Raw genomic sequence first — 60001 nt, forward strand, 5'->3', positions numbered from 1 at the left:
TTTCTGAGATTCATATGAGCAATCTTAAATATAAGTTATAAATAAAATACATTAATATAAAGTATGAAAATACTTCCAGTTAGAATTTTTAGCTTTTGAGCTGATTCCTCTCATTTCCTCATGGAATGCTTATTACATGCCTAATCATTTGTTTAGGGCTGGGCAATTTTTTGATAACTCAAGAACCTGTTTTTTGAGGGAACACCAAGAACAAAATAGTGCAACAAGAACTTGGGAGTTCTTATTACGCGCATGGACACGACTGGGTTTTCAAAAAACACAAGGAATTTGAAAACCTAGAATGTTGGTTCTATGTGGAATTGCCTTCTGTGATCAATAACAGAACTGAACCGAACAACTCTGAGGGGAGTTCACTTCTGCAACCAAGGTCTCACCAAGCATGATGGGTACAGTATTCATTTCCCAAAATTCCTGATTGGGAGTCTATCTCCACAACTCTTAGCTGATTCTACGTCTCAAGGATTGCCATTGGGACAAAGACTAGGGAGTTTGGTCTTTGTGATCCTGGCTAGAGAACATTACCTTTTTGGTCTTCTCAACATTGCTTTCATGCAATGGATGAAATAATTTAAACTTCCCATCAGATAGCAGAAACAGAGAATATTTTCTTAACCATATTCCTTCTGTTTGTTATATTTACTCTATGCATTAATTGAAGGGAGAGTGTGTTACTGCCCTAGTTCTCCCTGATCTTTCAGTGACTTTCAATATCATCAAACATGGCGTCTTTCTGGACTACCTATGCGAACTGGGAGTGAGAAGCACCATATTTCTGTGATTGTTATGGCTAGCCTGGCTCTGAGGGTTAAAGCCACCCACTTTACTGGGAACAAAAATCCAGTGGTGGGATCCAAAAAAATTTGTTGATAGGCGGAAAAGTTCAAGCCAAAGGACTCTCACTTGTGGGATGACAATACTCTTACAGATTTTACATAACAATATAAGTTGATTGACGTATCTAATTGTCCTGAGACATGTAGTCCTGAACTTAGAACCCCACAACTGGGACCCGAATTTCCATTGTTAAGCCAGGTGGTTATGAGATGCATCTGATTTCATTACCTTTTTTGCTATTACAATGAAGCAGATCCCTGCAATTGTTAAGTGAACCATGCATCGTTAAGAGAATCCAGATTGCCCCATTGACTTTGTTGGTTGGAATTCAACTATGGGGATGCTGCAAAAAGTTGTAAGTGTAAGGACTGTTATAAGTCACTTTTTTCAGTGCCACTATAACTTTAAATATTCAACAAATGGTTGTAAGACTTAGGACTGTACTGTAAAGGTGGCTTCTTCAAAATAACATAACAGAATAACAGAATTGGAAGGGACTTTTAAGATCTTCTAGTCCTACCCCCTGCTTAGACAGGAAACCCTACACCACTTCAGACAAATGGTTGTCCAACATCATCTTAAAAACTCCAGTGTTGGCCCATTCACAATTTCTGGAGGTAAGTTGTTCCACTGATTAATTGTTCTAACTATCAGGAACTTTCTCCATAGTTCTAAGTTGCTTCTCTCCTTGATCAGTTTCCACCCATTGCTTCTTGTCCTGCCCTCAGGTGCTTTGGAGAATAGCTTTGACTCTCTCTTTGTGACAGCTCCTGAGATAGTGGAACACTGCTATCATGTCACCTCTAGTCCTTTTTTTTTCATTAAACTAGACATAAATATATTTCTTGAAAGTCAAAGGTGGTCTAATTGCCATTCCATCATGTCTACAATCTGTCTTTAGGCTGACTTAGTCTGATCAAAGCCCATCACTATTAAAGTCTAAGCCCCTCTCTCTTCTCCCAAATTCAGTTTAAAACTGTCTTGAAAAACTTAGGATTTCTCTTTCCATATCTGTTTCTTCTAGTGACTGCAATCCATTTTTTGCCAAGAGGACCATTGAAACAGTGTTGTAGGTCAAGATTAAGGAATCCAAACCTCATAAATGATATTTTTCTAGGCCCAAAGCAAAGAGCCGAGGTGGCACAGTGGGTAGAGTGCAGTACTGCAGGCCACTTCAGCTGACTGTTATCTGCAGTTCAGCGGTTCTAATCTCACCGGCTCAGGGTTGACTCAGCCTTCCATCCTTCCAAGGTGGGTAAAATGAGGACCCAGACTGTGGGGGCAATATGCTGGCTCTGTAAACCGCTTAGAGAGGGCTGAAAGCCCTATGAAGCAGTATATAAGTCTAACTGCTATTGCTATTGCTTTTTTTTTCAAAAGGCAACTGGACTTTCTTGGTTTTTCTTAAAAAAACAACAAGAGTTTGCTTCTCATCCAAGACGTTTCTTTAGAACAGATGAGAAACCAACCTTTTCAGAGAGAGAAAAAGCAAGCAAAGCACAATTGCCTTTTGAAAAAAGCGCCTTTGGGATAACCATGACCTGGATGATTGAGAATTTCCATAAACATCTTAGGCTGTTTTTTTAACTTTGTTTTTGTTTCTTATCCCTTGACCATCATCTTGCAAAATGGATGGAAATACTGTTGCCTTAGTATAGGCTTCCTCAATCTCCATTAGAGTTCAACTGTAACTGCTAGTGTTAAGTCGGAGTTTCTCATTTGTGTATCTGGAGAATCACAAGTTAGAAAAACTGCTGACGGAATAGCATCACATTTCCTAAAAACACAGTTGAGTAATGATCTGTTTTTCATTTGCACTCAAAACAAAATACTTTGTTGACACAACAATTTTAAGAAAGCAAGCATAAATGTTGGATACCTTTAGGGCAATAGTTACAATCTTTAGGAATGCAAACACCCAAACTTGATATGAAATCTGTCAACCCTGAAGTGAAACTGGCTGAGGCCATTTTGAAGCGGGTTAGTTACATGGGGTTTTGTAGCCAAAATGGGTTTTTGTAGCTAAAACAATATTTTTTTCTTGTGGGAATCAAGGACATTCTCACAGGTGGCTGGCTAGAGGAAGGGAAGTAACCAAGCAACCGGCCAACAACTGGGTTGGACAGCGTGACCAGTGACCTAGGGGGAAGGGGAAACTTTTACTTTTAATTAGATGAAAGCTGTGGGAACTTTTAGAGTCAGCTTTCCCCAGTTGTGTCAAGAAAATTGTTGATACTGACAGTGAACTGAGCATGGTTGGAAATGGAAAGACTGGAATATGGAAAGGGGAAATAGATGGACTGGAGCTCTACCCCAGATTTCAAAGTATAGAAGAAGAAAAGAGAAGAATTGATGGAACTAAGGAGAGAAATTTTGTTCGAAGCACTAGTGATAACCAAAGATAAGCTGATCGAAGAAGCAGATGGAGAGTTTCGAGCTTATACAAGATATGCAATAAGCAATAAGTCCATACAAAACTTAGAAGTCCATACAAAACTTTCTAAGGAAATAACCAGAATACTAATGCTACAAATGGCAAGAGACATAAAACTGCACTATTACTGGAAGGACACAGGTTGATGTAATGAAAGCTTATAATAAAAAATTAAGTCAAATTTAGTTAAATTTAGATCATTATGTATAAAATGGAGTGATAATGGATACCATTAAATAATTGATTGATAATGATAATAATGCATATATATGTATTGGTTTGATAAGAGGAAATTTGATATAAATTGCAAATGGTGACTACGAAAGGAGGTTTAGAAGCTATGTTATTAAATATAATCAATTTTTATTTAGAACATGTTATAAAGATGTAATGTTACTGGATGATATTGGGAAGATCTAATGGAATGCCATGTGGTTTTGCTTTAAATCTGGAATGTTTTATATAAAAGGACGTAAAAACAATTTTAGTCAAATGAAAGTTGAGGTATGATGATAGTAATATATATAAATATATTTGATTTAAAATATATGATTTGATATAAATTGTAGGTGATGATTGGGGAAGGGATGCACGGAAGTTTTTGTAACCAATCGACACACTTTCTACAATTTGTAGTGGAAGATGGTTTTGTGGCTTTTTGGTGTGTTTTGTCTGTTTGTGTTTATTCAAAAATTTAAAAAAATCTTTAAAAAAACAATTTGAACAAAGTAGTTAAAAGATGAACAGCAGTAGATGCAAGCTTTTCTTATTGACTCGTCAGTACCAAACTTACAATAATATGGTTAAAAATCAACATAGAGCATAAAGTCCAGTGAGAGCGTTAATTAGACATATAATGTGTGTGAACACAAACCAGTGACACCTTACATTTACGGAAGGTGTAGGTTGACATAGAGTAGAGGCCAAAATTGTGGAAACATTTTGGGTAAAGTGTATTTTTGAGTTTTGTGGCTAATAACACCACTTTTTTAGGCGGTATAAGATTTTATATTAGTGGAAATATAATTTCATCAAGAATGTAATGCAACAAAGTTTATTCAGTTATCCATATTTTATGAAATGTTATAGCCAAATATAGACAGCAATAAAACACAGTTAATAGAAGTAATCATTCAATCTTGCTTTCACATTATAACAGCTGTAGAACTAAAAGACTTCCCACTCCATGGGAAGACATTGTAAGGCTGTAATTCATGCTAAAGTTTACCCAACTAAGTATTAACTGATATGGTGATAATTTTTGTATATCTCATTTTTTCTACATGTTTCACTTTTCTTCTTTATAACTGCTATTCTAATAGAATAAAAGAACAATATATATCCACAAGAGATACATTCAAATTAATATAAAATTATTTAAGGGAAAGTTGGAAATTAGATGGAAATTGTCCAGGACTGTAAGATCTGATGATGCCCTCTTGGGGAGGGTCATACCACTGTCTCCTTTAAGGCCACTAGAATCACCTCTTCCCTCAAGAAAGCTAACATTAAGCATGGACTTAATCTAAGTCATCTCCCAAGTGGCCTACTAAGCCAGGAGAGGCATAGATATAATAAAGAGGTGACCAGGTTTGCAGTCCAAAGATCATTCTCCATTCCCTTATGAGTTAGAGACCCAAACTCTTCCCAACCAACATCTCAAGAGTGTGCTTCAAGCTCCTTGACAGGACCTGCCCAGTAAGAGCCCAATTCCAAGCAAATTTCCTTTTGTCATTTCTAAGAAGCAGCAACGAAAGAGGGGGAGCTTACGTATTATATTTAAGTTCCTCAATTCAAGCTGTAAAAACCCTCCCCGATCGTAAGCTCACTGCACAATGACTCCCACCAATGACTGCGAACAGCAAGTGAATGATCAAGAATATTTAACAGAAATCGGAGCACACATGCCAGCAAGAAAAATTGGTAAATACTTATTATTGATTCAGTTTAATGGTTTGGGGAAAGACTAAGAATTTGTTTAGCTCCTTATTATCTGTGCTTGTCTGGGTTAAGAGGGGGATACAATGTCATATTTATCATAAAACTCAGTTAACACTAGAATTAGAGAAGGCTTGCTTTAACTGAAACGGTTCCAGTATCATTTGGGATGAACTAAATATTAGGGTTATCCTCCTCCAATTCTGTGGTGGCTTTATCTTCAATTATTTCTGGGTGATTTTTCAGAATAGCAAGACATTCTGAAAAAAAAAAAAGTTTCTCCTAGCTGAATCAAGGCATTCCCTGGTTCCTGCTTTCAGCTCACAGGGGTGTCTTACTCTTAGTTGGGATACAAGCAGTCTTTTAATCTGAGAATATATTTTTGTCCCAGATTAAGAGGCTCTGGAATAGTGTATTTCTTTAATTCTTTTATTATAAGTTCATTAACTTTGAAATTACATTTTTGTTAATAATTGCATTGAAGCTTTCAACAAACATAGCAACAACTAATGCAAAGTAAGATAGAAAAAAGGGGAAAAAGAATTAGAAGTAGAAAAGAAAAAGACCATTACAAATGCATAAGCTGTTATACTAACTTTCCTCCCTCTTTCAAAGTTACATTTTTGTTTTTTTTAAAAAAACTCTTATTCCCATAGTCTAATGTTTATCTATATGCAGTCTAGAAATCATCTTTTCAATCCTAGTTCAGCAAAAAGTCCTTTAGGAGTTACCAGAAATATCAATCAAATATTTTATCCCTTATCAAATAGCCCAACTTTATACGCCTTTTTTGCTCTGCGTAATCTTAACCTTTAAATCATTCTTATGGCATCACAGGATTTGGTCTTTCATAATTTGTTGGCATTTAAAAGAAATCTTCAAAGTTTTTACCAGGCGTCTTATTAAATCTTATAAAGGGGCATCATCCAGGACTTCTTGCCATACCTGTTCCACATCTAAGTCCTTTTCTTGATTTGTCTTTTGCCCTCCCATTTTAGTAATCTCCATTTTATTGTCCTTGATCACGTAAAAGTTTCTTAACATTTTTCTCTTCAACTTCTAAAAGTTTATCCACTGAAATGTCTATATGAGATATTAGCTATTAAAATTTCAGTCCATATTTTTTAAAAATCTCCTTAACATAAGAAAAAGTTATAGCCAGTTTAGTCATTTTATCTCTTTTTTGCCTGCTCCTTTAGTTCTCTGTGCTGTCCAGTTGCAACCTTAATCAAGTCTCAGTTCCTAATATGGGTTTGGTTTCCTTTCAGTCATTTCCCATCAGTATATGATTTAATTATATATTTGTTTTTCAAATCTTACAGCAAAAATAGAATCAATCTTTCAAATCTTTCTGATCTCCCAATCCATTTAAAATATTCTTACGTCAACATTCCATTTTCCCCCTTTTTTCCAACTGCATATTATTTTAAATTCTTTTAAGTATTTAAAATTTTAAATTCTTTTAAGTATTTAAAATTTTAAATTCCTTAAATCTGAAAAAAGTAAAACTCCTTAGTTACCAGATTAAGCTTATGGCTTTGAAAGTCTCTAATATCCACAAAATGTTAACAAATTGTGAATTTAAAATTAAAAGATAAACAAGCAGTGGTGAAACAGCATTATTCCAGTGTTTTTCAACCACTGTGCCGCGGCACACTAGTGTGCCGTGACATAGTGTAAGGTGTGCCGTGGGAGAATTACTTTATATATAGTCAATATAGGCACAGAGTTAAATTTTTTTAACATTTTCTAATGGTGGTGTGCCTCGTGATTTTTTTCATGAAAAAAGTGTGCCTTTGCACAAAAAAGGTTGAAAAACACTGCATTATTCTGTCTACATTACATCATTCTATGCCTATGATTTCAACACATTTTTACACATAGGTGATTAAAATATGGCATCCATGATATTTTTGACATGTTCCCTGCTTATTTTATTGATTTGTAGCAAGGAGCATAAACCCGACTCTAATTTGGATTAACTTTCTGAGAAAAATATAAGATTATAACATATGCCCGGTATTTAAGATTAGTAATATAATTCCCCATGAGTCAAACTTTTCAACCAGAAAATATTACTTTGGTGGCATCACTGCTCAGAACAGAGCTAAAGGAAAAAAGAATTCAAAATAAATACTGATCTTTCGTTATTGCCAGGTTATTTATGTTTCATAGCAATCTACTTATATAGAAAACTATATTATTTGCTCTTATTACTATGGGAAATACAGCAAGACCACATAGTCAGGTATGCATACATTCCCAACATTAGAAATTGGAAATCGTATTAGAACACTATAGTAGAGCATTGTCTATTCAATGATTTTATTATATAAGGAGTTTTGGAATACTGGAAGTAATTTTCATGCTAGATTCTAACATTCTCCCTCTCTCTCTCTCTCATTCTCCCCCTCCCTCCTCTCCCAAGAGAGATATATCCCACAGTGGAAATGGACACCTTCTATGACTTATGTGCTTTTGGCCATTTCTTACCTGCTGATCATCATATTGTTTGGACTTGTGGCATCCCAAGGTAAATCAACTACTTTGATTTCTGACATACTGTGTGGACTTCAGGACCAAACATTGTAGAAAGTGGCTTTAAAACTCTCTCAAATCCTTAGTATTCTAGAAAGAAGCAAGTCACTGAACCCACAAAACATACATTAATTTCCAGCATATACTAAGCATCTTTTTGTTGCGTAGTAAAATAATAATAATAATATTTACACCTTTGTCTTTTAAGGAAGCAAAACCCCACCTGATGAATGTGGTACTTGCAGTCTTAATCTCTCCAATGAACAAAACATTTTTTTAAAAATCCCCAAGTCATTAAATGTATGTAAGAATCAGTCAAGCTTAATGTCCATATAGGCCGCTTTATAAATGTGAGCTTGATGTAATCCCAACTCCAGCCATTCCACTCATACGCCAATCATAAGAATGACAGTTTCCTTGGTCTTTTATGAGGAATGGCTAACAAGAGTTAGCAATGGCAATAGCAGTTAGACTTATATACCGCTTCATAGGGCTTTCAGCCCTCTCTAAGAGGTTTACAGAGTCAGCATATTGCCCCCAACAATCCGGGTCCTCATTTTATCCACCTCGGAAGGATGGAAGGCTGAGTCAACCCTGAGCTGGTGAGATTTGAACAGGCGAACTGCAGAACTGCAGTCAGCTGAAGTAGCCTGCAGTGCTGCATTTAACCACTGTGCCACCTCAGGTCTTTGTAAATCTCACCTTTGTTTTGGAGAAATTAACACCAACTCAGATTGAGCATCCAATCACGATTCACCTCACAAAATCACACTTGGCCAATAAAGAATTCTATTCTATTCTATTCCAAAAATCTGCTAGCCAGCAAAAGCTGGCAAGATATCAGCTCACCATGGTGCTCACAGTATGTGCCCTGAAAGGCATGAGCTTATCAAAGCACAAATATATTAATGGAGGACGAAAGAAGGAGAGAGAGGGGGAGGGAGAGGGAGAGCAACTGTAATTTGTGAAGGATACTTTCCTTTGAGTCTTGAGACATATATGATGTAGAATTCGAAAGCTAACTCCAGGTCTAGATTTTTTTCAGAGTGCTTAAGATCCTTTTTGAATATGGTATTTTTATTACTTTTATCAACTAGTAATATTATTGTGTACATTTCTATTCCTACAGGAAAGAGCAAACGGCAGCAACCTCTAGAAAGGGGTAAGTCATTCTCAAGAAGTGAAGGGGCTGCTGGCCCTAATTGTTGGGTGTGGGGGGGTACTAATTAAAGTAGATCCCAGCAGAGCCCACAATCAATGGAGCCCTTTAGGAGAATAAATATCAATACAGTGCATTTTCCACACAGGATTGTTCTCTAGTACCTGTTTTAACCAAGTAATTTCTTTGCATACCATGTGATCCCAGAAAACGTGGCCAACAGAGTAAGCCTTCTAAGATTCTGTACAAGAATCCACTGAGTAAAAATACAATCACTGTCTTGAGGATCAAATTTCACCATAAAATCTGATTTCTACAGTAAGTTGTTGCTTAGATATGGAAGGGATTTTGGAGGTCTTCTAATCCATCTCCCTGTCCAGGACCATCATTTATTTCCACTACAATTGTGGTTCAGACATCTCTAAGGCAATTGTGTTTCCCTCTCTTCTAAATTCTAACATGGCATCTCCCTCTTTTCAATGTGCTAAATAATTTACTGAGACTAAGTTTATTCCTTTGAGTTCTTCCAGAGGGAAAACACTTAATTCACTCAGGCTGTACTTGGTGCACAGTTGAAGTACATGCTTCCAAAATGCCAGTGTGATATAGCAGACATCTAGACCAAAACCTCCAGCAACTCGAGCCAGAAAAGTTCTTTTATTTTCTTCTTTGCCAGTGTACCCATGTGGAGCCAAAAGCAGAGAATGGAGACATTTTGATGGTGCATGTTACTACTTCTCCCTCCAACAAGTTATTTGGCACACAGCAAAGAGTCAATGTGAAGAACAGAATTCAGAATTGGTAGTCATTACCAATCAGTATGAACAGGTAAGGATCCTGGTAGTTGTTTGGGAGAAGGTGTAAGTTTACAAGTTGCTACCAACTCCTGACTAAGCTATGTTGGGAGGGAACATTTCCCCACCCACTACTTCTCTGTTACAAGTTACTGCCTTTTTTTCCACCTTGATTTTTGAAAGACATTTTACCCTAGGGTAAAAAAGCAACTAGGAGTTGATTGACTTTGAATACATTACACAGGTAGAATATGCATAGATATGTCCTCTGGTGCATTTTCAAACAAAGCAAGATGATCTATACAAAGTACTCGTCATTATTTTGGTACATCAGGATATTCATTAAAGCTGGGTATTTTTTTTTCTTTTTGGAGAGCAGATTGCAGGATCTAGATCAGGGGTAGTCAACCTTTTTATACCTACCCCTCACTTTTGTATCTCTGTTAGTAGTAAAATTTTCTAACTGCCCACCGATTCCATCTTAATGGTGATTTATAAAGTAAGGAAATATTTTTACTTTATAAAATTTATAAAGCAGAGTTATAGCAAACCCCTACCGCCCACCACGAAAGCTGGAACACCCACTAGTGGGCGGTAGGGACCAGGTTGACTACCACTGATCTAGATATTGAGCCGAGGTGGTGCAGTGGTTAAATGCAGCACTGCAGGCTACTTCAGCTGACTGCAGTTCTGCAGTTCGGCTGTTCAAATCTCACTGGCTCAGGGTTGACTCAGCCTTCCATCCTTCCGAGGTGGGTAAAATGAGGATCCAGATTGTTGGGGGCAATATGCTGACTCTGTAAACCACTTAGAGAGGGCTGAAAGCCCTATGAAGTGGTATATAAGTCTATAAAGAAAAAAAAAAGATATTACGCCACTGAATTTTGCCATGTTACCAAAAAAACAACATCGCCTGCATGATTTGGAAGGTCTTCTTAACAAAACAAAAAAAATCTGTCCAAGCAAAGCCTTTCCCCTCAAAGATAATACACCTCTTGGAATTCTAGTCCTGCCCCTTGCAGTGATAGCATGAAACCACTACTTTGCCCACCACGATGTAACCACGAACAAACAAAAATCTAACAAAAACAACCAAAAAGTTGTCAACTTCTATGATAAACAACAATCATAATTGTTAACTATTGACTGGATGCTGTAATATTAGGTTATCCACGAAGAAATGTCGCTGCAGATTCTAGTCAGGGGTATAGTTCTGGGACATGCCAAATCAGCTCATTATGATTTATGACTGTCACAAGAGAGCCCACACGCTATATGTGTTCCTATTGCCTATCTACACTCATAACACACCATACTGATACAAAGTGATATTGCAATTTTGGTAGGACTAAGAATCATCAGAAGCTAAGATAGGTGACATGGGGATAATTTGAGACTAAATGAAAATGCCTGGTAGTCTTAACTGAAAAAAGAAGCACCAGAACATATAAAATAGAAATGGGCTGCCTTTTCCTTGTTTAGCATTAGCCTTTTAGTCCCAAAGAGGAAATGGAATGTATCTACAAGTGGCAGCTGTCTTCCCATAAAATAAATAAACTGAACTGCTTTGTACTTCCTAAGCCAATATGGTATTACTATAGGGAAATGGGAAACAGAAAATTCGGTTTCACTTTGATTTGTTTTTCTAAGCTAGTGGCAACCACAAAACGGTTCAAGGGCAGGATTTCAAGGGCAGGATCAGAAAAGCAAGATAAAGTGAGAGTTCCCTTCAGTGGGGAAATTGGGCTACAGTGACTTAAAGAAGTAGCAACACAAATCCTAGATTCTTAGTGAGTTTCTCAACAATGCAGTTAAGCCAGAAATGAATCAGTTAAGTTCTTCAAAAGTGAGGTCTAGTGTGGTTTCAAAATGGCACAGACTCCATATATGCATGCGGCCCCTGGTTACTAAATTTTCTGGTTTTTTTTTAGAAGAAGTAGCCATACATATGCTGGAAGCATTCCTTAGCTCTGGAGACCTCCTATTGAAACTTCAACTTTGTAGGAGCTTTGGATCTCATTTCTCTGCCTTCTTCAAAGAATCTAGGGAAATGTAGTTTGCAATATCAGAAAGGACTTTCTGTCCCGTGTTTAGATCAAGGCAACAGGTCAACAGAATATTCCAGAGAAATGGCTCCTCCTTTTTTTAAAAAAAGGAAGAGGGATGGTTTCTTCCATGTTCTTTTTATGTGGAAAAGAAATATAGAACTGATGGCAGAAAAAAAAAGAAAATTGCAATTGGAAGATGATATTTGTCAGAGGATCTTATTGAATATTACAAATGAGGCAAATCAATTTCATAATCAAAGTTTTAACAGGATGGTGTCTTACACACACACACATATCAGAGTCATGGTCACTGAATTAACCAAAACATATTTTTGGAATAAGTACTTTAGGAAGGCCTTGCAATATATGACTCTAGTTAATTGCTATGAATGCAGATAAAAGATTTCTTCCAGATGAATTCAACTGAAATATTTTGGAACACTGTTCTTGTTGTTGCTTCTGCTGTTATAACTTTTATTCCTTTTTCCTTCCCCAACTTTTGGCACCCTAGAATTTCCTCCAGGCTCAAGCCAGAAATGAGCGCTATTGGATTGGACTCAGTGATCACAATGATGAAGGGCAATGGAGATGGGTTGATGGCACAGACTACAGAACCAGCTTCAAGTAAGACAAGCCTGCGCACTGCAATTTTCATATCCTACCATACCATTAGGCAGGTGTCATAACAAATTTCCTGAATTTTCCAGTCTGAAAAAGCAGAAACACAAGTTTCATGTAGTTCCTTTCCGATGGCACCCGGAGCCTTCTCTGCGGGCACATGAGCTGTTACCCCAGCCAGCTCCACCACCATCTGTGCACGCCTCCTGCCAGCCAGCTGATTTTTGGGTCTCTGCCAGGCATGCGAGGGAGGCACACATGTGGGACATGTGCATGGATGTGCGGGGATGGGGGATTGCGCACGCATTCATGGGGTGGGGGGAGCTAGGGGGCCATGTACCCCTGTGCCTGTTTTTGGCCATTTTTGCAAAGGGGGTGGGGTTTCATGAGGCCAAAAATGCTGTATTCAGTGTATAAGACGCACCCAGATTTCCCCCCTCTGTTTTGAGGGGAAAAGATGCATCTTATACTTTGAAAAATACGGTACTTGAACAGTTCAATGAGATGTTCCAAATGAGGGCAACATCCATATATGCATGATGAGCCTGTTGCCATGTGACTTCATAACTGAATACTTGCAGTTATGAGCAATTTAAGTAGCTGGTGCTCTTGGCTATCTTGCTTATTTCCTGAGACTGTATCAGAGGAGTGCTTGGCATAAGATAAAGGGGATCATATACAGAATTGCTAGCGTGCTACCAGTAAGTGTTTAGTAGGCATTGGAGAGTAATCAGGAAGGGAAAATGCTGAATGGTTGGAAGTTCTATGTGTATTCTAGAGTCTTGCATGTCTATGGCCCATGCTTATAGATTCCTAATGCCTGAAAATAGCCAAAGCAACTCCAATGCATTGGGCTTGAAAAGATAGTGAGATGAAAAAGCTGGTCATCTAACAATGGCTCTAAATATCAAATGTTTCTCCTACAAGATGGCCTTGCTGCTGAAGAGGATTAGTTGACCCAGTTGATCACTAGAAGGAACCATAGCTGCTAGTTATCCTCTATGTTTTCAGCTATTCCTTCTAACTAGAGTAAAGAACATAGTGAAGTTTCTTCCATTTGCCTTGTTCTTCTCTTTCAAGAAGAGGTTCAGCTTGGAGCTGAATAAGCACAGAGACATTCTAAAAACCCTACAAAATATAGAATTTACCTACTCATTCATCACTACTATCCATGCTGCTCATTCAATACACATATTTTTGTCAACCACCTTCCCTTTCACTGCTAGCTCACCTAAGATGAACAAGCAGTGTTAACAAGGAGAACATGAAGACTCAGCTAGCTAGCAGTGGACTTCTACTGAGCTTTGGTCATTGACAAGTAGTCAATAATATCAACCATTAGGGATACACTTATTCGCAAGTAAGAAGTAGAATGAAGAAAGTTATGAAGATGGCAAATGTGGGAGGCAATGGCCATCCCAGATCATTTTACTGAGGTAATTTGCATTTATTCCCCAAGAAGCAGCCAAGGGTAGAATTACATGTGAAAAAGACTTTAGGAATTTTGGTAATAGCCTCCAGATGTTGATGAATTATAATTTCTAATATACCTCAACATTGATTATAATGGCTAGTACTAGTTGGCATTTGTAAATCCAGAAGAGCACTAACTCCATGTCCTTGTATAGCTTCTAAGAGTCAGGTGAGGAAAAATTCTTCTCCATAGATGAGAAGACAATGATATAAGATGCAGAGCATGGTGTAGAGATAGATATTGTGTTAATATTAAACTAGTCCCAATCTGGCACTGATCCCCTGCTGAACTTTGAAGGCCTACATATGGTTTCTGAAGTTTCATACTGGAAAACAGTGGGATATACACGACTGACCCAAAGCCCCATTGGAAAAGTACAGACCTTCTGCGTTAGGTTATACTTGGCAGGCAGAAGGTGATATGGGTGAAAAGGAAAGACAACTCTTTCTGAATTTCTCTCAGACTAACTTGACTATCTTCCTTATTTAGGTATTGGTCAGAAGGTGAACCCAATGACCACAGCAATAATGAAGACTGTGCCGAAATCTATCAGGCTGGCAGATGGAATGATGTATCCTGTAATATAAAAAAATTTTATATATGCAAAAAATCTTTACCTTCCTGAAAAATCATGGGCAGAAAAAATTGAAGGAGAAAGAAATCACGTACTTTGGAATCCCAACTATCCTGCTGGAATGTAGCAATTTATTCACACACACACACACACACACACACACACACAGAGCATATCAACTTTGTGTGTGTGTGTGTGTGTGTGTATGAATATATCAACTCAATCAACTAGCAGAGCAGAGCATAACATAGCATAGCACAGTGGTGAAATTTAGCAGATTCTGACAGGTTCTAGAGAACTGGTAGTGGAAATTTTGAGTAGTTCGGAGAACTGGCAAAAACCACCTCTGGCTGGCCCCAGAATGGGGAGGTAATGGAGATTGTGCAATATCCCTCCCCTGCCATGCCCAGCAAGCCACGCCCCCAGAACCGGTAGTAAAATAAAATTGAATTTCACCACTGCGTAGTACCTTGTACTTAGATATGTTGGTTGGAGTCACTTTTGTAATGGTGAAATGACTGTTCAGATCCCAGGATTTTTTGAACACATAAACCAGCCAAAGGCTGACGTTAATCTAGGAGCATTACCCATGACTTGTAACCATTTCTCAATCTAATCACCGAACTATCTAGAATTCTCTGTTATAATTGTGAAGGAAATATAATCTGAATCTGCTCAGAGGCCACTGAATCTTTCAGTGTTCATTTACCCTGTTCCAAGGTTGAACCTTGGTTGTGAAAACTGGTACCTGCAAGGATAAATCAAGAAGTTGATGCTGTAAGCCAACAGCATACTTTAGCATACATTTAGTTATAGTGATTTTGTTTAATTGTTTTAAAAAACAATACTAAGATTGCAGCAGGCATCCTTCCCCATGCAACAAGAGATCTTCATTGTATTTAAGTCTTCACTTGAAATCTGTGCCTCACCTTAGAAACAGTTATCTCAATTGGCACTGGACAGATTGTTTAGTGTGTGGGACAAGCAATGTCTGTCCATTTCAATAACTTCACCCTTTTCCTACCTATCCTGTTCAAAGTATTTTGCAAAGCCTCCTAATAAACTTCAATTTAGACACATTTTCTTCATGTCAGTTTATTGGTAATGTTCTCTAATAAATCTGATGATGGAGTACCCTTTTCTTACATACATGTAAGCTCAGAGATACATTTATAAGTTTTCCTTTAATGGCAAGACAAATTCTGGATCTGAAAGATTTCAGTACATGTCCCTCGGGAGTAGGGCGGCATACAAATTAAATAAACATTCCAACATTCCATTCACATTACATAAAAGAACAGAGGATGTGAAGAGGATAAACTCAGATCAAATGAATTTTCATCCATTTCCCCTGAAGAAAGCTGATAATGTTAAATAAATGAAAATGAAAACTAATTTTCTAACAGCTAAAGATATCCAGTATCACCAATAACTGGGACTGCTAAAGAAAGGAACTGGGGAATATTACTGGGGGAAATCTACTTAGATAAAGCCTAATGCCCATTATTTCTGGTGCGTGTTTCTATGACAGTGGAAAATCATTCCTAACCATTTTCTCCGTGGTCCCTTTATTCTGTACCTGAACACTGAATTCTGTATCACGTCTCCCCTACGCTTTCTTCTTCTCAGACAGAATGTGCTCTTTCAGCTTGTCCTCATATGGCATGTCCTCAAGTGCTGGTATCATCTTTGTTGCCTTCACAACCTGCTGAATCCCATCAATGTCTTTGTGAAAATGTGGTGCCCAGAATTATATACAGTGTTGCAGTGTACAGTGGTGCAGTCTTACCAGTTCAGGGAATAAAGACTTCATGTGTCTTTGATACTGATAAATATGTTCCTTTTTTATGGGGGGGGGGGAATTATTGAACGTTACAGCATCAAAGTTGTCATTAAGAGAACTTTCTCCAGAACTGCCCTTCCAAACCAAAGTTCACCCATTTCATCTATAAATTCTCCACTCAGCAATACACTGGAATAGCCATCCATCTATCCATCCAAATAGGAAGTTGCACAATTTTCAAAAGAGAAATGGCTGATTGCATTCAGATGTTATTTCCTGAAGGCATCCCAAAACTGTGGTTTCATTTCATTTCATTTCATTTTATTTCATTTTAATTTATTTGTATGCCACCCTTTTCCCTGAAAGGGACTCAGGTCGGCTCACAACTCAAAAAGGGAGGGGAAAAACAAACAGAGTTACAAAAACATGGAAACCATACATAGTTAAAAGCACAACAATCATACCATTCGAAGTGGGGCAGCAAGTCTTTAGCCCCAGGCCTGTCAGAACAGCCAGGTTTTAAGGGCTATGCGGAAGGCCTGGAGGGTGGTGAGGGTACGAATCTCCACGGGGAGTTCGTTCCAGAGGGTCGGAGCAGCCACAGAGAAGGCCCTCCTCTGGGTAGTCGCCAGTCGACACTGGCCGGCTGATGGAATTCGGAGGAGGCCTAGTCTGTGGGGTCTAATCGGACTATTGGAGGTAATTGGCAGTAGGCGGTCTCTCAAGTACCCAGATCCAATACCATTGGTTGCTACATTTAGAGGGGGGGGGGAGCAACTAAAGGATGCAAGTGGAAACAAAGAAGTGGCTTACTAGGGCTAATGTGTTTGGACTGCAAAAACCTCAGGAAACATCAGATGGCATAGCCTTTGTGGTTATCTAATTATTGCTATCTAATTATCTAATAAGGTGTCATGGTGGCTCAGTGGCTAAGACACTGAGCTTGTCAATCAGAAGGGCAGTTCAGTGGTTTGAATCCCTAGCTCCGCATAACGGAGTGAGCTCCCGTTATTTGTGCCAACTTCTGCCAAACTAGCATTCGAAAGCACGTAAAAACTGCAAATAGAAAAATAGGAACCACTTTAGTGGGAAGGTAACAGCGTTCCGTGTGCCTTTGGCATAGAGTCATACCATTACCACGGAGATGTCTTCGGACAGTGCTGGCTCTTGGCTGAAATGGAGATGAGCACCGCCCTCTAGAGTCGGGAATGACTAGCACATATGTGTCAGGGGAACCTTTACCTTTACCTAATTCTCTAATTGCAATCTAATTATCTATTAAAATAACACTCCGCTGAGGTTAAAAAAAAAGTTTTTTTTTGAGAGCTGTTTTGGTTATTCCACATAATCTTTATGTTTTTTGGTGCACTGAATACGAAAATGACCTCCATTTTATCATAGGACATCACGTTTCCTGACAATTTAGGTAACTATATTAAATACGGCAATACCTCAAAATAAATGGAAATAGACTTATAAAATTAAGGTTTTATTACAATATTTTCATGAAAATCCTTTTTTGAACTGAAATGAGCTCACCTATGCACACTAAACTCGATTCTTCTTCCTTGTGAGGCTCCTCTTGGTGCATTTACACTGTCCACCCAATACTTACTCTCAACTGACTCCCAGGCAGTGGTGGGTTTCGGGCAAACTGGTTCAGGAAATCCAGGGAGCTGGTGAGGACCGGTGGACCCGGAAGAAACTTTTGGGAACGCCAGCACCGGCCCTGTTGCTCAATCGCCCTTACCGTCCATCGCAGCTCATTTGATCCCCTGCCTGTCCACACTAAACTAGGCTAGCCCAGCCCACTGCTTACTGATTGACTGGAGAGTGGAGTCCAGCCAATCAGTGAGCGGGCTGGAGGCGACCTGTTTAAAAGCGTGGCGCCAACAGCCAACATTCCTCTCTTTCTCGTTCCCAAGCAGACAGCTTTCTTATCAGTCCTCCCTTCTCTTCACCTTCCATGAGCTTGCTTCTTCTCTCAGGCAAGCAACTAAGCGTGAGGGGGGGGGCGGCGGGACTTGGGAGGCTAGCTTACGCCAGCTCACAAAAGCCGTGAGCTGGCATACGCATGTGGCTGAAAGCGGGTGGGCAGTGGTGGCATAGCTTTTGTGAGGGAAGGCCTTCAGGCTTTCCCTAGTGAAAGCCGTAGGCTGGTGTATGCCACATGGCCGAAAGCCCCCTGTCCCCCCCTCCCCAGCCTCTCCTGGCTGGCTAAACCTTCCAAGCAGCGTGCTTAGTGACAACCCTGGCCTTGTCCCTCCAGTCCAGTGTCTTACCTGTCCTGCTGCCTTTCTGCCTGCCTGCTCCCTGTTGCATCCATCCATCGCATCGGAGTTAGATCCATCGCATCGGAGTGCTGCTGATTCTCCCTGCTGGTAAGTGACCCGAGTTTTTTTCTTTTATTTTTAATGTATTTTAAAATAATATTTTCTTTATTGTGCATAGAATTTTTTTAAATAGTTTACTTAAAAGTATTGAGTATAGAATATTTTAAAATGGTTTACTTCAATTTATTGTGTGTGGATTCTTTTTTTAAATTGTCTTAGACTATTTAAAAAAAGATTCTATCCAAAATAAATTAAAATAAACTATTTTTAAAAATTCTATACTCAATACTTTAAAATGTATTGTGCATAGAATTTTTTAAAATAGTTTTATTGTAATTTATTGTGTCTGGAATATTTTAAATTTTAAATTATTGTGTGTGGAATAGTTTGAAATGGTTACAGTATAAATTATTGCTGGTGGAATATTTAACAATAGTTTTTAAGGATTTTTTTTATTTATAGAATATCTTTTTTTTTAATTATTTTTAGGGAATTTTTATTTTTTAATTGCTTATAAAATATATTTACTACAAGAAATGTTATTCCTTTTTGCAAATGTTTTCTTTGTAATGCAATATGTTGCTTCTAAGTGTGCAGGTTGGTGCGTGGTTAAGTGTCTCAAAGTGGCTGCTTTTCTATGGGTAGGCCAGGTTGGTGCAAGGCAGCTTTGCCAGATTTAGTGTGTTTCACCCTTGTTGTTTAGGTAATTCTGAGGTGGTTGCTGGTTCTGTGAGCTTCCTGGCACTGTCCTTTATAATTTCCCACAATGCCTCGATGGTTTTTATTCCAGTGGCTTTGTCTTTCCTGTCCTTAGGGTTAGGGAAAAAAACTGATTTCATTTGCAGTCTTTTTTTTGGGGGGGGGGGATTCTTATTTTTTGGTGTTTTCCTGGCACTGTCATAGTTTGTGTAGGTGTGTAATGTCCTGCAGTTATTATACTTTCCTCAACTATTTTCCAATGGAAAACATTGAGCAGTGAGAGACTTGTGCATTTCTTTATATAATGAGATGAAATATTATAACTGATATGCTTCACACTGAAAATTCGCACTTGGCATCCACTTTCAACATAGGGCAGTGTTTTTTAAGTTGTCTGACCCAATTACCCCTTTCCCCAATCTTGTATAAATTTAAAAACCCAAGAACCTGTTGTTTTACACAAGCATCTTAGTAACAATAGTCCCGAAGTAGATGCTTGACTCTACAAATTGTTCCATTACCTCCAGGATATGCTGAATTAACTTCTTTGGGGGGAATTATTTTCTGTTTAAGAACCACTGGCATGGGAATAAAGAATTTTTATTCATGGGGGGGGGGGTTGCCCTTGGAAGATAAACCTTTTGTTATTATTGTTGTTTCCTGCTACAACTTCCTCCCACACACACAAACACCATATTTCTCAGTTACTGAAACAGTAATGTATACAAAAGGTAAGTGAATTTAGGAAATAACATCAGGTTTATGGCAGATAGCAAATCTAACTGAAAGTATCCAAAATTCTCAGCCAGGAATTGGAAAACAAGACAGAAGAGTTTAAAAACTCTTTCTCCTGTTAGTTTCACCTCTTGGTGATAGACGCATTTAATCTCTTGGTGCTTTCTGAGCTTGCCTGCTTTTTTGCAAGCATTTCATTACCCCACTAGGTAACATCATTAGTGTACTTCATCACTTATTTTCAGAGTGCACCACTGCAGTGCTTCTGGGGGTGTTAGTATTTAAATATACCTAGTTGAAAGAAAACAAGTTTCCTTTGATTTGTTCAAAGATAGAGAGACGTAGCAACCTTTGTCTGAGGATGATACTTATCAACCATGTTGTCTCTCCTTTTATAGAGCCGAGGTGGCGCAGTGGTTAAATGCAGCACTGCAGGCTACTTCAGCTGACTGCAGATCTGCAGTTCAGCTGTTCAAATCTCACTGGCTCAGGGTTGACTCAGCCTTCTATCCTTCCAAGGTAGGTAAAATGAGGACCCGGATTGTTGTTGGGGGCAATATGCTGACTCTGTAAACCACTTAGAGAGGGCTGAAAGCCCTATGAAGTGGTATATAAGTCTAACTGCTATTGCTATTGCTATTGCTATTTTTCCTCTAAATCAGTGTTTTTCAAACTTGGCAACTTTAAGATGTAAAAGTTTCAACTCCCGGGATTCCCCAGCCAGCATGATGATTAGGGGATTCTGGGAGCTGAAGTTCACACATCTTAAAAATTGCCAGGTTTGAAAAATTCTACTCTAAATCTTGGACTAACAGATGCCCAGAGGAATAGCTCTAAACTAAAATAGATGGATGATTGAATTTCAACCCAAACATGTGAGTAAACATTGTCTTCCCTGCTTGCAAGAGGCCAGAAACCTAGGAACTGGGTGCTTCCAACATTCAGTTTTAGAATATAAAACTCTCAGAGCTGCTGAAATATTTCCAGAATTCCAAAAAAATAGAGTACAAGTCATTCTGAGTCTAAGCAATATCAGAAAATGTCCCAAAGGTGCTTTCTTTCCAGAGGAAACTGGACTTTCTCTTTTTGTTAGAAGACGTTTCGCTTCTCATCCAAGAAGCTAGAACTGAAGAAGCTTCTTGGATAACAAGGAAGTCCAATTGCCTTTTGAAAGAAATGACTTGGACTACTGGGACTCTCCATAGACAATGTCAGAAAATATTAATCCTAATTTTTTGTAATACCCAAAAAATGTCTGTGTAAGCATGAGGCCTTTTACCAGTTGAGGTAAATATAGATCAAGTTACTTTTCCAAGGAAGCATGAAAGGCTAAGTCAAAAGTGCTTAGATTCTACAAAATGTGTTGATGCTTAGATCTGTATGGATGCATCATGCAGTGACAGGAGAGGAAGTGAAACCCCATTTTTCCCATTTAGTGTTCAGCAAGAAGTTCAATGCATTCTCTGATACTAGCAGAGACAAATTGTAACCTATGCCTCATTCCTATTTTTTTTTGGGGGGGGGGGCTGCTTAAATATTTCCCTCTCTGAAATGCACAATGCTTAGATTCAGCACAAATAATGCCCATCAATCAACTTCCCTTCCTCCAGGATCTTTGAAAGTATTTCAAGATACAAAGTGTAATAACGAGGCCTCAAGTCTCAGAAACCACATAATTGTGTTTGCTGCACTGATTTCAGGGAGATGTCTGAATCCCAAACTAGATTTCAGAGATATCCAAATTGAAGCAGTTCCCCTGAAACAGTCTGAATCGGAGGCTAATCAGCCTCGAAGCTTTATTTTGATTCAGAGGGTCATGGAATGGAAGAAAGTGACTGCAAAAGCTAAATCTCTCTCACACACACCCTCCCCAGCTTGTACCAGAAAAACATTAGAATGGGAAAAGAAGTGACAAGGAATTGTGACAGGCTGCTTGTACAGGTTGTCCTCAAGTTACATCTATATATTTAGTGACTGTTTGAAGTTACAATGACACTGAAAAAAGTAAATTATGATTGGTCCTTGCACTTATGACCCCTGCAGCATCCCCACTGCCACATGATCAAAATTTGGCTGCTTGTCAACTGGTATATTTTTAGGGATGTTTAATAGTTGTAACATCCCGAGATCAGTTGCTATTTGTGACCTTCCCAGTTAGCTTCCAAAAAGCAATGGGAAAAGTCACATTCACTTAACAACCACACAATTTGGACACACAAACGAATCAGAGTGATTCGTTAACATCTATAAAATGCTCAGGGTCACCTTGAACCACAAGATGGGCAGCAAATAAATTGATGATGATGATGATGATGACGACGACGACGACAACAATAATAATAATAAATTCCTGCAATACCATTCTGATTCTATAAAAAAACCACCCTACTTGAAACAGCTTATATCCTCCGACGTTGCCTTAACTGTTCCTAGGTCCTTGATTAGGAGTCGAGCTGTTGAGCTACCAACAAGCTCCAAAGGCTGTGAATCTCACCAAAAATTAACCACATAATCATCATCATCATCATCATCATCATCATCATCATCATCATCAAATGCCATTAAGGCCAAAATCGAAAAATCCTCGATGCCAAATGCAGACTTTGCAAAGAAGCTGATGAAACTGTTGACCACATACTCAGCTGCTGAACAAAAATCGCCCAGACTGATTATAAATTGCGGCACAATTCTGTAGCACAAATGATCCATTGGAATTTGTGCAAAAATTACAATATTAAAACAGCAACAAACTGGTGGGAACATCAGCCTGAAAAAGTCACCGAAAATCAGATGGTCAAGATCTTGTGGGATTTCCGTATACAAACGGACAAAATACTGGTGCATAATACACCAGACATCACACTGGTTGAGAAAAATAAGGTTACAATCATAGACATCGCAATACCAGGTGATAGCAGGGTCGCCGAGAAGGAACATGAAAAATCGCAAAATACCAGGACTTAAAAATCAAAATTCAACGACTATGGCACGAAACCAGCAGTGATAATTCCAGTGGTAATTGGCACACTGGGTGTTATTCCAAAAGCACTGGAATTACATTTAAAACAAAATTGACAAAATCACCATCAGTCAAATGCAAAAAGCTGCACTGCTTGGAACTGCACGCATATTACGAAAATACGTTACGACATCCTAGGCCCCTGGGTGGGGCCCGACTAGTAACCAATGCCAAATCCGGTGAAACAACTGGCCGCTGTGATACAATTGTATACTAATAATGGCTGTGAATCTCACCAAAGATTAACCACATATAATAACACCAGCAGAACTGCAAAAAATTGTGCTACTCAGAACATCATATATTTTAAGAAGATACTTGTTTGATACCTAGGACGCTGACAGCAACCCAAATCAACCATCAGTACCAGTCAATGGTATTTGTGACACGTTTTTAAATGTTCAGTTGACTGAGTTTCATTTTTAATGAATAAAAGAGATAATAATATCTGCAGATCCCAGATCCTTGGGAAGAGCTTAAGAGGTGGATTAAAATGCCGAATGCAGTCTGAACATCTGGCTGACTATGCCACAACCTTAGTAATAGTAATGAGGAGCCTTGGTGGTGCAATAGTTAGACTGCAATATTCCAGGCTGCCTACAGTTTAGAGATGGATCCTGACAGGCAGGTTGACTCAGCCTCCCATCCTTCTGAGGTCAGTTTGATGTGGACTCAAATTGTTGGGAGCAATATGCTGGCATTGTAAACCACTCGGAGAGTACTGTAAAGCACCATGGAGCAGTACATAAATCTAAGTGCTATTGTTATTGCCATAACAATAATATATATGATTGATATAATAATAATAACTATTGCAAAAAGGTTGTAAAAATCAGGTGCAGCTCACTTAACAAGTACTTTGCTTAGCAACAGAAATTCTGGCCCCCATAATCATAAGTTTTGAACTACCTGTAAGCATAGTAGTATATATGAGTTCTCGGAGTATTTTGCCAGGAAGCGCTGAAGTGTTACATTACAGGGTTATTCCGGCATACAGAACTTTTTGCTAATTATTCACTCAGATGCATAAATGTTCCAAGGGTTCAGGCAAAGTTTGCTTTTGGAGGTCAAGAGGAGAAAGGTTACGGTTTCCAAATATCTCTGTTGCTTTTTGCTGCACACCCAGCCCTGCCTGGTTGAATGTCTCAAACAATCGCAGTTCAACAGAACAATAAAACCAAGAAGAGAAGAGAAAAGCCTCACTCTTCTGAAAAACTGGAAGAATAGGGATCTCTTTTTCTCCATCTCAAGGTGTAGATGTTTTGGGGAATTGGGTGGGTGGAGGAGCAATCTGGAATGAACTGTTTCCCCAGAATGGGAACCTGACATTTACCCACAAAGAGGAAATGAGAATGATGCTGCAAACTCAGTGAATTATAGCTGATCATTACTGGAAGCTTTCAAGAAGAGACTGGACTGCCATCTGTCAAAAATGGTATAGGGTCTGCTTTGGCGGGGGGGGGTGGACTAGATGACCTACAAGGTCCCTTCCAACTTTGTTAATCTGTAATCTGTAAAAACTGGGTGTGGAAGGCAAGGGTGGATTCCAGCAGGCACGACTGCCGGTTCACTCATGTGTGTGCTTTATGCACGCTGCGTGCGCATACGCAATGCAATTAAAATTGTTCTGCGCATGCACAGTCATCGCCCGGGGAACCAGTTTGGGGGTGTGGCAGGCCTGGGTCGCTGCCAGTTCCAGCGACCCAGGCTGCCAAACCACTATCGGTTTGGCTGGACTGGTCCAAACTGGTAGGAACTCACCACTGGTGGAATGCAACCTTACAAAGGACACACAAAGTTCAACAACTTTGATAATGATGGTTTTATTTAAAAAAAAACAGGCTGGTTATTGTAAAACTGCAACGATGTCTTATTTTAATTCAAGTTCTTTCCACCTTCCTATTATAGAATGTCATTACTTAGAGGCAAACCAATTAGATAAGTCTTTTGGCATGTTACTGATATTTCTGCCTCAAACTTCATTAGCAAAATAAGAAAATCCCTCCAAGTTTTATTTCTAGCGTATTATAAAACCATTCAGCCCCTTAGAAAAGTTGATTTATGTGAGTTTTTGTTTTTAAACGTTCAATGTCTAGTAAAGTATGACCCTGCATGCTTGGAGTTTATAACGTAATTTCAGAGAAATGTGAAGGGAGACATACAAATTCAGGTAAAAGAAGGCCTGAAAACTAATAGAACATCAGTACAACACTCTTAAATGCTAAATTAATGTTACTCTGGATTGGTAGAGTTATCTTGCCTTTGCAATCTGTAGCTTCTAGGGAATCTATAAAGACTGCACCACATAGGATATATTGCTGTAGTCAACCACTTAAACTTAGATAGAAGAGCATCCAAAACTAGGTCTGTAGTTGAAGCTGGGCAAAAAATCCCCTTTGCTATGGATTCCACACACTGTTTAAGCAGGCGACGTAAGTCCATAACAATTCCCAAACTTGAAGATCAACTCCATACTGGGGAAGAAAACAATAGCAGTAGACTTATATACCGCTTCATAGGGCTTTCAGCCCTCTCTAAGCGGTTTACAGAGAGTCAGCATATTGCCCCCAACAATCTGGGTCCTCATTTTACCCACCTCGGAAGGATGGAAGGCTGAGTCAACCCTGAGCCGGTGAGATTTGAACCGCTGAACTGCTGATCTAGCAGTAGCCTGCAGTGCTGCATTTAACCACTGCGCCACCTCGCCACCTCCATTCAGTGATACTACAAGGACTGTTGTTACTGGTTTGCCAACTTGATTTTGGAATGATTTAATCTATCCTGACCCTGACAGTCTCCAGATCTGTTTGGGATGTCTATAGCATCAGTCTGGAATGGCAATATCAACTTGAGTATCAGCATATTCGTGACATTTAATTTCAAACTGATGGTTTGAAAGTAGAGATTAAATAGCACAGCAGAGCCTGCAGCACACCGTACTGCCCATTTCAGAAGGAGCAGAATTATCATAAAATAGACACTCAACCCTTGTAGACAAGTCAACAAAACCCTCTGACTGATGGTATCAAACATCACTGAAAGAACTAATAGGACCAAGGGGGCACATTCTCCATGAAGGTCCCTGTGAAGGTCATGGACTAGAGCAAGAAATGACCTTTCTGTTCCATGGCCTGATATTAGATTGGTATGAATCTTGATAAATATGTTTCCTTTAGATTCTTCTCTAATTGAGCACTACAACCTGCTTTAAAACCTTCCTTTCAAATGAAAGGTGGAGATGGTTGGGTCCAGGGTAGACCTCTCCAATATCACCTTCCTCAAGGCAAGCAGCAGCTTCCCTTTCTACAAAAACGTGTTGATTGCACCACAGGTCAAGCACATGGGAAGGAGTGTTCAAATCACAGAAGATTCTATCCAGTTTCCTAGGTTCCACAAATTCAAAAGAATCCAAGAAGATTTCAGAAGACCTTGTCTTGTTGACCACAGTGGACTCTGTTAAAATTGACAGTAAACCCATAGTTGACATGGGCAACTTTATGTGCAAAGAAACCCTGCCAATTCATCTGATATGCTGCAGACACTGTATCCTGCCCATATTTCTCCAATAACTATCACATAACCCCAGATGGAGCTGTCAAGAATCTGCAGATGAAACAGGCACCCAAAATTAATCCATTAACATTCTTATCACCACTGTGCAAGCTCAAATGTGAGCTTGAACCAGTGTTCCATGACAGATTTCTCATCAGTGTCACTTCAGGTGTCTTCATTTCTCATAGCTCCTTCAGGGAACTAAATGGTGATAGGGCAGAAGTCTCACAGGCACAATTTCATCTAGAACTCTGGCTATTTCTGTATTCTGGGAGTCAACTTGGTGAGAGAGTGAACTGTCTGGCTACTGCTCCCTTCCAACCCCTCCAAAAGTCCATCCAGATTCATGAAATGCCTTAGGACCAACGTAATCACCTAATCACGTATAAGTCTGGAGTATTTGTAATGCATAGCTTAGTAAGAACTGATCATAGAAAAGTACAGGTGATAATGTCCCATCTACTTAGAACTTAGAATAACTTTATTGTCATTTTAAATCAGTGGTGGGATTCAGCCAATTCGCACCTATTCGGGAGAACCGGTTGGTAACTTTCTAAGCAGTTTGGAGAACCGGTTGTTGGAAGAAATCTCATTTTGTTTTTTCCCACTTTACAGGATTAATCATGTAAGGAAGGCAGGAAGGAAACATTCTGGTGTTGTTTCCAGCTTAATCTTTATTGCCCTGCCTACAGAAACTGCCTCTCTGGTTAAACCTTATTACATTGTAACAGCTAAGGCAAAGCGCCCATCGACCTGAGTAATGTTGCGTTGGCCACGCCCACACGGTCACATGACTGCTAAGCCACGCCTATCCACCTGGTCATTAGGACAGCGAACCGGTTGTTAAATTATTTGAATCCCACCACTGCTTTAAATATACACTAATCGGCATACATTAAAATGAAATTTCATTGCATATCACTCTCAAAGGGTCCCCACCTCCAATATACACTGCACAAACATGACTAATTAAATAAATAAATACAAAATTATGCACATACCCACAGATATTACATTACATAGAAAAACAGCAAGGTCTAGTTTGGATGTATACATGTACAGTACATGGCGAGAAAAACGAATCTTGTGAGTTTACCAGACGGATGGCATAGGGAACAGAACTATCAAAGAATCTGGTAGTCCTGCTAGAAATACTTCAAAACCTCCTTCCAGAGGGGAGCAACAGACACAGACCATAAAGTGGGTATGTGGGGTGTCTAGATCTAAATCATGTCTCATTTACTCTGAAGCAAATGAGATCCAGCATCTGCTTGCTGAGGTGAGTTAGAAAAGTCATTGACACCACAGAGGCAATGAATTCATTGGAGTCCCTGCAGAACATGAAATGAAGCCAGTGGTGAAATTCAATTTTTTTTTTACTACTGGTTCTGTGGGAGTGGCTTGGTGGGCATGGCAGGGGAAGGATACTGCAAAATCCTCATTCCCTCCCCACTCTGGGGACCAGCCAGAGGTGGTATTTGCCGGTTCCCAGAACTACTCAAATTTTCCACTACTGGTTCTCCAGAACCTGTCAGAACCTGCTGAATTTCACCCCTGAATGAAACCCACCTAAGACCTCAGGCCTTCAGAGTACCCTGCTCCTGGGTACCTAGAGAGATAAATGCTATTCTCATGGGAACCCCAATTTGTCACACACAATGGCATTTCCAATCAGCCCCCTCTGGGGTAGTGTCCCTTGCAACTGCTGAAGTCTAAGAATCAACATAGCTTTGCTACCTCCTTGTTTATGGCATCACAACTGAGAAAGGTATTAAAAGCAGAGAGGAAATTCCCATAGGACTAAAGCCCTGTCAGTTCCCAACAGTGACTCAACAAATACCCCAGTCTTCTACTTGGTTAGGTCCTTAAGTCAGTCCTAAGCAGTGGTGGGTTTAAAAGATTTTTTGAACCTACTCTGTGGGTGTGGCCTCCTTTGTGGGAGTGGCTTGCCGGCCATGTGACCTGGTAGGAGTGGCTTGCTGACCATGTGTTCTCTCTCTCTCTCTCTCTCTCTCTCTCTCTCTCTCTCTCTCTCTCTCTCTCCTTCCTTTTGTCTCTCTGTCCCTTTTTCCTTTTTTCTTTCATCTCTCTCTCACTTTTTCTTTCTTTTTTCTTTTTTTCTTTTTTTCTTTCTTCCTTTCTTTCTCTTTCTCTCTCTGTGTGAGTCTGTCTGTCTGTCTGTCTGTCTGTCTGTCTGTGTGCGTGCGTGCATGCGTGCATGCGTGTTCTACCGAACTGGTGCGAACTGGTAGGAACCCACCTCTGGTCCTAAGGCATTTCCTGAATCTGGCTGCAGGTCTGAATGCTTGCCACCAGCATATTATAAATGGGCACCATATGATTTCATACAGAGTGGCATTTTCCACAGCAGCTGGAAGCCAAGACACCTGGCAATGTGGCCCACATGGCTCTCCCAATTTAAAATAGGAGACCTGCATTGTATTACTGATCTTCCACTCTATAATGGCTTAGCCAGCATGATCGTTTATATTGCGACATTCCCAGCAAAAGAAGATTTCTACCCCAAAATGTAGCAACAACACAAAAATGTCTTGGTTTTTTTTTTAAAGTTGCCTTTTGGATCACTGTTGTGACCCAATTAAAAGGTAAACACTGTTTTGTTTTGTTTTTCTCTCTGCCTCTGCTTTGGCCTAAAACAAGAAATTTGCCTTTTAAAACTAAAAAGGTATTTGTGTCTGTCACATAGATTGCAACAATAAAATAGGAACAATAAATGTTGCCCTGTTGAATCAAGAAAGTAATTCTTAATTAATTAGTCAACATCATTCTACACCATTAACAGAGAATCACCTAGCCCAGAGGTGGGTTCCTACCAGTTCGCACCTATTCGGTAGAACCGGTTCATCAAATCTACCGAACCGGTTAGAAGAGGTTCCACCAGTGGACCCGGAAAGCAGGCCACACCTACAGAAGAGGTTCCAAAAATTTTTGAAACCCACCACTGGTCCTTGGATATGATTATTCTACACTATCATGCTGATATTTATAAAACTCAGTGCCTCTGTGAAAGGTAAGGATGACTACTGCGTTTGTGGTGCAATCAGAACATTGCGTGTGTTGAAGTTGTTTTAACGCAAACCAAAGATGCCTTTTAAAAAACAAGTTTACTTCATATTCTTATGCATGCCAGTGCTGTGTGTGAGGTAATTTAAGGTGGTTCTGACAAGTGTCGTCGGCATCTTCATATCCGGCCACATGGGTGGCAAGCCACTCGCACAAAGGAGGCCACACCCACAGAGTAGGTTCGAACAATTTTTGAAACCCACCACTGACCTAGCCAAACATGATTGGGATTTTGATTGGTTTTTAACCACATAATCTACGAGGACTGCCTATAAGAGGTTAATTCAAGGGGGAAAATGGAAAGCAGAAAACATAAGCAAAATGCTGATGGAGCACCATGAGACTGAGTACATTAATAGCTCTAAAAAAATTTTTCCAAGAAATATGTTTCCACCCTTCCTTTGTATGCACTTGCTGACTCCCAAATTGAAAAGGGAAGCATATTCAACCCTGCCTTACTATAACCCAGCTTTCATTTCCTTTTTACTCTATTTTATAAAAAGAGGAAATTTAAAAAATATGTATTTTGTCTTTCGGATAAATTTTAACTGGATTTGATATCTAGTTCAGTTGGTTATAGCAGTAATCAGGATGGAGAACAAACAACGATGCTTTTTCAGGAGGCAACTGGACTTTATGGATTTTCTTTGAAGTCGTTTCGATTCTTATCCATAAAACTTCTTGGATGTGAAGCAAAACATCTTCAAAGAAAAACCAGAAAGTCCAGTTACCTCTTGAAAAGAAGCAGCTACGAGACAACCGTGAGGTGGATGACTGAGAACCTCCATAAACCAAGGAACAAGTTCCTTTTAACCTGGTTTAGATACTGTAGGAAGACAGGCAAGTTAGTCTATAGCAGCCAAAAAATCAGGAGTTATCTGTTAGTCCCTTTTAAGATATCTTTTATTAATGAGCACAAACTTTCACGAACTACATATCATTTAGCCATTTTCTGGCTAAATTGGTGTTTAAACTGGGATGAAGTATGGGGAAAGAAAGGAATGTACACACAACGTATATGCAAGACAGATATCCAGTACCAATTAACAATAATATATTTAGCAATAGCAATAGCAGTTAGACTTATATACTGCTTCATAGGGCTTTCAGCCCTCTCTAAGCAATTTACAGAGTCAGCATATTGCCCCCACAGTCTGGGTCCTCATTTCATCCACCTCGGAAGGATGGAAGGCTGAGTCAACCTTGAGCCGGTGAGATTTGAACAGCCGAACTGCAGATAGCAGTCAGCTGAAGTGGCCTGCAGTACTGCACTCTAACCACTGTGCCACCCCGGCTCTTTAAAATCTTTGGTCTTTCTTGAGGTTGCCTGAAACCTTTTATGCATGTGAATTCAGCAATCTGTTATTTAGTGGTGAAGTTAAAACTCCCATTTTTCCAAAACAGTCGATCTGATGGTTTACCATAGAACTGTGATGGTGAACCTATGGCATATGTGCCACGGGTGGCACACAGAGTGTGGGCATGCAAGCTGTCACCCCAGCTCAGCTCCGCTGTGCATGTGAGCGCGCCTCGGGCCGGCCAGCTGGTTTTTGGGTCTCTACTGCACATGCAGAGGAGGGCAGGGGGCATGTGGGATATGTGCGCACATGCACGGGGGTGGGGCACACATGCAGGAGTTGTGTGTACATGTGGGGGGGTGTGGGACACATGAGGGGTTGCACATGCATGCACAGGGGGTGGGGTACATGGGGGGAATCACACACACATTTATGAGGGGTGAGGGCGTGGGGGGAGCACACAGGGGGAACATGTGCATGTGGGGGGGCACGGGAGTATCATTCGTGCATTGCATTATGGGTGTGGGTGTGTGCACGCACTTCCGTCACGCTGGGCCGAAAAGGTTAGCTATCACTGCTATAGAATGTCTTGGAAAGTTGAGCTATTGTGATAGAACTTCATCCATATTTTGAGTTTGGCTGTCAAACTTGTCTCCATGGTTTGTGTGGATTGGCCTGCATTTTAAAATGCAAGAGGGCATCACTGGCAGATGGTGGCATATATCACATTAGGGGAAGCACATGTCAAGGGGACCTGTAGTAGGAGTAAATGAAGCACCAAAAGAGACTCCTGGATTTGTTGTTGCATCTGGTTCCCATATTAGCATAATTGTTCTGTTGTTTCTTCTTGCTTGTGAGACTCTGTTTCAGGTTGGCGGTTGTCTGCATATAGGCTTCACTCTGCCACCCAGTGTCTGAAACTATACAGTGTCATTGTCCAGCATAGATTATGATTTGTTAATAATCTAGTTATTGTACTGTCCTGTTATTCTATTTGGGGGTGTTGTATTTTCATAAATCCCCTCTAAAGTGCATCCATTTATCGATTGAACTTAGGTAAAGTTCAGTCACCTTTTTAATTTTACAGTCGAATTTCGCTGTTTTAATTTTACAATCAAGTGGATCAGGAGAACAAATGCAGTTGACGTACAAAGTGTGACCACGGATTATAAATTTGGTTGTGTTTTGGATAGAAGCTGGAAATCATGTAGGTATCCATGGCGATCTGTAGAATCCCAGTTTCTGTGTCTATTGCTTTACTGCCATGTTTCCCCCCAAATAAGACAGGGTCTTATTTTCTTTTGACCCCTGAAATAAGCACTTGGCCTTATTTTGGGGGAGGTCTTATTATTTTTGAAGTTCAGGAGGCGATGAGCGTGGTCACCTAATGGCTGCTGCTGTGTTGCAATATTTTTGGGGAGGGCTTATTTTTGGGGGAGGGCTTATTTTAGCACATGCTCTCAAAAGCCCGATTGGGCTTATTATCCGGGGAGGTCTTATTTTCAGGGAAACATGGTATGAGCTCAAGGTAGTAGATTATTCTATAGATAGTGTGAACAGACTGCTGCAAATGGACGAGATGTGGTCCTGGCTCCTCTTTTTTACCACCTTCCTTTTTAGATTTTAAAAAAGAAAGGACATATACTAGTACTTTCAGTACAATAGTAGAGCTAAACAGCCCATGGATTTTCCATATTCAATGTGGCCAATATCAAGGGAGGTTGAGAATTATAATGCAGTCAGATGTTCCTCATCCCTATTCTTGAGGTGTCTTCTGAAGTCTGAATAACAGAATAACAGAATAACAGAGTTGGAAGGGACCTGGGATAATCCAACCCCTGCTCAAGCAGGAGACCCTATACCTTTTCAGATAGAGGGCTGTCCAATCTTGCCTTAAAAACCTCAAGTGCTTTTGGTGATTATTAAGTAGAAATGTTAACATCTCTTAGATCAGTGTTTCTCAACCTTGGCAACTTGAAGATGTCCGGCTGGGGAACTCTGGGAGTTGAAGTCCGGACATCTTCAAGTTGCCAAGGTTGAGAAACACTGTCTTAGATTGTCTTAGATGTTTAATGTTTATTTTCTTAGCACGTAATTAACTAATTTGGGATTGATGGAAAAGACCTATAAATCTTATTAATAAATCATTGTTTAAAGATGGCTGTAAAGGTATAATCTTGTGTGGGCCTGGGGAGGAGAGGTGAGATAAACAGTAAATAATTTTAGTCAACTACAATAATAACAAAGAAATGTTAATGGATAATATTTAATGATACATACAGGTGTGTTATGGGGGGGGATGCTTAGATATCTTACTTAACTGAATTTGTTTCAGAATATATCATAAAGGTGTAATGTTATTGGAGATTTATTGAAACTGCAAATGAATGCCAGTAGGTGGTTGTGTCTTTAAATATAAATGATTCTAGATAAAAACATGTTTAAATAATGGTAATTAAATGAGAATTGTGGTACAGGGATAGTAAAATACATAATTTTTCTTTCTTGACTTAAAATGTACAATTCGATTTAAATGAAGTATATGTAAGGATTGTGGAAGAAACGCACGGAATGTTTTTGTAACCAATTGATACGCTTTCTACAAGATGTAACAAAAGATGATTCTTTTTTTGTGTGTTTTTGTTTAATTAAAACTATAAAACAATTCAAAAAAAAATAACCTCCAATGTTGGAGCACCCACAGTCCAGAAGATATGGCAAGCATGGACAGAGACAGCTGCAAAGAGGGAAAGGTGAATCAAATAACTAAAGCAACACTAATTCAAGCCAACCTCTGTTTCATTTCTACAGGCATCACGTGGAAACAGCACACATGAAAGAGTGGAGCCTGCATTATAACAGGATAATGCCTTCCTCAGTTTGACTCAAGTGCTTAATCCTATTGATGTCTCCAGGAATGGATTCCTCCATTGGGGATCAACCACATTTGCATTCTCAGCAAAATGGTCTATATTTGGGGGGATGACAGAAAACTGTACTTTGTTGGATCCATGGATATTTCTAAAAATAATTTTTATTAAAAGAAAATTTTACAAAGATTTTTAAAAACACAAAAATAAAGATGAAACAGAAAAAGTAAAGGTATAGAAGTGCAAAATAAAAAGTGAATAATAAAACACAAGGAAAAGAAAGATATCTGAAGAAATTAGTCCCTATCTTTTTTTCAGCAACTACAAATATAGAAATTTTTATCTCTATCCTCCCATATTACATATCATAGTCCTCTTTTTCCTATAAATTATTCTTTTTAATTAATAAACCAGCAGTTCATTTTTATTCACATTCAGCGAATAAATCTGTAAAGGATAGATCCATGGGTTCCACCACAAATGCGCGTACAACAAAAGCGCGCCTGACTAAACCGCAGTGACTAAAGCGCACCGACAAAAGCGTGCCGACAGAAGCGCGCTGTAACGGAACCCTAAACCTAACCCTAAACCTAACCCTAAACCTAACCCTAAACCTAACCTAAACCTTACCTTAAATTAAATCGCGCTTCTGTCGGCGCGCTGTTGTCGGCGCGCTGTTGTCGGCGTGCTGTTGTCAGCACGCTGTTGTTGGCGCGCTGTTGTCGGCGCGCTTTTGACATCGCGGTTTTAGTGCCGCGGTGTTGTCGGTGCGCTTATGACGTTCGCGGTTTTGTCGGGTCACGGATCCATGGAGATTTCTAAATGGACAAAATACCTATTACTCTGAGATTCTCCGTGATTCTTTTTCAAGGATTCATCTGTTTTGGATTTCTAAAAAAATTAATTGGCTCAATAAAGTAAGTAGATATTTTACCTTTTTTCAGATTATAATCAATAATAATGAAATTTTAAAAGGGATAGGGCAATTTAGACAGTATTTAAATGAAAACAAAATCAGGAGATTGTGGATAGAACTAAAATTGAGTTAAAATACCATAGTTTTTTGAGGTAAGCTTAAAACAAGATACTGAAGGCTGTAATAGGCGAATCTTCCTACCATGTTTGCATTCTCAGCATAATAATCTATATTTTTAAGGTTTCAGACAAACTGACAGGTACAACTATTTGTGGGAATTATATTGAAAATGGAATCAGTGATTATTTCTTGATATTTACCATATTTTTCAGAGTATAAGACACACTGGAGTATAAGAAGCACCTTAGTGTTTTGGGGAGGAAAATAGGGAAAAAAATTCTGCCTACCAGGTATTCATTTTTATTCCCATAACACCAGAAAAACAAGCAAAGAAAAAAAATAAAATGACACTTTTTGCCACTTTTTTTCTTTCCCCGGGCAGCCACTGGAGAAACTCTTAATAAGCTTAACTAGATGTCTGGGCATTCAGCCAAAAGCACTTCACACTTAGTAAAAATGTAACAAAGCTGAATCAACAAACCAGCCCAGCTCTTGCCTGAAGAAAACCATTGAGAAAACTCAGATAGCCAATAGGAAAAATCCTTGCCTTGCCCTTAAAGGGATTATCCCCAAAAGAATAGAAATCACTAGTCACAGGAACTCTCTGCCTTGCCCTTTGGAGGATTATCTCCCAAAAATAGAAACTAGACAAAAGAAGTACCTCTTAAGGGAGTCTTCAAATCTTTGGTCATCAGTCATCATCGGCTTCTCCCAAGCCATCATTGGCTTCTCCCAGCTGGAAAGAACCGGGGAAATTTTTCCAACAGTATTCTGCAGTAAAAATATTCAAAGCTTTTTTTCAACCCTAATAAAGTGCTAATGAATGAAGCGATCTATCAAGATATGTATAATGTTGGCCCTAAATTGCTTTCAATAGTGAAAATAATATGAATATAATTGTGTAAATCACTATAAACTCATTTTTAAGCAATAGTGAACTAGATTATATGAAATCTTATTATCAGTCTGCTTCTCCACTAATAAGCATCCAGTTCAAAGGCTTTTTAAGCCAATATTTAGAGACCAATATCCTTCCAAGGAGACATTATCATGGTTTTTGCAATACTCCAAGTGTGATGCATCCAATTTGAGGACATAGTTCAACCAGACAATAACACATTTTAACTTGAATTTCCTCCCCAGGACTAGATCACCTATACAGTACTAATAGAATCTAACCCCAAAGGAGATACCAGTGGATCAAATAAAAGTACATATCAGGCCTGCAGTTATATACATTTTAGGATCTTTGGCCTGCTACACATTCTATTATTTTCCTATGCTGTTTCATTAGTGTAGTAATTGGGAGGGGGAATAATAAGGAGTAGACTTGTAGAATGTGTTGTTGTCATTCCTTTCTAGAAGTCCAAGGTCATTCTTTGTCTCTGCACCTGACCGGAACCAGCTGGGTGGAGATGCCAGTGTGGCAGAGGAAGATTGGACCATGTGATGAACTTGTGGGTATGTGGGCAAGATATTGAACTTTCAATGGGGTGGGAACCCAGGAAGTTTCTGAGTCGGGATTTCCACAGTTGTGCCAACATGTCTGTCTTATTAAATTGGAACTTTAAGGATAGCTATGCCTTGGACTTTGATTTAATTCTGCAAGATATTTGGAATGCTGACAGTACATTTATTTATTATTAAACTTGTATGTCACCCATCATCCCAGAAGCGATGCTAGGCAGCTTACAGACATTCAATGAAAATGCACTGTAAACAGTAAAACAATAAATAAGAGTCTCTTAAATTTAAATTTTCAATTAAAATGAAACTAAGCAGGGTGAAGAGGGAAGGAGTATCTCCCACTATTTACTATAACCTCAATGGGGCCTCTGGCTAATTGGCACAGCCATTTTCTTCAAAGACCTTCAGAAGGCCAAAAGAGTGGGAGTAGATCTCACCTCCGGGCAAGGGGGCGTGATGTTCCAGAGACATGAATGGTTCTTCAAATTAAGACAATAATCAAACTTTTAAAAATCTCCGTTGATGAAATGAACAAACTTGCAAGCATGGTATTTCAATGTAGAATATTCCTATTCTTGATTCCAAATTCCTTGTACATTATTCAAATTTAGTTTGGCAAACTTTTTATGTGGTTGATATTATTGGGTTGTTAGTTTAGTATCTGTAAAAGCCCAAGAATATCTTGATTTGTGTTTATTACCAATGGAAACACCAGGGGTGGTAGATGTATGCATATCTGGCGGTGCTATTAAATTACTTGATTTAATTTAACTGTGTAAGCAAGGCTGAGAAATGTTATATTAAAGGCCTGCATAGAACTGTTTAAATATTTTGCTTTTTCTATATTATCTTATTGTTATAATGAAACTTAATAAAAATTACTATTAAATAATCTTCATTTTCCAAAAATACAATGCATAACTAGAACAAAAACTGAAATGATAGGCATTCCAAATATCCCTTCTTTGGAAAATAAAAATGCCCTAATTAATATTCAGCTCTCCAATTCATTTGTTGCTAGCATGTTACACATACTGAGCACCATATTGTTTAAACGTGCTTTTCTTAGCGGTAATCCAAAAGAGCCTTCTCTGCCGTAGCCCCTGCTCTTTGGACTATTATACACACCCACTCCAAGGTGAAATCCACACCCACCTTGCTGACCTTCCGTGCTACTGATCTGCAGTAAATAATAAACCATGAAGCTTAGCAGTGTCCCAGAGTTGGTATTCATCAGATTCTGACCAGTTCTGGAGAACCGGTAGCGGAAATTTTGAGTAGTTCAGAGAACTGATAAATACCACCTCTGACTGGCCCCACCCCCATCTATTTTCTGCCTCCCGAATCCCAGCTGATCAGGAGGAAATGGGGATTTTGCAGTATCCTTCCCCTACCATGCCCACCAAGCCACACCCACCAAGCCATGCCACACCCACCAAGCCACACCCACAGAATCCCACCATTGCAATGTCCCCACTGGCAGGAACCAGGAAACATGAAAACTTGACTTTGCCAGTTGACTTGGGATCCCAACAAGGGTGCACCATTCTGTTGGTGACTATCAAATTAAGAGAAGACCACACCTCTCCCTGTGTATTTTGTGCTCCTCTCCTCCCCATCAATTAATAACTGTCACGATGATTGTTGTTGTGTATTGTTTTATCATTTCAATGTGTACCCATTTTTAATGTTTGTAAGCCACCCAGAGTTACTCTAGATGAGATGGGCAGCACATAAATCTAATCTGGCTTTGCCGGCAGGCCTGGGGGTGATGAGTTCCCTCCCCTCTCAACATGTATGGTTGTGCGACTGTTGTTTACTTTTATTATTTGTATTTTGTTTTTTATGTTCCCCTTTTTCCCCCTTGAATTGTTCGCCGTCCTGAGTCCTCCCGGAGAAGGGCGGCATACAAATAATAAAATTCTAATTCTAATTCTAATTCTAATAAATAATCCAGTGTCTTTGATGTTTGAAATGTTATACTGTAACTCCAAACGTGACGGCTGATGGCCACCCTGTGTAGGAAATGAGAAGGGCTGTAATATCAGCTTTGTTATAGCCTGAAAGTATATTATGAAAGGCATTTGTTTTAATCGATAATCTGACCCATTCTAAAGTCGCTTTGAAAAAGACTGCAGCACAGTCCTTCTCACCCATGAACGTTGCCTTTGGTCAACTGGTTGAGCATTTTGGATGTTACCCATACAAATCTGAAAGCATAACTTGCTTTAGACTGCAGCAAATAATGGACCATGACCCTCGGTTGCGTCTCCACTGGCAGGAACCAGGAGACTTTCTCTAGAGCTTTCTGCAACTTGATACACACACACACACACACACACACACACACACAATGTCAGGGTTCCAAGTAACACCCCCAATTATTAACTGAAGATGTAATGCCCTGCAGCTTTGAGGGGTGGTGGAGGAGGGATTGAAAGATTTCAGTTGTCTAGACCAGTGTTTCTCAACCTTGGCAACTTGAAGATGTCCGGACTTCAACTCCCAGGATTCCCCAGCCAGCATTCGCTGGCTGGGGAATTCTGGGAGTTGAAGTCCGGACATCTTCAAGTTGCCAAGGTTGAGAAACACTGGTCTAGATTATGTTCGTTTAGATATATCATTCATAAAACCAAATATTGGAATTTCAGTTATCGTAAAACACTGCCAGCTAAGTAGCCATGTAAAGTATCTCTGTTTCACAGTTGTTTCAAAGTAACAATTCTAATTCAATCAATGAAAATTTAATGGCAAGTTGTAATATTCTTCTTTCTTTCTTTCTTCCTTCCTTCCTTCCTTCCTTCCTTCCTTCCTTCCTTCCTTCCTTCCTTCCTTCCTTCCTTCCTTTCTTTCTTTCTTTCTTTCTTTCTTTCTTTCTTTCTTCACCAGAGTCTCTTATTCTCTTGTGGCCATGTTGTGGCTTCTAGACTGTTGAGCTAGAGACTTGCGACAATTTCTGTGAATGAGATTCCTGAGATAGATTTTTTGTGTGTGTGCATCTTTCTGCCCCCATCTAATGGTTGCCCAGACTTTTGCATTCCAAACTTGATAGCCACCCCATGTATGATCAAAATGCTAGCATTTCTGTTCTGTCAAAATGATCGCATTTTCGGAATCTGGAAACATGGCTGTTCCCCACAAGAAGCTTCCTAATGTTTTTGGGCCGGGCTATAAATAAGCAGCTTATGAAAAGTCATTGTCAATTAGTGCACAAAACTACAAGCTAAATGGATCGATAATCTGACCCGTTCTAAAGTCAGTTTGAAAAAAACTGCAGCACAGAGACGGGCACTGTACTTGTGCTGGTTCTTGCAATATTAATATTAATATGGTTTTTACTCCAGCAGAGGGCACTAAAAGCTCACACAATGTCCAGACGTTCAAGCCAACAAAAAACAAAAAAATGTTTCTTCAGCATCCCTCTGAACAGACTGCTCACCTTTCAGAGTTAATCACTTTTCCTCCTTCCTGGGAAGGTACTCTGCGTGGAATCTATACTACTGGATCTCTCTTTCTCTCCCTCTCCTTCAGCCTTGCCTCCTGCGGACTGCTTGGACAAGTCCCTGCAGTGTTCTTGGCAAGATTTCAGATGCAGTTTTCTCTTGCCTCCTTCCTAAGACTGAGGGAGAATGACTGGACCAAGATCACCCGTGTGCCTAAGGTAGGACTAAAACTCACAGTTTCACAACATTAACACTGCCTTTGTGAGATTCTGCAGTTAATAGCTAGAAAGCGTATCAGCCACTTGGGCTGATACCAGGAGCGGGTTTCAATTTTTTCTACTACCGGTTCTGTGGTTGTGGCTAGGTGGGCGTGTCCAACTTGATGTCACTCACGCACACTCAGTCACATGACCCCACCACCACCAATCTACGGTCACTGAAATGGTGGCAAAAAAAATTGGGACTCTGACAGAGGGAAGCGGGGGAGAAGAGAGGGGGGAAAACTCCCCAAAATAGACCGCCAGATGATTTAGGGTGTGGAAAAGCCATACGTTTTGTGGGAAGCTATCATCCAGCCCTCTCCCAGAAAAATGAAATATCCTAGGAAATATTGAAAAGGCAGAATATTTCTCTGGATGTAAAAAGAAAGAAACATGTTTTAAGAGACAGAATAGTTGCCTGTAGCTTCCTGCCCATCCCCACTTTGTCAATGGGCCATTGAGAAGGCCAGGCTAGTCCCTTTTACATAATAAAGACTTCTCCACTGCAGCTGCAGGGGGGAGGAATGTTGGAACTTTACTCAACTGGCCACATGGCATCTGAGAACTCATCCATACCTGGATTCAAAACACAGCCTAGACAGTAGCCCCGGCATGGCCCCATGGGAGCCTGACAACCAATCAGAATACATTTCTTACACAGGGACAGGAAACAGAGAGGTGGGACTGAACAGGTTATCAAAAGCCTAGCAAGCCCCTCCTTCAGCCCTTCTCTTCTTCTCCACCAACATTGAAGCATGTGATCACCTTTTATGTTCAGGGCTCAAGCCATGTGGTCCTGTCCACCAATAAACCATCTTTCAAAGCAGCCTCCATATCTCCAGTGTCTTTATCCCCACTTGGAGCCAAACCCAGAAGGACATTTCTTCATCAGTTTCCTAGAAGGAATTGAAGTATTCAACTTTGCAGTGCGGAAGCCACACCTGTTCTATAAACCCAGTGGGTCAGTGGGGGGCGGGGGGCAGAGAACAAGAGAAAGGAAAGGGTGGGAGACAGGAAAAAATGCAGGCGGACACAAAGCCACACTCAAGGTTTCAGTGGGTCACTGGATTATCTGGCAAACACTAAGCTGACAATGCACTGTACCCCACAGACCTCATCTCCCTTAGAGTTACTTGTCATAATAGCAAAAACAAGATGCTTAATTTTCATTGGTGGGATTATTTATAGGACTTTGTGAATAGCTCAGAGGCTGGATATATACGTAAGAAAATCCTTCATTCTGGGTTTGTGTAAACTGACAGGGATTTCAAGCATATGCTATAACTGAACCTCTATATGGCTTTCTTCTCTCTCTACATTGGTGGCATCAGTGGTGGGATTCAAATAATTTAACAACCGGTTCTCTGCTCTAATGACCATCTGGGTAGGTGGGGCTCGGTGGTCATGTGACTGGGTGGGCGTGGCCAACTCAAGGTCACTCAGGTCGATGGGCGCTTCGCCTTAGCTGTTACGATGTAATAAAGGTTAACTGGAGAGGCAGTTTCTGTAATCAGGGCAATAAAGATTAGGCTAGAAACAACACTAGAATGTTTCCTTCCTGCCTTCCTTAGAGGATTAGCTCTGTAAAGTGGAAAAAAAACAAAAGGAGATTTCTTCCAACAATCGGTTCTTTGAACTACTTAGAAAGTTACCAACCGGTTCTCCCAAATAGGTGCGAACTGGCTGAATCCCACCACTGGGTGGCATCCTATTTCTCTCCACATATTTTAGCAGGCGATTAAACACAATACACAAAAAGGTGTACCCGACTCCAGCAAATAAACTTTTAGAGCATAAATGACAATCTTGTTCTTCCAGATTCTGGGTTGAGTTTTCCTCTCCATGTTCCCCCACCTTTTTGAGTCAGAACTCTTGAGGTCCTTCAGGCAATACGTTGACTGGAAGCTGATCCCTCCATCTGTTTTTGCAATGTGTTTTGCAGCAGCTCTTTCCTATATGTGAAGAACATATAGTTGCATGAACTTAATGGACGTAATGAAGGGATGTCCAAATAGGTGAGAAAAGTATAAAAAGCGCTTTGCAACCAAATGAAAAGAAAAGAAAGCCGCAGCAGAGCTACGGACCAGTCACTGCTCCGGAGTTATGAGAAGGAAGGGAAAACACTGTTGCTTAGCTACAAAGAGGGCATTCCAATACTTAGCATTCCATTTCCATCCATGCATATGACAAGAAACCCACCCTTAACTCTTGTAACCCTTGCATACTCATAGGAATTTTGTGTGAGATGACTCAAACCAGATTAGGGACACTGACTTTCTGAGAACAAACAACATGCATTTATTCTCCTTCATACTCTGCCCTACAGTCTGATATTTCCAGGGCAAATTAGGTAACGGTAAAGGTTCCCCCACACATGCATGCTAGTCGTTCCCAACACTATGGGGCGGTGCTCATCTCCGTTTCTAATCCAAGGAGCCAGCACTGTCTGAAGACGTCTCTGTGGTCATGTGGCTGGCATGACAAACACTGAAGGCATTACTTTCTCACCAAAGGTAGTCTCTATTTTTCTACTTGGATTTTGTATGTGCTTTCGAACTGCTAGGTTGGTAGAAGCTAGGACAAGTAACAGGAGCTCACTCCATTACATGGTGCTAGGGATTCGAACTGCTGAACTGCCGACCTTCTGATTGACAAGCTCAGCATCTTCGCCACTGAGCCATCGCATCCCAGGGCAAATTACAGAGGGTCAAATAAGGCAAGCACAACAGAGGGCGGCACCAGCTAAAGGCAGTTGATCTCAAAAAAAGCTTGTTCGTTTGTTTGTTTATTGGATTTATATGCCTCCCTTCTCCCAAAGGACTCAGGGCGGCGTACAACATTAAAAAAAACCACATATTACAAAAGTATAATCCAGGTACTGGGGAAGCTGACGTGCTATCACACTCTCGACAACCTTCGCTACAAAGCGAAGGTTGCAGACCGGACAATAGTTGGCTAAAGAAGCTGGGTTCAGGGAAGGCTTCTTAAGGAGTGGCCTCACCACCGCCTCCTTCAAGGCGGTGGGAAAGAACCCCTCTCTCAATGAAGTGTTGGTAATTGCCTGGAGCAGCTTCATGTCACCTCCCGGGAAGCCGAAATTAACCAAGAGGGACACAGGTCCAGCACACAAGTGGCAGCACTGAGTCTCCCCATAATCCTGTCCATGCCCTCAGGGATCACAGAGTCAAACTCATCCCAGATAGTCTCCACAAGATTCATCCCTGTCAACTCGCCCAAATCTACCCAGTCAGAGTCCAAGTCTGTCCGGATCTGAGCAATTTTATCCTGCAGATACTGAACAAATTCTTCAGCCCTACCCTGCAAGGGGTCTTTCCCAGTTCCTTAGTCAAGTAAGGAGCAGGTCACCTAAACAGGGCGGCTGGGCAGTTATCTGCAGATGCAATGAGAGCGGAAAAATGTTGCCGTTTTGCCGCTTTTATCGCCACTAAGTAGGATTTAACATGAATTCTTACTAGTGTAGATTCGGACCGGCTGGCCCTCCAAGCACTCTCTAGGCGTCTTTTCTGGCATTTCATCTCCCGGAGCTCCTCGGTAAACCAGGGAGCTACCCAGGATCAACACCGGGTCAGAGGCCGCAAAGGCACAATGCAATCCAAGGCCCCAGTGGCCGCCCTATCCCAGGCTTCCACTAGGGCTTCAGTCGAGTTGTGAGCAAGGGATTCAGGAAAAGCTAAGCAAGGTTGGATCTGATTTGGAGAGGTAGCCACCAGGGAATCCTGGGATTATTTGTTTGCTGCCGGCAAGCAACCCGTGGTGGGGAAGGAAACAAAGCCAGTGAAATCCACCAATCACCTTGTTTGTAAAATAAGGCCAGCCCCAGTCTCCATCTTTATTACCATAGCGGATTAGGGCTCAGCAATCTGGGCTGCAAACTGTATGTTGGTTTTACTACCAGGTCAAGGGTCAGTAGAAGGAACTTGAAAGTAGTTGTCTATCTTTAACACGATAAAGTTTATAGCTGAAGAAACAGCTTGATCAGATTCAAAGAAACAATTGGATGGAATGGAAGAGCTACCCCCCAATTCCCGAGTGGGCACAAAACAATACTGGCCTAATACTAGCTGTACCCTCTGCCAATTTCCATCCTCCTTCTGTTGTGCCTGTTTGAATCCCTCCCTAACAACTAGGGGTATCCTGATTGGTCTGGGCGCCAGTTGTGTCGGACAAGGCAATTGGTTTATTCTGCTGGCTTTTCTGCCATCCTCTTTTAGCAAGCTGCAGGGCAGCACGCGCGGGCGCGCACACACACCTGCAAGTCAGGATTCTACTGCAGGAAAAAGGATGAATCTTTTCCTATCTCCTCTTGGCTGGTTTGTCTGTCCCTGCCTGTCCCCATCTGCATATCTTTCAAATTAAAATTAGATGAAAAAAAGGGAAAGCATCCAAGCAGAAATACGGTAGTCCAGAAAAGAAGCAGGCAAACCCTGCTATATAGGAGATCCTATAGCTTAGGAGAACTGAAGCTGACCAATGGGAATGAAGTTGTTGATTTTGACAAATACTTGGAAATACATGTATTTCCAAAGAGCAACAAATACACTCCATCTTTCTTTTTATTTATTTTACCGGGCTAATAGCTGCTGTAGTTGCAAATGGTTCGGAATGACATACATCTCAACATTTGTGAAATAGGTTGCAACTTGAGAGTGGAATAAAACCAAAACATATCAGCAGCACTATGTTTTCAAAATCATCATTATTAAACATATAATTATGATTCTGAAAGCATAGTGCTGCTATGTTGGGGTTTTATTGTTACTTAATGTTATTACTGTGGCTTTTCCATTTGTATGCTGTCTAGATTCACCTTAACGGAAGTGGAAGTGGTTTTATAAATTCATAAAGACTTCATATATAAATTTAATATATTAATAAACATTTCTTCTTCCTCTCCAACCAAAAAAGTGGATCTTGATCTTCTCCCTTTGGCTTTTCTTGGCCAATATTGGAATTAGGAATCTCACAGGTGATAATTCAGGAACATGGTTTCAAGGTAAGTGCTGTATTGCAAGTACTATTTGTGTAGAGTTTGCTAGCTGGCATAAGTAATGACCTTTTGGGCTGGATGGCCATGGTCTAGTTTTCTTTTGTTCTGACCTGTTTTCAAAAATGGTACTCTTAGAACAGTGGTGGGTTTCAAAAATTGTTCGAACCTACTCTGTGGGTGTGGCTTCCTTTGTGGGAGTGGCTTGCTGCCCATGTGACTGGATGGGAGTGGCTTGCCACCCATGTGCCCGGATATGAAGATGCCGACGACACTTGTCAGAACCACCTTAAATTACCTCACACACAGCACTGGCATGCATAAGAATATGATGTAAACTTGTTTTTTAAAAGGCATCTTTGGTTTGCGTTAAAACAACTTCAACACACGCATTGTTCTGATTGCACCACAAACGCAGTAGTCATCCTTACCTTTCACAGAGGCACTGAGGTTTATAAGTATGAGCATGATAGTGTAGAATAATCATATCCAAGGACCAGTGGTGGGTTTCAAAAAATTTTGGAACCTCTTCTGTAGGTGTGGCCTGCTTTCCAGGTCCACTGGTGGAACCTCTTCTAACCGGTTCGGTAGATTTGACGAACTGGTTCTGCCGAATAGGTGCGAACTGGTAGGAACCCACCTCTGTCTTAGAACCACTATTCTTTGGGTTTCTTCAAAATGCATCAATCAGATGAGGAACCAATCAGGAAGCAGTTTTCTTGAACTCCAGTGATACCGGCCAATCAATAAGAAGCTGGCCAGGTTCAAATATTAGAACCAAAGCAGCTTATTTCAGTTGCCTATGAGCTGCTGAAAAAATACCACAAAGCAGTTCATTCTGCCACCTCAGATGTGAATCAAAACTGCTGGAAAACATCAGAACAGAAGAAAACTAGACTGTTCAGCCCCAATGCTCAACACAGCTTTTCTTGGAAAATTGTTAAATAAGAAAACTGGCAACTATCAAATTGCTGGATTCTTATGGGGGATAGAAAATGTCAGTGGGGCAGAGGTTATATGTTTGGATGGGTAATACCATTTAATTTTTGCACCTCTTTCTTCTAACCAAACCGCTTTTGGTTGGTGGGAGGAACAATTAACATGTGGCTATTGTGATTGTAACTAATATTTTGTTTCTGAGTTAGCTGACCAGATGTCCTCAACTCAACCTTATTGGAAACTTGAAGAGAAGCTTCAACTGTCACAAATCTTTTTTTTTGGGGGGGGGTGGCTGTGGAGATAATGGGTCAGAAAGAAACTGAGAATATAATGTTAATTGAGAAGCAGAAGCTCTGAGAGAAATGACTGAGAAGAACCAGGGCTAGCTAGTGGCCAATAGGTAAGGTTTGTACTGCAAACTCTATCCTATTCCCTCCTATTATTAGTCATCTAGCATTGTCTTCAGGTTAAGGGAATGGGAAAGCGTAAGATTTTATAAATCTGACTAAAATTAATTCTTTTCAAACAAGGTTCCTGCAGAATTCTCTTTAACAAGATTATTTGCGAAGAAAAGGATGGAATTACAAAACGTTCCAGCAACTCAACTATTTTCAGTTAGGATCAATACATCATTTTATATGTTAGGATAAAATTTGGGGCTTTCCATCAGCTTTGGTAAAGAGATAGGTCTCTTCACGGATATGGGGGAAATTTGCAGTAGACTCTTCATACAACCATCTTAGAACTTTATATGGGAACTGACACTTAACTGCAACTGTCCTTGGATGAAATAGAAGAAAAATACTTACAGGCCTGCCTTGGTGACATATACTTTCCCCATAAGTTTTAAAAAAACCATTTATTTATTTGTTTGTTTGTTTATAGTCTACCTTTCTGTTACAAATTCATAAGTTCAAAAATACAAAGCACAAAAATATAAAATGTGACAGAAAAGTCTGTACAACAAAAATCAAAATCAGTTAAAAACTTAACAGAAGAAATGCATTTTGCCATTTTCTTTAAGACTAAGAGAGATACTGTTCCATGGCCTAGGAATTATGGAGGGTTTTTTTTTCCTTTCTAAACCTCCTGGAATATTGGGAACCACACACAATAGATAAATGAAAGTTTAGATACGATCAATAAATATTGCCAACTAGTTGATAACCCAGTGTTGCCCGGGTATTTATTGATAGGAGGAAAATGTCCGGACCAAATGTAATTTCTAATGTTGGATTTTCCTCCTTACCAGAGGGAGCCCCGTTGTGGAGTATCATGAAGCCGTTACCGTGGCAACTCCACTGCGCTGTACAATGGAAATCATTTTATGGCAGTACAGTAAAAGCCATTCTAAGGCACAACAGGCTGTATCTTAACAGAACATACACCCTGAGGGGTGTTAGGGGTGTCTTACTCCCACATAATTTTTGCCAGAGAGTAAGTCATCAAGTTTGGTTGAAATTGCTCAAGGTGCTCCAGAGTTATGCTGGAACACACACACACACACACACACACACACGGAGGGAGGGAGGGAGGGAGGAAGAGAGAGAGAGTCATTTTATATTTATATAGGTTACAATATTTAGAACCAATGATGTGGCTGAGTTTAAAACGATGTCTTTCTTCTCCATTATTCTCTCAAATTGAATTTATTTATTTATGTTTCAAGAAATTCTACGGCCACCTACGTATTTCATATAAAGATTCCAGACAGTTCCAAACTATCAGTAAAAACAGGAATAAAAACAAAGCCGCCCCTCCCCTCCCAGCGAGCTCCAGACCAAACAGCCTCCTCATTCAATCTCCATTCGAGCCCAGTACTCGAAAGAATAGCCAAGCCTTCATGGCCCCAACAGTTAGGGATCTATTCCATTTTGTAATCCGTATCAACCCTGAAGATTGAGTTCATAATGTCTGCCATGGCCCATGAAGCTAGGGCAGACCAGAAGAGGGCTGATCCAAGCCCTGGATGCCCATATTATTTCTGTAATTACCAGGCCTCTTGCACTGCTTATGAGTTTGCAATTGTGTGTTTGGTCATTCCCCCACTAGTGGCCTATAGCATTTTATTGGCTCATCCCGCTGTTATTGCACCAAAATAACCATAATGAGGACAGGCTTTAATTAAATTGCTGCAGTGCTGGCTAGGTGATGCTATAAAATGCTATAACTCGCTAGTGGGGAAATTACCTCCTAAAAATACCATCGTATCAAAGCTGCCTTCAGAGTTAAACAACTTGCTGATTGAGCTTCAGCAGCTTGAATATATGGGTGTTTGAATATATGGTTGTTTTCTTTATTTATTATTGTACTAATGTACTTTTATGACATCTTAATTAATATGACTTTCATCTTGCAATTGATAAAACATTATTTAGAGTAGTTAAAATAAAAAAGGGCTAATGGAAGATCTCTCCATTCTTGCAGCAAGGTTATTAAACTGGGATATAAAGTTCAGACTAACAAAAGAAAAACTACTCACGGTGAGTAGTTGGTGAAAAAGTCATAGATATTGAATTTGAGAACTGTGCTAGTGATGATTGATCAAGAAAAAGGTCATGGGCAGCTCAATGAAGATGTCTACTTCAGGTTTGAGGGTTATTAGGGAAGATCATTGCCAAAAATAAATCATGACAATTTCTTATTAATGCCTTTATACAGAGATATATTGTACCCTTAGTTGGAATCTTCCATACAGAATCAGTCACAGGATTTCCAAAGTAAATTATAAAGTAGGAAAAGGACAAGTGATTGAATCAAGAAGTTAAATAGCACCTTCCTTATGAACATCACATTTGAAATTAACTCACATAGAAAAGAAGACAATAAAGGTAAAGAAAGCTACGAAAGTGAAAAAAGTGGATAGGGAAATATATAATGTTCCTGCTATGAATAACATATCAGGAAAGATATTCTAGAAAATGTGGCTTTAAGATTGGAATATCAAATATCAAGTATCACACAAATGTCCACCAAGAATGGATAATAATATTATTGCATAATAAGAGATGAGAGGATAAATAAGTGGAATTTTATTTTGGTGAGTGATTTTTGGATGGCTGGAAATTATAGAAGTGGAGAAGCAAATGCTACAGGCAGACATTTAACCAGAAACCAAATAAAATTAAGACTTGGGAGAATCTTTTGTAGACTATCTGAGCTTATGATTCAACCATCTTCATCAGTTGCCCATGTATACCTTCTTCATCTTTATGTTATTATTGTCAGGGTTCCAAATTGCATCCAAAAGTAAATCAGAGTCCGAGGCAAAGTATTGCTCAAAGTTCCAATTTATTAAGAGTGCCATTTTGGCACATCTGGGAAAACCCGAATCTGAAAGTTTCCCAGTTTTCCCCACCTAGTTGAAAGTTCAAGATCTTTCCCCCACACCCACAAGCCCATCACATGGTCCAATCTTCCACTGCCATGCTGGCAGTTCCACCCATCCAGTTCCGGTCAGGTGCAGAGGTGCAAAGACAACGGATGACCTTGGCTTTCTAGAAAGAATTTTGTTATGGCTACATCACATCTCACTCCTACAATCCCCCCTACCATTTTCCCACAACAGAAAATGCATAGTAGAATAATAGAAAATGTGGCAGGCTAAAGATCCAAAAGAAAAGATGGCTGCAGGCCTAACAGTTAATCCCTATATCCATGAATTCTAGATATTCAAAAGAGGAGGATTTTAAAAGAATCAGACCAGCACACTGGACTTCAGAAAGGCAGCTTTTAATGAATTCCAATGGAAGGAGTTTATTAAAATCTCAACGTTTCAAATTTTACAAATCCTGAAGGAGAAAAGTAACCAGGAAGGATGGGAAATCCTCTGAAATGAGATACTGAAAAGAATACAGTTTACTAGGGAAAAAAATGGAGATATTTATAGAGATGGATATGATTATAGCTAGAGCTCACTAAAATGCTGAAGAGGAAAAACAAGATGGAAGTAGGTACAAATAACAACAACACATCTACAAAATAATGCAGACTCATTCTCCTCACAAACTGTAGAAATTGGGTCATACAGGCTAATGTTCAGAATGACCTGAGGCCCATGGGGGAGGGAAAGGGTTCTTTGGATATGCCATAAACAAAAAGAATATACGTCTATTCAAACAGAGGATTACAATTTAGCCTAGATGATGATGAGAAGGCAGAATTTTCTGAAGTCTTGCTTTTGACTAGGAAAATGGATCCCATACATGGTCGTCATCATGCCGCAGAAGGAAAAGGGGAATGACACCTTAGAAAGACAAAGAGAGAGTAGGAAGGAGCTGAACTAGTTCAGATAAATTCAAGTCTCCAGGTCCAAATAGATTCTAACCTAGAGTACTGAAGGAACTGGTTCCCAAACGAAGCAGCCTTGATCAGCTCTAATAACTCCAGAAGATCTTCCTGCTGGTGAGGCCCCAAAAGACTTGAAGACTTGAGGAAAGCAAATGTCGTCCCCATCTTCTAAAGGAGAAGGATGAGGATCTAGGAAACCACAGATGTGTCCACTTGATGTCTATACTGGGCAAGTTCTACAATGAGGTTATTAAACAGAATGTTTCTGGGTAGGGATGCTACAATTAACTGGAACCAGCATGGATGTGTTGCAAATGAATTATGACAGAATAATTTTATATCCTTTTTTTAAAGAGTTACTGGTTTAGTTAGAAAAGGAAAATAGCATAGGCATAATGTAGTTCAAACTCAGCAAAACGTTCAATAATATCTTCCTTAATAATTGCCTTAATGAAATGGTTAGACTTGGGTGAGATCAAACTAGATGACCTCACAATTGTGATGGAATCTAGTAAGGAGGCGGATTCCAGGAGGGAGGGGGTGCATTTCAGAGGAGAAAAACTCAACTCAGTCCAGATATTATATATGAGAGAAAGAGGGTGAAGTCAGTCCCTCCCTCATAGTTCACAGGTGGCTCTTGACTTACAACCACAATTAAACCCAAAATTTCCATTGTTAAACAAGACAGCTGTTAAGTGAGTCTTGCTCCATTTTATGACCTTTCTTGCCACAGTTGTTAAGTGAATCACTGCAGGTAAGTTAGTAACATGGTTTTTAGATGAATCTGGCTTCCCCGTTGACTTTGCTTTTCAGGAGGTCCCTAAAGTTGATCACTTGATCCCAGGATATCACAGCCATCATAAATACATGGCAGTTGCCAAGTGGGCGAATTTTGATCATGTGACCTCGGAGATATTACAACAATCATGTTAAAAACCATCATAAGTCACTTTATTCAGTACAGTTGTAACTTCAAAGAGTCACTTAATGAATGGTTGTAAGCCGTTTAGTACTATGGTAGAAGCAGATAGTAGAGTACTCCATCTGGCAAAGTTTTCTTTATAGATATAAAACAATAAACAAGTCAGTTTGTGAGAATATCATTCTTGGTTTTTGCCCTGACACAATTGACTGAGAGCACTTGTTTGTGGTCAAAGAGTGGCCGAAGTAGCGACAACACGATGTGCGATCTCAATGCTCTGAGGTCGCAGTTGACACTTTTGCCACTGGGGGGTCCAAACGGATCTAAACTGTCCCGAAGAGACAGTGAACAGGAAGAATATGTCTTGCTGATCTCGGGGATATTGCAAAATCCCCAAAAGAAGCAAGAGAAGTTCTTCAAGCCGGTGACAAAAATTCCAGCCGAAGGCTGATGAGGTCGGGGCGGCCCCAAAACGAAAGGAATGGAAAGTGAAAGTGTTTCCAGCTGGTGAGGAATTTTTATCGTTTTATCAAATAAGATCGAATTTAGCTAAGAAATTGTAAAGTTTTATAACTGGGTATGAAAAACAAAAGGCACAACTATAAGTTGGGAGAGAACTGCCTTAGCAGTTGTACATGTAAAAAAAAATCTGGTTTCAGGGGGGGGGGAACAGTGGGCTGATTTATAATAAAAAGGGTTTTATCATAAAATATTTTTTTTCTCATTCTCAGGAATTATTTTTTTCTTTTATCCCAAATTTCTGCCACTGAAAAAAAAGCAACCAAAAAAGGAAGGCAGGAAGGAAGGAGCTCGGAGGCTTAGCGATAGCTCCCTGTTTCTGCCTTCCACAGTGTCCTTTTTAGCCACAAATGAAACAATAGCAATAGCAATAGCAGTAGACTTATATACCGCTTCATAGGCCTTTCAGGCCTCTCTAAGCGGTTTACAGAGAGTCAGCATATTGCCCCCAACAATCTGGGTCCTCATTTTACCCACCTCGGAAGGATGGAAGGCTGAGTCAACCCTGAGCCGGTGAGATTTGAACCGCTGACCTGCTGATCTAGCAGTAGCCTGCAGTGCTGCATTTAACCACTGTGCCACTCAAACAAGTGTTTAACTTGATCCCACAGTGTGAAGCAGATGCTAAAAAGACAATGCTATTTTAAGATGAGTCTATAAGAGCATAAAATCCATATCAATGAGAAGAAATTCTATTCACTCTACCCTACTCTGATCACACACCACTTTGAACATTATATCCAGTTTGGGTATCACAGTTAAAAACTAATAGTGACAAATGAGTAGTGTGACAAATAACATGAATAGGGAGACTCCCAAGAAACTCTAGCAAATGAATTAAGTCTCCTGTCTACTTTCTACTCTCTTCTAGATCTGCCTTCAAGGAGGACAGATTCTCAAGCATGGTTTTACAAGCATCTGCATAACATTTCTCCAATATCTGAATGACTTGAGTTTTCCTCCCTAATTTAAGGGAAGGAAGTCTGTGGTCCTTCACATGTTGTTACGTTCCAGCTCCCAGCTTCCTTGACCTACATGGCCAACAGAGAGGCCCCCCTTTACAATCCAACAACATGGCATTTGGGGGCGAAATATTTTGTACGTTTGCAGAATACAATAAAAGGAGAGAGCATAGTCCCACTCTTTCTCCAAACGGCATCACCTGGGATTTTTTTAGAGAAGCTAAAACAAAACATAAATATGATTTGCATTTAAAGAAGGATAAAGACCAAGCAATGAGTCCTACAGGGCCTTTTTCTTGTGATCACCATCAGAAAAGTAGCTTCCCATAATAGTAGCAATGTAATACTTCTGGTGTTGCCTGTTATGCTAAGCAACTCTAGATGGTGGTTGTGAGGTTCTGGAAAATCCTTTTAAGCTCACCCTGTGGAATTATCTGCCTGCCTGAGCAGAAGATCTCCAATGTCACTTTCAACTCTGTTATTTTTTTAGTCTGTTACTCTTTCTTTTCTTCATAGTTTTATTGCACAGAATCATCTTTTTTCTCCTACTTCCTTATGAACATTGGTACTGTCTGTACTGTAGGTAGTGTACATGCTTGTTTATATAAAGATTATATAATTTTTAAGAGAAAGAAAGGAGTGGGTGGAGGGAGAAAATAAGAAAAAAGAGGGGAGAAGTAAAGGCAAAAAGCAATGAAAAGTAGTAACCCCAAGATTGTCTAACAATAGCTATTCTTTACCATGCATTTTGCTGCAGAAAATAACATGCAATTCTGCCCACAGTCAGTGTTCCTGCTTCCCAAATGACATTTGACCCTCATCCCTGGGTCCCAGCAAGGAGCAACATTACAGAATGACTAAGAAATACATCACCTATCAAGCTTCGCCTCACACAGAGAGTATTTCTTCTGGGATGTAAAAATATAATCCTAGGATACTAGTGAGGACTGAAGAGGTAACATCACAGGGGAAAGAAGTGAGCATGGAAGAATTCAGTCATGCAAAGTGCGATAGGTATCTTGATCTGAGGATGTACACAGGAAAAGTCTAGACATCCTATAATTTCCCTTTACCTTTCATCTGAAGAAGTGATTGAATTATCTGCCTACAATGGAAGTTGATATCCAGAGCAGCAATTTATCCAAGGCTACAGCAGTCAAGATGGATGTGGTTCCAGGTGAGTATTTAATTTGTTTTTCATGGTTCACCTGGGTATACCAGCGCAAACTTTGTCAAACTGGTGACGAGGGAAATGAGAGGTTTCAAATGTGGGACAGGCCATTATATGATAGAGTCAAGAGTGGGTCATGAAGAAAATTAATATGGAAGAAGAGGAAAGACATGGAAGAAAGTAAACTGGAAGTAAAAGAACTGGAGAAAGAGAAAATATTAATATTGCACAAAAAGGTATGGAATATAAGATTTATCTTCAGAAAGAATTGCTGGGAAATGGATGTAAGAAAATGTAACGTGGAAATTACTTGCAACAGATTTTTTTTTAAAAAAAATAGTAATGCAATGCCACAGAAATGTTTGGAATTGTACTAAAGAAAAGTATGGAAAAGGGTGTGTGTGGAATGACGAAGTAAAAGATGGAATTTAATGGTGCCTAAAAGAGTAGAATCCTGAAGAAAGCAGCTTTGGGACAGTGCTCAGTGCTTGAATGCAAAGTTCTGGATCTGCAATTACATCTGCCATTGTCTTGTCCACTTGTGTAATCCAGCATGCCTTATTACACTTTCTTTGGATTTGGCACAGCTGAACAGAAATAGCTTGGGTTATTTTCTATGCAGCATGAATGACTGTCTAGGTTTGGCAACTATCCTTCCAAAATTATATTTCAACAATATGCAAATACAATTTCACGCTAGCTGGTAAGATAAACCACCAGAGGAGTTATCTGTAATCTGTAGCTTCCAGTTTCACAAAAACTCTGCTATTCTTCTGAATTTCTGATAGGGCTGCGGTAACCTCCATGTGGTATATGTTATTTTCATAAAAATCACCCACAACAATAATACTTGCAGTTCCTTTGAGTAAAAATCAAAAAATTAAAAAGGCCCCTAGAGAAAAAATGAGAGCACCTAGGGAGTTTGGTTGATCTTGGAGGGAAAAAAGTTTCACAGTGACTCAAATGTTCTTCATTGCCAGGAAAAGGAAATATTAATACTGATCAGAAAGTTGCTTTCATCTTATCCGTGGTATGTGGAGAATGTCTTCTTATTACTATAAGTGAAAATATATTTTGCACCAAGTTAGAAACATTTTATTATGCTCCTGTCTAAGATTTTGCATGGACAAACTTCATTTTAATCAAATATCAGCAGTGGAATCCCTCAGTGCAAAAAATGACTTTGAAAATCACTCTTCCTGGTACTTCATTATTTGTTCACTCCAAGGTCCAGACATAATATTCTTCCTCCTCTCACACTCACACATGTTATTGATGGGGACCCCATGCCACAATCTTATGCATTATGCCTTGGTTCCTAAACAGAACGTTGGCATAAGAATCAATTAAATATACTTCCATTTGACATCCATAGTGGAATAGGCTTAATTTCTAAGCAATAGTGCCATCTAGGCAATATTTGAACGAGCTTGGAAAAGCACCATGTTACAGACCTCGACTCAGATAAGTGTATGTTTTTATGACTTCTTAAAAAGATTGAGAAGCATATAGAGTCAGAAGAAGACATTTGATAACTTAGGCAAAGGACAAGAGGATGGTTCTTTTCCATTCTGTCAGACTAACCGGATTGGTAGTTGTATTTCACATCATGTACTGGCATCATGAGAGTGTCTTCCGCTGCACTGAGGCAGGAAGCTATTTAAAGGGGACTACCTGAATGGTTGATCCAGGGCTGTCAATCCTCTTGTGTAGACGCAGAGCCCCTTCTGTTATCTCATTGTCCAGATTTTATATTCTAGTAGAGTTTGCCTTTCCCCCATCCAGGGGGGTGGGTTGCTTCCGGCATTACTGCCGGTGGAGCGCATGTCTGGCGCACCGAAGCGGCAGTAATGCCGGCAGAAACCTACCCCTGAATAAGAATGATGCATTACTTTTATATAACGATGATTGTAAAATGGCATCTCTGTCCAGTTGGACCAGATAAAGAGGATGTTGGATTCCCAACATGATCACCAACATCCGATGACAGATATGACACAAGAAGAAGAAGGATATTGGGGTGGATGTTATTAGTCTTGTTGCATCTATGTGCAACATTCCTATATAATCCATCTGTTTCCCACCTCCCTCATCAGTGGTCGTCTTTGGGTAATCATTGGGTTGCCATCACTCCTCTCCATTTCTTCCACCCAGCCTGTGGGGCCTAAGGTTCAACCCTAACTATGTCACTATTGAATCTACAATGCAATACTCCCCATGTCTGCTGATATAGATAGGTAGGTAGGTAGGTAGATAGGTAGGTAGATAGGTAGGTAGATAGGTAGATAGGTAGATAGGTAGATAGGTAGATAGGTAGATAGGTAGATAGGTAGATAGGTAGATAGGTAGATAGGTAGATAGGTAGATAGGTAGATAGGTAGATAGGTAGATAGGTAGATAGGTAGATAGGTAGATAGGTAGATAGGTAGATAGGTAGATAGGTAGATAGGTAGATAGGTAGATAGGTAGATAGGTAGATAGGTAGATAGGTAGATAGGTAGGTAGGAGAGAGAAAGATAATATAAAATATATAAAATCTCAACAACTTTATTAAATGGAGTCCCTATCTGTGCTTTTATTATTTTTATTACTAGTCTATTCTAATAAATCGGTAAACATGAGTGATCCAGTAAATGCTCAGCTCCATTTGGTCACCCCAACTCCACCCTGATACAAGGGATTGCAGATAAAAAGAAAAAAAATGATAGTTATTCTAATTTATTCATTTCATTTTACTGAAAGATTTCAGACTATAGGTTAAGAAGTAGCAGTTACCCTACCAGTTAACACTTGGATCTTGGCCTTGAGGAGGAATGACTCCAGTGATTATACTTTATTTCTCACCCAGTGCAAACCTTCACTTGTAAATTCCTTTTGTCACTGGAATTTATTCCCAGATAAGTGAGGTTTGTATTACAATTTAAAGAAACATTAATATATGCTAATAGGAGTGTTTCAGATGTTTGTTTTTGTTACTGCACCATATTATTTTAAAAAAATCCGTCAGTATCTATTGATTTACATTTTTTGTGATAGCATGGCTTATCAAAAAGCAGAGTATGCACATGATTAGACTGTTAGTCTTTTCTTTGTTAATGCCCAAGATGTCTTTTGTGACCTCTTTTTTTTTTTTCATGTATTAAATTTTTACACCACTAATCTCACCTAAATGACTTTGGGGTGTTTACAACAAAATGATAAACAATATAAATACATCACTAACAGTGCAGTGAAAAACAAAAGAACAAGGTTAAAATTTGCAAGTTCAAAGTGAAAATCTGCATTAAAAAATTCAGTGGGCTATAAGGTTAACAAGGCAGAAAACATGCCTTCAAGCTACCAATCACTGGCATAAAATTCTTAGACCTCTATGCTAATTGGCAAAACCATTCTTGCTTATTCTTTTAAAGAAAACCTCTGCGAAGCAAGCAAAAATCTGAGATCCTGTAATGATACCATCCTGTTCTAATATATCTATCATAAGTGATGAACATGCAAAATTACAGCAAGCTGGACCTCTTAGGGCCATTGTCATTACCAGAGGGTTTTCTGGATTGATTCTATATCCACCTCTCTAGATTATATGTTAAAAAAAAAACCTCAGTGTGAGTCTATGCATACACACCGTGGAATTTTAAAAGACGCTGATGTGATGCTAATCAGTTTATGAATGAGATAGTTCAGGCAATGATGGATGTATTAAATTAATTAACCCCTATAATCCTTAGAAAGGACCGAGGTGGCGCAGTGGTTAGGGTGCAGTACTGCAGGCCACTTCAGCTGACTGTTATCTGCAGTTCAGCGGTTCAAATCTCACCGGCTCAAGGTTGACTCAGCCTTCCATCCTTCTGAGGTGGGTGAAATGAGGACCCAGACTGTGGGGGCGATATGCTGACTCTGTAAACTGCTTAGAGAGGGCTGAAAGCCCTATGAAGCGGTATATAAGTCTAACTGCTATTGCTATTGCTATTATAAATACTTAGAGGTCATTTCCTCCATACCTGTTAGGTTGCATATAGCGTGGGTGTCAAACTCAATTGCGTCACGTACCATATTGTGACGTTTCATGACCTTTTTTGCCTTTGTGGAACCGGGGTGGGCGTGGCCTGAGCATGACACATCTGGCCTGTGGGCCGCCAGTTTGACAGGCCTGGTGTATCCTACGGCTTCCCCAATTGGCAAACATCTTGTTACCAACTACATGAAGGTGTCCATGAAGCCAGCAGAAGACAAGGCAATTTTTAACCTTACTTTGATATACCCAAGCATCAATTTAAAAAAAGGTAATTTCCCTCTTTTCAGGAAAAAAATATATATGATTCAACTGATCTGAATCAACATCAACGCAATGTTTTTCTCAGCAGGAAGTCCTTAATAGTTCTTAAACCTGAGAACCGTTCTGTTTTTAAGTGACATTGATCAGTCACGTTTTGTGGAAGGTTTACAGTCGTTCGATGGACCTTTTTTCATCTGACATTTCAACGGTGGCCGTTAAAGCAGAAGAAGACATGAAAGAGAGGCTGCAGATACATTGTGAATCTCAGAGTGGAGTAGGCCTAAATTCTAGAAATGCAGACACTTTTGTGCAACATGTAAACCAGGGATGTCAAACTTGATTTCATTGAGGGCTGCATCAGGGTTGTGTTTGACCTCGGGAGGGGGGGAGATGTTATTATGTGGGTGTGGCCAGGGTGGGCATGGCCATCTCAACATCACTCATGTCAAGGGCACCTGTGGTGGCCCAAGCACTCTGCCAGCAAAAATGGGCTCCCAACCTCCATTTTTGGCTGCAACGGCCTCCTGCAATCCCCTGCCAGCAAAAACAGCGCTCGGGAGAGCTGCTCCATTTTTGCTGGCATAGCCACCGCGGGCCGGTCCTTTGCTGTTTCCAGGGTGGCTCTGTGGGCCAGATCTAAGCACCCTGCAGGCTGAATCAGATTCCCGGGACTTGAGGTTGACACTTCTGATGTAAACAAATGTCAATCAACCAAAAAATAAAAGGCATGTCAACTCTATCTATTCTTGAATAATAGCAAGGGAAGATTGCCTTACATATGGGGACTATGGTATGAAAGAGCTATCTTTCATCATCCAAATATGGCATCTGATAGTACAGTAGATCAGATGCCAAAATGCCAGATTTTTCACAGCAAAAGAAAACATAGGCAGGCACACACAGTTTGGCATTCTCACAAGCTGGCAAAGGCATCACGAAGACCATCTGTGAAAGTGGATTGGATGGCCCACACTGGCCCAGGAAAACTCCAGGAGATAAGGCAGCGGAGATGTTGTCCCAGCACTTGTCAGAGCCAGATGTTTTAGGATTACAACTCTCAAATTTCCCAGATAAAGAAAAACAGTGTTTTGCAACTGATTAATAAAAATGTGAGACTTTTTCAACATGGTTATCCCCAACCTTATGCCCTCCAGATGTATTGATGCTTATCAGCCCTACAATTCTCATCCACAATCATTTGTGGAGAAGGTCACCAAGCCAAGGTGGTGATGGTAATAAGAGTACAAAAAAGATTATCCCAGTGAATAATAATCTCTTGATCATGGTCAGGCCTAGAAGCCATCTTTTGCATTGAGCCTTCAGGCCTGCCACATTTAATGCTGTAGGGAAATGGGAGGGAGGAATTACATGGAGTATGGGAAATATATAGACTAAATAACATTCCTTTCTCTGCGAGTTAATGACACCTTGTCCTGCACCTGGAGGGGTGTGACTGGGAGGCATCTCCCGTTTTGGACAGTGCTTAATTGGACCATGTGATGGACATGTGGGTGCTGGGCAGGGACCTGAACTTTCATTTAGGTGGAGAAAACCTACACACTTTCAGATTCGGGTTTTCCCAGATGTGTCAATATGACAGCTCTAATAAAATGGAACTTTGAGGTAACTCAAGCCTCGGAGTCTTCTTTCGTTGGGGGTGTTCCTTGGAACCTTGACAATCATTACAGGATATTTCAGTCCACTGTTCTACTTTTATATGTAACTTGTCCCAATGCATCCCCCATGACATGAAACAAGGAATGGGCATCATGTTGAAGTCATTGCTGGTGTGCTTCATTTTGCTTGTTGCAGGGGAATCTTGGGATTTGGGTAATAAAAATTCTGTAGATATCACAACTATGAAGTTTATCCCTGTCTAGTGTGTGCATGGGTACACATGCGTGCG

At 39.9% G+C, this 60001-nt stretch overlaps 1 protein-coding gene across 1 annotated transcript; it reads left to right on the forward strand.

The window, feature by feature from the left end:
- The first annotated feature begins 3353 nt into the window (after positions 1-3353).
- Positions 3354-15277, forward strand: LOC106547257 (hepatic lectin). Its single transcript, XM_087710674.1, has 6 exons — positions 3354-5212; positions 7656-7760; positions 8895-8927; positions 9601-9752; positions 12278-12390; positions 14348-15277. The coding sequence occupies exons 1-6, from the start codon at positions 5125-5127 to the stop codon at positions 14481-14483; spliced, it is 627 nt and encodes a 208-aa protein (XP_087566800.1). The 5' UTR covers positions 3354-5124; the 3' UTR covers positions 14484-15277.
- Positions 15278-60001: the final 44724 nt, after the last annotated feature.

Source organism: Thamnophis sirtalis, unplaced genomic scaffold (assembly GCF_051295495.1).
Source record: "Thamnophis sirtalis isolate CommonGarterSnake01/CBP01778 unplaced genomic scaffold, rThaSir2_p1.2 scaffold_3, whole genome shotgun sequence".
Lineage (NCBI taxonomy): Eukaryota > Metazoa > Chordata > Lepidosauria > Squamata > Natricidae > Thamnophis > Thamnophis sirtalis.

What these genes read in the sequence shown, in the direction of transcription:
- LOC106547257 (XM_087710674.1), top strand. Translation starts at nt 5,125, where the DNA reads ATGACTCCCACCAATGACTGCGAACAGCAAGTGAATGATCAAGAATAT. An exon ending in GCAGCAACCTCTAGAAAGGG is followed by an intron (nt 8,928 to 9,600) that starts GTAAGTCATTCT and finishes CTTCTTTGCCAG; the next exon opens with TGTACCCATGTGGAGCCAAA. An exon ending in TTACCAATCAGTATGAACAG is followed by an intron (nt 9,753 to 12,277) that starts GTAAGGATCCTG and finishes TTGGCACCCTAG; the next exon opens with AATTTCCTCCAGGCTCAAGC.